Source organism: Bubalus kerabau, chromosome 14 (assembly GCF_029407905.1).
Source record: "Bubalus kerabau isolate K-KA32 ecotype Philippines breed swamp buffalo chromosome 14, PCC_UOA_SB_1v2, whole genome shotgun sequence".
NCBI lineage: Eukaryota > Metazoa > Chordata > Mammalia > Artiodactyla > Bovidae > Bubalus > Bubalus kerabau.
In genome coordinates, this window is record NC_073637.1 from 3,650,463 (window position 1) to 3,721,384 (window position 70,922).

A 70,922-nucleotide genomic window follows, 5' to 3' on the forward strand; every position below is an offset into this window, starting at 1 on the left:
TTAGGCAGGGCAAAAAATTCTGACATGAGGACTTCCCTGGGGGTCCAGTGGCTAAGTCTCTGAGCTCCCAAAGCAGGGAGCACAGGTTCAATCCCTGATCAAGGAACTAGATCCCACATGCCACAATTAAGAGTTCAAATGCTGAAGCTAAAGATCCCTCATGCCCCAACTAAGACCCGGCACAACCGAATGAATATATATATATATATATATATATATATTTTTTTTTTTTTTTTAAATTATGACATGGGACAGAGCGGACAAACAAAAATTTTTATGGTTTTGTTTCTAGACATAAGGAAGAACTCTTTTCTATTTCCTCTTTATCTGCAGCTCGTAACAATTTGGTAGACTGTACTTTTATAAACAGAAATGAAACGTTTATTTTTTTCTTCCTGCCTGGTCTTCCCAGACTGTGAAAACTCCTGTTGGATATTCTTATTTTCATGGCAAGATAATTATTTACATAAATTCAATGAGAGTCTATCCTCCTTGTAACAGGACATAATTGAAAACATTGGTTACACAACCAAGTCAAGACATTGACTGGAATGTCATATGAAATAATGTGCTCAGATTCACATGGGGCCAATTTGAAGGAACTGAGGTTGACTTTGGGCTTCTCTGGTGGCTCAGACAGTAAAGAATCTGCCTGCAATGAGGGAGACCTGGGTTCGATCCCCAGGTTGAGAGGATCCCCTGGAGGAGGGCATGGCAACCCACCCCAGTATTCTTGCCTGGAGAACCCCCGTGAACACAAGAGCCTGGCAGACTACAGTCCATGGGTTTGCAAAGATTTGGACATGACTGAGTGACTAAGCACACACACAAGGTTGACTTTATGGACCAATGCTCACGAAGCCCTCTTGGGAGAACATGTCTGGTCTCCAGCTCACAGGGTTGGAGGGGAGATTACTTCCTGGGAGGCCCAGGAAGCAGGATATTCTGGGGTTCCCAAAGAAGGATTCACCTAGCTCTACGGGTACTGCAGGCAAATTCTGGTGTCAAGTTTTTTTTTTTTTTTTCTCTTTTTTAAAAAAATATGTAGTCTATCTATTTGTATTAGGCTGAGCCGGATCTTAGCTGCAGCATGTGGGATCTCTGATCTTCACTGTAGCACAAGGGATTTTCAGTTGTGGCCAGGGTCCCCTGCACTGGGAGTGCGAAATCTTAGTCACTGAACCATCAGGTACACCACCTGACATCAAGTTCTTTGCTTAGCTTCCTAGCCTCAAGAGGCTTTTAAAAGTTCAACTTGAGATCCTATGTGGAAGGTTCCAGCAAAGCAAACCCCAACAGGCCCATGTGACCAGTTACCATTTTTGCTGCACTTTTGTGAACAATCAGGCCAAATCTAACGAGAGCAGACTCTCGTAAATGAGAATAATCTGACTTTGATTATCTTTGATTGAGAAGGGGAGTGACTTGGAGAGAAATTTCACATTTCAGTGGAAAACTATATCACACCCTGTGGGTTATCAGATTCTGGTCCTGCTCACCGTCTTTGAGGCTTTGAAAGTTACCTGCTAACTGGATGGAATCCTGCCAAGTTTGTCAGACCCTACCAGAGTCTTGATTTTTCTAGTTTCCTTCAATATCTGGGTAAAGTTCTTCAAATATTTCCAATTTTCCTCCCCCTCTCATCTCTGAGAACTAAAAGCTGACTGCCCAGATCCTTACTAAGACTCTAGATTGTCTTGGAGCTAAACGTATCCCTCAAAATCTAGCAAAGCTTTGTGAAGGAAGCCAGACAGCTAAATGTCCAGAGCTCAGCACTTGAGCCAGTCACAGATGGGCACTTTTCATCCTTAGCTGCTGCTGTGTAGACCTCTGGGAATGCACCACATCTTCTGCCTTCCACTCCAGGAAAAACCCTGGGACTGCAGGCAATTCTACCAAAACCTCTCTGATGTTTCTGCCACCACCAAAAGCATTCAAACTGCAAACAAGTAAATCTGCCAGTTTGCCACTGACATGCTTATTCCACCATCTAAAGAGATTTGGAGCCCAGCATCTAGAAATTGTCTCTACTAAGTGTCCTCTGGAACTGGGTTTATAGTCTGCTTAAACTGTTAGCCTTTTTTTTTTTTTCTTTTCTTTTCAGAGAGATCCTCCTCATTAAATACCTGATGGCTCATGCCACCATCATATATTCTCTACTAACAAGTCTCAACATGCTAGTCTTAGCTGATCCTTAATAAACAAAAGATAATTGAATGGGAAGTTGATACATAGTGTTCAGAGGAAAGAAAAATGTCTCTTCTTCTTTGAACAAGAGGAGGACCTCACAAAGACTCTGCCCTTGACCAAATTCTAGACCAGGCCCCACCCTGACCCTCGTCCTGTCTTTGGCCTGCCAAGTCGTTTTACCAAAGAATCATGGTGAGCTCATTTAGCAAAAATCCCCCTACCCTCAGAATCTCTCTTAGTAATTTTCCATCCACTGACCCCCTCACTCAGCTCATGGACTATAAATCTCCAGCTGTCTTTGCTACATTTGAAGCTGAATTCCATCTCTTAACCCTTATTGCAATAGTCTTAAATAAAATCTTCCTTACCATTTTAACAAACATCAGAATAATTTTTCTTTAACACATCTACCATAATGCAATATAGTATTATACTGATATTGCTGTAAAATTATAATATGAATATCGATAGTCAAGTGTATTAGGAAACTGAGGTAAAGGCTTCCTAGCCCTACCCCTCCTGCCTTCACCAAATGTTGCTCTATTATGGTCTCACAAGTACGTTCTTTTTGCCATAAGAGATCCACGGTCAAAGGTAAGGTAGCCTGTGATACAGGAAAGAATATATCTGGTCTCTGGCTCCAGTTCCAGGTACAGAGCTTCAAAAACCTTTGAAATTTCTGAGTGATAGGAGTGTCTTGTTATTCATAATGAACTCTTTTCCATCATGCCTGAGTTTGTGCTAATGTGATGACTTACGGTGGGCCCTTAGATAGTTTCAAGCAAGTGGCTGGCCACCCAAGGCCAAGCACATGGTTAAAGGGTCACAACTTTTAACCAGATTCCTGACCTCCGGGGAGAGAAAATGGACCAGAAACTGAGCTCAATTGTATGACAACGAGTTAATCAATCGTGTGTGTGTAACAAAACCTCAATGAAATCTCCAGCTTTATTGAGGTTGAAGTGGAGACCTTCCTGGTTGTTGAACCCACTGACATGCTGGGAAAGTAATGTTTCTGCTCTCAAGGTGAGAACTTTGTCCTGTGTATCTTCTCCCAGGTCTGCGGCAGACCCAGGAGGCACAGCTCGTGGCCTATGTCTTTCTAGTCCTCTAAGGAGACTGCCATTAGCCCCACCATAGAGCTACTGAGCAGACAACCCACAAACCGGAGAGCAATTATACCAAAGAAGTTCTCAGACTGTTACAAAAGTTCTAGGGCCATCAACAGATTCCCCAACCTGGGGATCTGGCAAAGGGACTGAAAACCCCCAGGAAATTTGACTTTGGAGGCCAGTGGGATTTGATTACAGAACTTCCACAGGATTGGAGAAACAGACTGTTGGAGGGCACAAACAAAACCTCGTGTGCACCAGGATCCAGGAGAAAGGAGCAGTGACCCCACAACAGACTGGACCAGACTTGCCTGTGCGTGTCCAGGAGTCTCTGGCAGAGGCATGGGTCGACAGTGGCCTGCTGTGGGGTCAGGGGCTCTGAATACAACAGCGCTGGCATAAGTCCTTTTGAAGGAGGTCGCCATTACCACCATTGCCTCAGGGCAAACAACAGGGAGGGAACACAGCCCTGCCCAACAGAAAATTGAATTAAAGATTTACTGAGCATGGCCCCGCCCAACAGAACAAGACCTGGATTACCCCAGAGCCAGTCCTTCCCATCAGGGAGCTTCTACAAGCTTCTTATCCATCAGAGAGAAGACAGAATGAAAACCACAATCACAGAAAACTAACCAAACTGATCACATAGATCACAGCCTTGTCTAACTCAATGAAACTATGAGCCATGCTGTGTAGGCCAACCAAGGTCATGGAGAGTTCTGAAAAAACATGGTCTAGTGGAGGAGGGAATGCCAAACAGCTTCAGTATTCTTGCCTTGTTAACCCCATGAACAGTATGAAAAGGCAAAGACAGGACACTGAAAGATGAACTCCCCAGGTCAGTAAGGTGCCCAATATGCTACTGGAAAAGAGTGGAGAAATACCTCCAGAAAGAATGAAGAGATGGAACCAAAGCAAAAACAATGCCCAGTTGTAGATGTGACTGGTGATAAAAGTAAAGTCTGATGCTGTAAAGAGCAATATTGCATAGGAACCTAGAATATTAGGTCCATGAATCAAGGTAAATTGGAAGTGGTCTGAGAGATGGAAATGGCAAGAGTGAACATCAACATTTCAGGAATCAGTGAACTAAAATGGACCGGAATGGCAAATTTAATTCAGATGACCATTATAATCTACTACTGTGGGCAAGAATTCTTTGAAACAAATGGAGTAACCCTTATAGTCAACAAAAGAGTCCGAAATGCAGTACTTGGGTGCAATCACAAAAACAGCTGAATGATCTTGGTTCGTTTCCAAGGCAAACAAATCACTTAATATCACAGTAATCCAAGTCTATGCTCCAACCACTAGTGCTAAAGAAGATGAAGTTGAACAGTTCTATGATGACCTACAAGACCTTTTAGAACACCAAAAAAATATGTCCTTTTCATCATAGGGGACTGGAATGCAAAGTAGGAAGTCAAGAGAAAAGACCCTGGTGCTGGGAAAGATTGAAGGTGGGAGAAGAAGGGGACTATAGAGGATGAGATTGTTGGATAGCATCACCGACTCAATGGACATGAGTTTGACCAAGCTCCGGGAGATAGTGATGAACAGGGAAGCCTGACATGCTGCAGTCCATGGGGTCACAAAGAGTCAGACATGACTAAGTGACTGAACTGAACTGTAAGACACATTCCAGGAATTCAGGACAATGGAGCAGGATGTTTACTGAAAACAAGACCAAGGTCTCAGAGTTCTACACTGACTGCCTAGTAATTTCTACCTCACTAGTATATGTGGAACACTTAATTGAGCCATTAGTGTTAAGGCTACTCTTGTCTATTTTTGTTGCAGTTATTTCTGCTCTCAGAGAATACACTGAGAACACATCCCAGGCCTCTTCACCTTCAGGGAAGTGGGTTTGAGACTTTTTCTCTTGTCTCCTTGTGAATAAGTCCCTTTCCCTGCTGCAGAGCTCAGCATCTCACCAATTGGCTTGCTGTATGTCAGGCAAATGTTTTGGTAACAAAGGTTGCAGGCAGGGATTTTGCCTCTGGGGCCTCCCAGGCGGGTGCCTTTTCCCTCAGGGTCTGCTCTTCTTCTGGGCAAGAGTCCAAGACACCTGTTCACAAGAATGGCCCCCATCAGGCAGGAGGAGTGGGCTTCCCTCTAAAGGGGCCCCTGGACAAGGGACACGGGCTGCAGAACCAAACTAAGAAGGAGTCACTTGTTTCGGGGACAAAACAGAGTTGGCCAGTGCAGGTACATTAAAGAAATGAAACCTCATCTCACTGGATGTAAGTTGCAGGAATTTACAACTCTCCCCGGGATCAACAAAAGACATCAGCCAATCCCCAACACCAAGTCTGTTCATGCCATTGGGTCTCCTGTTTCCCTGACTCAGTGTACCTGATCCCAGTAAGAAAGAAGGCCATTAGGCAGCCAGTTAGCTGGAAAAGACAGATAACTTCTGTATTCACCTCACAAAAGTCTCTCAGTTTGTGAGCTACTCAGAGCTCAAGACTCCTGTGCCCTTGAATCTCTTGGCTCGCAGGTAAAAATCTTGGCAGCAAACTCATCTTTCTGCTCTATTTTACTCGATGCACTGAGTTTGCTTTTTGACAGAGCCCTGTGTTAACACCTGACATACAGCAAGCCAAATGATGAGATGCCAAGGTTTGCAGCAGAGAAGAGTTTATCCACAATGTAGCCAAGTGAAGAGATGGGAGGGTAAGTCTCAGATCACATTCCTCAAAAGTAAGGAAATTGGGATATTTGTGGAGTAAAGAAGCAGGGTGGTCTTAGGTGTGGGGAGAGGTGATGGAGGCAGGGAAATGGTGAGGTGATTGGTGCTCTGTGCAGGTATATCTGAGTTACTTGCTTTTTTGTGGGATACATGCTTACAAATGGAGGTGCTTAGCTGTTGGGAGCCGCATTAGGCATTACTGACAAAATGGAGGCACGGCCCCAACCCCTTCTCCTCATCCCACAGGCACGGTCCCGGGATGAAGGAGTTAGGTTTTTGTGATTCTGACTTGCTCTGTGCTTTCTTCGGTTAAGTTGGCTGGAAAGAATGTTAAGGTGCTTACTGTTCTTGAGAGAAGTATGAGAAAGCACAAAGCCTTCTGCAGTTGTGCCCAGAAAATAATCTATAAAGTAACCATTGACATTTGTTCAAGGATTTTTACACAGAATGTCCCGGGATGAGCACATAGGCCGTAGCTTGAGGCCATGGGAAGGATTGTTATCTGAGATCTGCGTGAGGGAAATGTTTATGGCAAAGGAAGTTTGCTGAGTTTAGGGTTTAGGAATAATTAAGAATAGTTAGAAGCCTTTTTAGGAGATAGTGAGCTTAGGATACTAGGGGCAAACAGGATTTAGAAAGATAAGAAATAAACTGAGGAATGTGGTGTGCAGCCCAGACATAAGCATGAGTTACAATGTAATCACAAGCAAACAGGATTCTGAGAGAATCGCTGAAGCAGGAACTCTGTTTGAAGGGCAACAATGAGACAATAAATCTGGGTGAGGGGGAACTGAAAATGTCAAACCTCTGACCTAATGCTTTTGTCAAAGTATAAAAGAAGACCTGATGCTTGAAATAAACATGTAGTCCCGTACCTCCTACCTCGAGTCAGAGGTTACATCATTCTTTGCCAACACCGCTCATCCCTTCAGGCTGATTCCCTGGCTGCTGGAGCTGGACTCCGGCACTTAGCCTTATCCAAAGGTGGAGTTTTTGACCCTCTGGTATCAAAGATTGTTCTGTGGATACCTGTGCAGACCCAGTTTTAGGGCCTGTGGCACCAACCAGTTTTAGCCAGCTCAAACTGGTCAAGAGCTGACTCTTCAGTTCCTAAAGAACAACTTAAGCTCCATTACTACAGCAAACGTATGCCAGAGGTGTTATCTACTGGGGTAATTAAGGAGTCTTGTGATATATTAATATTACCTAGGCTACTTGAAACTTGGAGGCTGTGAAACTTGGGAGAAAATAGTTACTGTGAGCTTAATCAGTGAAGACAGGCTACAAGCAGAGAGCTGTTCTGAAAGGCAAGCTCAAGAATTTGAGCTGTCTTTTCTGATACCCCTTTCTGCATCATATGCCCCAACATGCAAGTCCTGAAATCATGGGGGCTGGCCTTGGCCAAGTAGGGCAGAGCCTGGGGGATGGAGAGTGCCTCTGTGCCTTGACCTTCAAGACTTAGCTCCTGGGCCCCCTCCTGCAAGGATTGAGGACTGGGACCACTGAGTGACCCCCTGAGTGCTGCCTTTAATGAGCTGGGTGGTCAGAGATAAGGCATCCAGTTAAATTTGAATTTCAGATGAACAACAGACAACTTTTTAATATGAGTGTCTCACACAGCATTTTAAAAACTCAAAATTAATGGAGCACCCCAGCTTATTTTGTTCATTTTAAAAACACGTTTATTCATTTGGCCACTCCAGCTCTTAGTTGTGGCACATGGGATCTTTAGTCTTCACGTGGGCACATGGTATCTTCAGTTGCAGCATGTGAACTCTTAGTTGGGCCATGGGAGATATAGTGCCCTGACCAGGGGTTGAACCCACGCCCATTGCATTAGGAGTGCAGAGTCTCACTGTACCACAGGGAAGTCCCCCAGTTTCTTTATTTTTGCTAAACTTGGCAACACTATCCCCATGCCCTCAGAGCTTGGCACAGACCCAGGGATCCCTATAATCTAGAGACAGATTCCTCTGCCAAGCACTGGACTAAGGTGCAGCAACTGGAACACATTGCAGGGGAGGAGAAATAATTCTCCTCCCTTACCAGGTTCTGGGAAGAGAACACTGTAATGAAAGACATACTAACTGGAGAAAAACCAAGTGAAGTTTAGGAACATGTACACAGATAATCACGATGGTGTGATTACTCACCTAAAGCCAGGCATCCTGGAATGTGAAGTCAAGTGGGTCTTAGAAAGCATCACTACAAACAAAGCTAGTGGAGGTGATGGAATTCCAGTGGAGCTATTTCAAATCCTAAAAGATGATGCTGTGAAAGGGCTGCACTCAATATGCCAGCAAATTTGGAAAACTCAGCAGTGGCCACACGACTGGAAAAGGTCAGTTTTCATTCCAATCCCAAAGAAAGCCAATGCCAAAGAATGCTCAAACTACCACACAATGGCACTCATCTCATACACTAGTAAAGTAATGCTGAAAATTCTCCAAGCCAGGCTTCAGCAATACATGAACTGTGAACTTCCAGATGTTCAAGCTGGTTTAAGGAAAGGCAGAGGAATCAGAGATCAAATTGCCAACATCTGCTGGATCATGGAAAAAGAAAGAGAGTTCCAGAAAAACATCTATTTTTGCTTTATTGACTATGCCAAAGCCTTTGACTGTGTGGATCACAATGAACTGTGGAAAATTTTGAAAGAGATGGAAATACCAGACCACCTGACCTGCCTCTTGAGAAACCTATATGCAGGTCAGGAAGCAACAGTTAGAACTGGCCATGGAAAAACAGACTGGTTCCAAATAGGAAAAGGAGTACGTCAAGGTTGTATATTGTCACCATGTTTATTTAACTTCTATGCAGAGTACATCATGAGAAACGCTGGGCTGGAAGATGTACAAGCTGCAATCAAGATTGCCAGGAGAAATATCAATAGCCTCAGATTGATTCCAAAGAGTTGACTCATTGGAAAAGACTCTGATCCTGGGAGGGATTGGGGGCAGGAGGAGAAGGGGACGACAGAGGATGAGGTGGCTGGATGGTATCACTGACTTGATGGACATGAATTTGGGTGAACTTCGGGAGTTGGTGATGGACAGGGAGGCCTGGCGTGCTGCAGTTCACGGGGTCGCAAAGAGTCAGACCCGACTGAGTGACTGAACTGAACTGAACTGATGGGTGTATATGTATACGTGTATATTCAGTCACACTTTTTATTGTTATAAACCTCTGCCTCTAGGATGGGCTTCTGCAGTTCTGTGGAGATTTCCTTTTTTATTTTTTTTCCATTTTCATTCTTCTTCGATTTTTTACTTTCCTCTTTTGCCAGTTTTCAATTTTCAATTTTTGAAACATATCATATATATCTACATGTTTTCCTTCTTTGCCTTTCCTACTATTCTGTTCCCCTTGCAGTTAGGCTTTAATGTATGTAAATCTTCATCTACCTCTATTTAACTTTGCACATCTATTCTTTCTTTTCTTTCTTTCCTTTCCTCTCAACATATCTGTGAGTTGTGTTTTCATTGCTTTATTCCCCAGTCGGCACCTTGCTTTAGTTTTGTTTTCCAGTTCGTGCTTTAGTTAGTTTTCTTAACTGGTAAATATAATTTTTGATTTCCTTTGTTTTCTGGGTCAGTCTACTGTATTTTATTTTTGCTGGACTATTTTCATTTGCTCATGGGTGTATATGTGTACATTCCATTATTTTAATCCTTATTTGCCTGATTTTGTAACTGCCAAACCCCATTTGTGTGGGGTTATTTGTTTATGGATATTTGTTTTAATCTCACTGAATGCTGTAACAAACCCCTTGTGGAATCTTGTTCCTGACCAGAGATCAAGCCTTGAGCCTTTGGAGTGGGAGCACTGACTCCAAGACCGTAGACTACCAGAGAACTAACCCAACGGAGTATCAAATGGTGAAAAGTCACACAAAGGAAACCACTTGAATACAAGACCCAGCATCACCCAACCATCAGTAGCACCCTGGGCAACATGTCTCATCTAAACAATGAACAAAACAAAAGTACAAACCCAGTCATCAGCAGACAGGATTACCACTTCACTGAGCCTTGCCCATCAGAGGAAAAACAAACAAACAAAAACTCAGCACAAATCTCACCCAAAGAAAAGCTTACACAAACCACTGGACCAACCTTAGGAAGGTAGAAACAAAAAGGAAGACAGAATTCAACCTTGAAGCCTGGGAAAAGGAGACCTCAAACACAATAAATTAAAAAAAATAATGAAAAGGCAGAGAAATACTACACATATGAAAGAACAAGCTAGAAACACAGAAGCCCAAATGAATGAAGAAGAAATAGACAAACTACCTGAAAAAGAATTACAAATAATGATAGTAAAGATGATCAAAAACCTTGAAGACACAATGGAGAAAATGTGAGAGTCAATCAACAAAGACCTAGAAGAATTAAAGAATAAACACACAGAGGCAAAAAACACAATTACTGAAATTTAAAATATTCTAGAAGGAATCAATAGCAGAATATCTAAAGCAGAAGAACGAATCAGTGAGCTGGAAGATAAAATGGTGGAAATAACTTCTGAAGAGCAGAATAAAGTAAAAAGAATGAAAACCACTGACGACAGTCTCAGAGACCTCTGGGACAATATCGAACTCACCAACATTCGAATTATAGGGGTCCCAGAAGAAGAAGAGAAAAAGAAAGGATGTGAGAAAAATTTTGAAGACATTATACTTGAACATTTTCCCAACACGGAAAATGAAATAGTCAATCAAGTCCAAGAGGCACAGAGTCCCATACAGGATAAACCCAAGGAGAAACATGCCAAGACACATACTAATCAAACTAACAAAGACTAAACACAAAGAACGCATATTAAACGCAGCAAGGGAGAAGCAATAAGTAACATACAAAGGAAACCCCATACGCTTAACAGCTGATCGTTCAGCAGAAACTACAAAGGCCATAAGGGAATGGCAGGATATATTTCAAATACTGAAAGGAAAAATCTACGACCAAGATTATCGAACCAGCAAGGATCTCATTTCTTAACAGAATTCAGTACTATCAAACCAGCTTTACAACAAACGTTAAAGGGACATATAGCCAAGAAATGCAAGAGAGGAAAAAAGATCTACAAAGTCCCAAACAATTAAAAAAATGTCAATAGGAACATATATATCAATAATTACTTTAAATGTAAATGGACTAAATGCTCCAACCAAAAGTTAGGGACTGGCTGAATGGGTACAAAAGCAAAACCCATATATATGCCGTCCACTAGAAACCCACTTCAGACCTAAAGACACATATAGACTGAAAGTGAGAGGATGGAAAACTATATTCCATGCAAATGGGAAGCAAAAGAAAGCTGGAGTAGCAATCCTCATGTCAGACAAAATAGACTTTAAATTAAAGAGGGTTACAAGAGATAAAGAAGGACTCTACATAGTGATCAACAGCTCAATCCAAGAGGAAGACATAACAATTGTAAATATCTATGCACTCAACATAGGAGCACCTCAGTACATAAGACAAACACTAACAGACATCAAAGGAGAAATTGACAGTAACACAAGAATACTAGGAGACTTAAACACCCCACTCTCACCAATGGACAGATCATCGAAACTGAAAATTAATAAGGAAACACAAGTCTTAAATGATACATTAGATGAGATGGATCGCCTTGATATCTTCAGGACATTCCATCCAAATGCAGAAGAGTACACCTTTTTCTCAAGTGCACATGGAACATTCTTCAGGATAGACCACATCTTGGGTCACAAATCAAACCTCAGTAAATTTAAGAAAATTGAAATTGTATCAAGCATCTTCTCTGACCACGACGCTTGAGACTAGATATCAATTACAAGAAAAAAAAAAAAAACCATAAGAAACACAAACACTTGGAGATGAACAACACGTTTCTAAATAACCAGCAGGTCACTGAAGAAAGCAAAAGGGAAATCAAAAAATTTCTGGAAACAAATGACAATGAAAACACAACTCAAAACCTATGGGATGCAGCAAAAGCAGTTCTAAGAGGGAAGTTTATAGCAATACAATTCTACCTCAAGAAACAAGAAAAACCTCAAATAGACAAACTAAATTCACACCTAAAACAACTGGAAAAAGAAGAACAACCCCACCACCCCTCCAGTATTAGTAGAAGGAAAGAAATCATAAAGATCTGAGCAGAAATAAATGAAAATGAAATGAAAGAAACAATAGTAAAGATTAACAAAACTGAACGCTGGTTCTTTGAGAAGATAAACAGAATCAAGAAAACTTTAGCCAGAGTCAACAAGAAAGAAAAAGAGAAGAATCAAATCAACAAAATTAGAAATGAAAAAGCAGAGGTTACAACAGACAATGCAGAAATACAAAGCATTATAAGAGACTATTATGAACAACTATATGGCAATAAAATGGATAACCTGGAAGAAATGGACAGATTCTTAGAAAACTTCAATCTTCCAAGGCTGATCCAAGAAGAAATAGAAATTATGAACAACCCAGAAACAAACACTGAAACTGAAGCTGTGATCAAAAATCTCCCAAAAAACAAAAGCCCAGGGCCAGATGCTTTCACACAAGAATTTATCAAACATTTAGAGAAGAGCTAATGCCTATCCTTCTAAAATGATTTCAAAAAATTGCAGAGGAAGGAACACTTCCAAACTCATTCTACGAGGCCACCATCAATTACCCTGATACCAAAACCAGATAAAGACAAGACGAAGATAACTACAGGCCAATATCACTGATGAACATAGATGCAAAAATCCTCAACAAAATTTTAGCAAACGGAATTCAGCAACACATCAAAAAGCTCATACACTGTGATCAAGTTGGGTTTATTCCAGGGATGCTAAGACCCTTCAATATATGCAAATCAATCAATGTGATATACCATATTAACAAACTGAAATAAAAAAATCATATGATCATCTCAATAGATGCAGAAAAATTCTTTGACAAAATTCAGCACCCATTTATGATGAAAACTCTTCAAAAAATGGGCACAGAAGGAACCTACCTCAACATAGTAAAGGCCATATATGATTAACCTACAGCAAACATTATTCTTAATGGTGAAAAATGAAAGCATTTCCCCTAAGATCAGGAACAAGACAAGGGTGTCCACTTTCAGCACTATTATTCAACATAGTTTTGGAAGTCCTACAGCAATCAGAGAAGGAAAAAAAAATGAAAGGAAACAGATAGGAAAAGAAGAAGTAAAGCTCTCACTGTCTGCAGATGACATAATACTGTACATAGAAAACTCTAAAGATAGTATCAGAAAACTACTACAGCTAATCAGTGAATTTAGCAAAGTTGCAGGATACAAAACCAATACACAGAAATCATTTGCATTTCTATATACTAACAATGAAAAAAGTCAGAAAGAAATTAAGGAATCAATCCCATTCACCATTGCAACAAAAAGAATTAAGTATCTGGGAATAAACTTACCTAAGGTGACAAAATACTCTATACTGAAAATTATAACACACTGATGAAAGTAATCAAAGATGACATCAACAGATGGAGAGAGATTTCATGTTCCTGGGGAGGAAGAATCAATATTGTAAAAATGACTGTACTACTAAACACAAACTACACATTCACTGCAATCCCTACCAAATCACCAATGGCACTTTTTCACAGAACTAGAACAACAAATGTCACAATTCATACGGAAACACAAAAGACCCTGAGTTGCAAAAGCAGTCTTGAAAAAGAAGAATGGAGCTGGAGGAATCAACCTTCCTGACTTCAGATTATACTACAAAGCCACAGGCATTGAGACAGTATGGTACTGGCACAAAAACAGTAATATAGACCAATAGAACAAGATAGACAGCTCAGAAATAAACTCATGCACCTATGGGTACCTTATTTTGACAAAGGAAGTAAGACTATAGACAGGGGCCAAAACAGCCTCTCCAATAAATGGTGCTGGGAAAACTGGACAGCTACAGGTAAAAGAATGAAATTAGCACACTTCCTAACACCTACACAAAGATAAACTCAAAATGGATTAAAGACCTAAATGTAAGGCCAGAAACTATAAAACTCTTAGAGGAAAACATAGGCAGAATACTCGATGACATAAATCAAAGCAAGATCCTCTATGACCCACCTCTTACAGTACAGAAATAAAAACAAAAGTAAACAAGTGGGACCTGATTAAACTTAAAGCCTTTTGCACAGCAAAAGGCTCCCCCGCCTCCAGGATTCTCTAGGCAAGAACACTGGAGTGGGTTGCCATTTTCTTCTCCAATGCATGAAAGTGAAAAGTGAAAGTGAAGTCGCTCAGTCATGCCTGACTCTTAGCAACCCCACGGACTGCAGTCTACCAGGCTCCTCCGTCCATGGGAGAGTCCAGGCAAGAGTACTGGAATGGGTTGCCATTACCTTCTCCAAAAGGAAACTACAAGAAAGCTGAAAAGACAACCCTCAGAATGGAAAGAAAATAACAGCAAATGAAACAACTTAAAAAGGATTAATTTCCAAAATATACAAGCAGCCCATACAACTCAATACCAGAAAAACAAACAACCCAATCAAAAAGTGGGAAAAAGAACTAAATAGACATTTCTCCAAAGAAGACATACAGATGGCAAACAAACACATGAAAAGATGCTCAACATCACTCATTATAAGAGAAATGCAAAGCAAAACTACATTGAGATATCACCTCACACCGCTCAGAATGGCCATCGTCAAAAAGTCTACAAACAGTAAGTGCTGGAGAGGGTGTGGAGAAAAGAGAACGCTCTTGCACTGTTGGTGGCATTTAAATGGATACAGCCACTATGAAAGACGGTATAGAGATTCTTTGAAAAACTAGGAATGAAGCCACTATATGACCCAGCAATGCCACTCCTTCCTCAGGCGTGAACCCTGAGGAAACCAAAATTGAAACAGACACATGTATCCCATTGTTCACTGCAGCACTATTTACAATAGCTAGAACATGGAAGCAAGCTAGATGTCCATCGACAGATGAATGGATAAAGAAGTTGTGGTAAATATACACAATGGAATATTATCCAGCCATTCAAAGGAACACATTTAAGTCAGTTCTGATGAGGTGGATGAACTTAGAACTATTATGCAGAGTGAAGTGAGTCAGAAAGAGAAAGATAAGTATCTTATCCTAACATATATACAAGGAATCTAGAAAAATGGGACTGAAGAACTTTTTACAGGGCAGCAACGGAGAAACATACATAGAGAATAGACTTACGGACATCGGGAGAGAAGAGGGTGAGATGTATGGAAAGAGTAACATGGAAACTTATGTTACCATATGTAAAATTGACAGCCAACGGGAATTTGCTGTATGGCTCGGGAAACTCAAACAGGGGCTCTGTACCAACCTAGAGGGGTGGCATGGGGAGGGAGATGGGAGGGAGTTTCAAAAGGGAGGGGATATATGTAAACCGACGGCTGATTGATGTTGAGGTTTGACAGAAAACAGCAAAATTCTGTAAAGCTATTATCCTTTAAGGAAAAAAGTTTAAAAAAAAAAGACAATGACACCCCAGGGCTTCCCTGGTGGCTTACAGAGTAAATGGTCCACCTGTCTGTGCAGGAAATACCAGTTCAATCCCAGGTCCAGGAAGATCCCGCATGCCGCAGAACAGTGAAGCCTGTGTGTGCCACAATTACTGAGCCTGCGATCTAGAGACCAGGAGCGGCAACTACTGAACTCCTCCAGCCCAAGGGCCCAAGCTCGGTAAGAAGAGATGCCAGTGTAACGAGAAGCCACGCACCACAACTAGAGAGCAGCCCCCCGTGATGCAACTAGAGAAACGTCTGCACAGGAACTAAGACTCCGTACAGTCAAAATAAATAATAAAACAACAGTGAGAAAACGAGAAGGAAAATCCTAGGAATAAACATACCTCAGGAGACAAAAGACCTCTACTTTGAAAACTGTAAGATCCTGATGGAAGAAATCAAAGATGACACAAACAGAGGGAACGATATGACCATGTTCTTGCTTTGGAGGAATCAATATTGTCAAATTGTCTCTCATACCCAGAACCATCTAGGTATTCAATACAATTCCTAGAAAATTACTAATGGTATTTCTCAGAGAACTAGAACAAAAAATGTTTGAAATCTGCATGGAAATATAAAAGTTCTGCAACAGCCAAATCAATCTTCAGAAAGAATAGTGGAGCTGAAGGAATCACAGTCCCAGACTTCCCACACTCCCAGACTGTAGCCATACTTCAAAGCTACAGTCCTTAGAAAGAGTACGGTACTGGCAGAAAAAGAGAAATACAGATCAGTGGGAAAGGATAAAAATCCCAAAATAAAGCCATGCATCTACGGTAAATTAATGTACAGTGAAAGAGGAAAGAATATAAAATGGAGAAAAGACAGTCTCTTGACTAAGCAGTGCTGGGCAAACAGGACAGCTACACGTAAAAGAATGGAGTTAGAACATTTTCTCATACCACATACAAACATAAATTCAAAATGCATTCATGACCTAAATATAAGACCAGACATTATAAAAGTTCCAGAAGAAAACATAGGAAAGACACTTATGACATCTATGACAGCGATCCCTTGCGGATCTGTCTACTAGAGTAATGGAAATAAAACAAAATTAAACCAGGTCGAATCTCTTGCAATGCAAGAGACCTCGATTTGATCCCTAGGTTGGCAAGAGGTCTGGGGGAAGGGCATGGAAACTCCAGTATTCATGCCTGCAGAACACCATGGACAGAGGGGCCTGGTGGTCCTCAATCCATGGGGTGGAAAAGAGTCGGACATGACTGAGCGACTAACACTTTCACTTTCTATATATTCACATATAGACTATACATATATTCATACATATTATACATGTGTATATATACATATATATTTCTATATGTTCATATATATCCACGTGTATATATATATGGATATACACCACTTCTTCCTCATCCAATCCTCTGCTGATGGACACTCATGCTGTTTCTATATCTTGGCAGCTGTAAATAATGGTTCTAACATCTTCCCAAATTAGCGTGTTTACTTTTCTCAGATATGTACCCAGGAGTGGCCATCCTGGCACATTGCTCGTCTTTTTCTGTTGCACACAGACTGTTACTAACAGCATGGACCTTGCAGATGCTGAGGTCTGTGAGGTACAGTGCATCAAGTAGGGGGCCCCTGCCTCCTCGAGGAGGTGCCCCGTCTATCCTGGCTGGGCTCACACTGCAGCTGGCAGTCCACTCCCCTCAGGGGACAGCAAAGAGTTCAGTTATCCAGGCCAGAGGATCCTGTGGTTTGACCTGTGTGGGAAGGTTGAGGCAGGGGCTGGGCCACTTCTGGGGTTCCGGTTGACTCCCCCAGGCCAGGGAAAGAGGGAAAGGAGTCTGAGAACTGTATTGGGACGCAGGCTCTGAGCCTGGAGTGGGGATAGGAAGGACCAGGGATGAAGTGTGGCGAATTCGGTACCCAGCACGCTGGGGAGGAGAAGGGTTCTGCCTGGGAATAGCCTGATACGATATCAGGGCTCCCTGGCACTGATCTTGCCCTGGGACGCCCACTGAGCGGTGCTGTTCTCCTGCAAGACCCAGGCCTGGCCCCACCGGGGGAGACCATCAGGGCAGGGCCTCCCCTCTCAGGGCCCTGGGCCTTCTGGGGCTGGGCTGGGTCCTCACCCACAGCTGTGCCTCGGGGGACGACAGCCCGGCTGGCTGGCTCTCAGCACAAGAAGAGGTCTGCCGGGGGTGGGCTACAGGGCCCATGCGGGAGGCAGAGCCCCACCTTCGGCAACATGGGGACCAGGGGCCCTGAGAGCGCTCTCGGGTCTTCCTCTGTGAGATTCACTGCATGAAGCTTCCCCTGGGACCTGCACCTTTCTCTGAAGCTTGGGCGGTCTAGGAGGTACCAAGAGCTCGGCTCAAGTTCAGGAGCCTTTGGTGATAGTGCAGGCAGAGGCCACACAGGCAGGAACAGGTTCAGGAGGCTGGCCAGGGTGGGCTGGGCCGAGGCAGCGGCACCCCAAGGGCAGGCTGGGGCTCCAGGCTGCGTCTCAGCCCGAGGACAGCTCTTACGCCACCTGGGCCTGAGGCCCATCGTGCATCTCAGCTTGATGAGGGACCTTGGCAGTTCTGACTCATGGCCACAGCTGACTATCCCCCAAGGAAGTGTCAAGAGAGGGAATGAGTGAAAGTAGAAGAACAAGGAACACTCAGATCTTCAGTCACCCTGCTAGAAGCTCCACGCGCTCCCTGTCCTACCTCCAGAGCCTGCACGGTGGTGTCTTCAGGGCACCATCCCCAAATCAGGGCTGGGGCTCCTGGGCACCTCTGCAGAGGCCCAAGCATGAGGGCCCTGGGGCCCCGCGGACCATGGGGGACCTGGGGAGGGCACAGACCTGCTGTCAATCTCCTGCTTGAAAGCAGGGCCAGGGACAGCAAGACTGACGTCCTGGGAGAGCTGCCAGTGGTGGGTGAGACGACACGGGGTCGGAAACTATGGGCCCCTGAGCACAGGGAGGGCTCCAGCTGTGTGCCTGCTGGGTCCCTGGGAGGGTGTGGGGCCCACGACCAAGTCCCTGTCATAGACTTTCCCCACCCTGGGAGCTGCTCATGTTCCAGGAAGAAAGAAGGATGTGCGCCCTGAGCACACACCCCATGGGGGCAGGGTCCTCTCACCTTTCTGACTGAGGAGGGGCTTGCAGGCCAGCCTCCCCTCCCTGCCGGTGACCCCATCTTCTGTGTTCTCTGCTCCTCAGCTGGACCAGCCAGGCCAGACACACGGGGCCTCGGCCACAAACTGCCCTGGACGCCAGTGTGCCAGTGGGGTCTTTGCATCCTCTAAGTGCCCTCTGTGGGACTGCAAGCCCCCATTGGGAAGGACCCTGGCTGGCTCCTGCCTCCACCCCTGGACTCAGCATCTGGCCCCGGCAAGAGTAGGCAAAACCTGGGGCTGCAGGAGATGAGAGCCCCGCCCTTCCCACTGCTCCCCGTTAAGGTCCTTGTAGAAGAGAGACGAACATACCCAAGGTCCCCTTTCATCCCTTGCAAAGATAAGGCACCCATCCATCTTGCGCCTGTCCCACACTGGAGGGCGAGGGGGACTCTTGCCCCCACCGCCGCCCCTTTGGGTCCCTGCTCCAACCCTGACCCGTTCCCAAGAGCCACTTGCCAGCAGGCCTGCGTCACTGCCGGACCCGGCGCCATCCATCTCCCTCCTCCCGCTGGAGGCCTTCAGCCTGAGTGCAGCCCCAGGCTTCCTGGTCTGGCCCAGAGCCAGTCTGGCCTGTGACGTGATCAGATCGCCTGGGTGAGCAGGCCCAGTGAGATAAAAGGAAGGGGCTGAGGGGGCGGGGAGCAGCAGGATGGCACTGTGGGCAAAGGCCAGGGTGCGGATGGCAGGGCCCCGGCTGTCCCTGCACGAGGCACGCCCACTGGGCACCAGAGCCACTGCAGCCCCCAAGGCGGTGCTGCCCTTCGAAGCCATGCCCCGGTGCCCCGGCAACAAGTGGATGCGGATGCTGCAGATCTGGAAGGAGCAGGGCTCTGAGAACATGCACTTGGACATGCATCAGACCTTCCAGGAGCTGGGGCCCATCTTCAGGTAAAGCTCTCCCCGCTCACCTCAGCAAGAACACGCTCACGTTCTGTCCCCCTTGGTGGCTGAGTCCCACTGCACCAGGGCTGTGCCACATCCCACTGCCCACATCCCAGCAGGCGCACCTGGGGCCACGGGGAAGGGACAGGGAGGGGGCTCCTTGGGGCAGGTGTGCCCCTTGGCCACCACAGACTGGGGCCCTTGGTGAGCAGGAGCCCTGGGTGGCTCGCTGCTGGGAGCACAGAACACAGACCCCAGAGGAGGGAGGCTTCAGTGAGACTGCAGAGGGCCTACCTGCTCTGATCTAGCGCCTGGCTCTGTGGAGCAGGGACCAGGCAGGACACGGCCCCTCAGCAGGCCGCAGAGCTCTGCCCCACAGGTACGACGTGGGAGGGAGACACATGATGTTCGTGATGCTGCCCGAGACATGGAGAGGCTTCAGCAGTTGGACAGCCTTTACCCCCAGTAATCTATCAGGAGCTGGCCCTCGGCCACCCGTGGCACTACAGTGACATCGTGGCAGAGCTGCTGATGCAAGCAGACATGACCCTGGATACCATCAAGGCCAACACGATCAACCTCACTGCTGGGAGTGTGGACACGGTCAGGCAAGCACCCAGCCCTTCCCATAGAGCAGGGAGCTCCCCTGCCTCCAGGGAGCCTCCTCCCATGGGAAATGTCTCCTCCACGCCCCTCCCCAATCTATGCCTCCAGTTTTCCAAAGGGAAGATGTCTGTGGTGACCACATGAGAAACCAGGCTCCAGACAGAGTGTAGAGTGGCCTGAGGCCTGGGTACCTATAGCATCAGAGGTCCTCGGGATCCTGGGGGGAGGGGAAAGGCTGAGGGCCGGCTGCAGAGTCACACGAGAGACCTTTTTCAGGGACAGAGACAATCCTTTGGAGATGACTGGCTAATGGAGAGGGCAGCCAGAGGCTCCAGCATGTGGGGGAGACAGCAGGTGGCAGGGAAGCCAGCCCAGGGGGTGGGCCAGGCCCAGGGTGTGGAGTGCAGCTGAAGCGTTCAACCTCTAGAACGAGCCTCCCTCTGCCAGCATCTCTGAGGGCCAGGCACCCAGGCCCTGAGCAGAGGTGCGGGCTCGTGGTGGAGACACTCCCTGAGCTGGGGCTGTGATGCAGCCATAAGGTGAGAGAGGGTGGGCCAGGCATGTGCTTGCTCTGGGAAGGCTTCCTGGAGAAGGAGGGCTTTCACTGAAATTGGAGGGACCACACAGAAAAGGAGGCCCGGAGGGCAGCAGGCCAGGCCCTGCAAGAGCTGGGAGCGAGGAAAGGCCATGAGGCTGAGTGGAGGGAAACAGGGCAAGCGGGCAGAGGAGGGCAGACAGGGTCAGGGCTTCTGTCAGAAAGGGCCTTGCACACCCGGCCTGTATCCTAGGCTAGAGGAAGCCAGTGTGAGGAGTCTCGCTCAGGCATCCAGTCCCTCACGGGCCACAGGGGAGAGCGCAGTACGGACTACAGCTCAGGGAGACCCAGGGAGGCCGGATCTGCATGGCAGGGGATGCCAGGGGCAGGTTACCTTGGGGACGACATTTAGGAGATACCGAGCTGCCCAGGTCTCCGGCTGGATAGCGGGCACTGCTCTTTGCACATGGAAATGATCCAGGAGGAGGCAGCGGTTGGGAGTCTGGGCGGCCGGTTCCTGCTAGGACCCTGTGAATGGACCTGCCTGTGGATGCCCAGATGGACCTCAGCTCCTCAACTATCCCCACTGAGTAGATGCCAAGAGTGATCCCCTCCTGGACCCAGAGGAGGAAGAGAACCTCAGGTTCTGAGGTGGCCAGAGGAGGCCTGGGTCTCAGTGACGTTGGGGGCGCCTCCACTGAGGGATTGAGGGAAAGCCGACAAGCTGGTTTTAGAATCTCCAGGACTCCAGGTTGGGCTTTGTGGTCTCTGAGCATGCAGGTCCCCTGTCCCCAGGGGACCACCATCTTTCTGGGAGGGGCTCCGGAGTGGAGGGGCATGGCCTACGCCGAGTTCTGAGCCCTGGCCCTCTGCGCCCCCTGCAGACAGCCTTCCCCTTGCTGATGACTCTCTTTGAGCTGGCTAGGAACCCGGAGATGCAGCAGGCCCAGCGCCAGGAGAGCCTGGTGGCTGAGGCCCAGATCTCAGAAAATCCCCAGAGGGCCATCACGGAGCTGCCTTTGCTGCGGGCGGCCCTCAAGGAGACCTTGAGGTAGGCGAGGCGGACCTGGACTGCCCCGCGGCCCTGGCCCTGTGCCTGCAGAGCCCTCTTGCCGGGCTTGATGACCACAACTGGGGCTGACAGCTCCTTTGCCCAAGGGTGCATCTTCTCCCTGGAGGCAGGCTGGTGCTTCTTCCTCCGGGATCCCTCCTCAGAGTCCCGGGGCCCTCATCAGTCACGTCCTCGCTGGCCTGGGGAGCTTTGGCTTACTCTGGAGATGGAAGGAAGGAACGCCTCATGATCTGGGCTTTCCAGTGCCAGGAGTGACCTGTGAGGGCCCGGGGTTGGGAGGCTGCCCTCAGGCTGTTTGCACTGGGCTAGGAAGGCTGCATAGGGTGTCCGGGGCCCGGTCACAGCTGATGATCCTGCTGGATGCCCCTGTGCACAGGCTGTACCCTGTGGGTATCACCGTGGAGTGGCAAGTGAGCTCGGACCTGGTGCTGCAGAACTACCACATCCCGGCTGGGGTGAGTGAGGCCCTGGAGCCCCGCCGACCTTCACCCAGGGGCCAGCTGACATCAGCCCCTTCCTGCTGCTGCAGACGCTGGTGAAGGTCCTATTCTATTCGATGGGTCGAAACCCCACCGTGTTTGCCAGGCCTGAGAGCTATAACTCCCAGCGCTGGCTGGACCGCCAGGGCTCTGGAAGCAGGTTCCCGCACCTGGCCTTTGGCTTTGGCATGCACCAGTGCCTGGGGCGGCACGTGGCCGAGGTGGAGATGCTGCTCCTGCTGCACCATGTGAGTGAGCCGCGAGGGGCACGGGTGGACAGCCTGGCCGTGGACCCCTGGCTTCGTTCTGGGGCGCCCAGCCTCAGGGCCCTGGAAGGCCGGTCAGCTGGGCCAGGAGGAACCCTGCCTCTGTCCTAGGTGCTGAAGACCTTCCTGGTGGAGACACTGGAGCAAGAGGACATAAAGATGGTCTACCGCTTCATACTGATGCCCTCCACCCTGCCCCTCTTCACCTTCCGGGCCATCCAGTAGTCCTGTCAGCTCACTGCCGGGCCACGCACGCTACAAGCCCCTCTGCTGGACCCCGGCCACACCCTCTTCTCCTACGGGCCCTGCCTTTTGAGTCACACCACTGTGCAGCCAGCACTTTGCACTCCTGGAACAGCACAGGCCCCCGCGGGTCAGGCTTGCCGGCCTGCGCAGCAAGGCCAGGGCAGAGCTGGGGATGAGCCTTGGTGGCAGGTCCTGGTCGGATGCCCAGTCCCACCAGCTCTTTCTCCAGCAAGGGGCGCTGTCTGAGGGCCTTTGACCCCAGTCACCCCAGCACTCGCCCCAGCACCTCGTGTGGCTATCCAAGCGACGGGCCTCAGACCACACTGCCTCCCTGTCCACTCTTTATACCGCCTGTGCTCAATTCTGCTCCAATGCAAGAGCTGACAACTTGGGCGTGCCCTGTCCTGATGGCTGCCATTTCAAGTGCCGTCCCCTTTGCCTCCAGTGCTCTAGCATGGACTTGCCTCAAGCTGGGCTGTTATCTGTCTACCTAGCCTCTTGGGCTCTTCCTGGCAGTGCTGATCCTCTGCGATTGTGGCTGAAGTGCCCAGCCCAGGCCTGGACAGGCAGGTCGGGAGTCAGGTTTCCTAGAAGAGATGCTCCCAAAAGCCAACCTGGACATCAGGGTGAATGATACTCATCTGAGAGCATAAGGGATGGTGAACCCCTCTGGCACGAGGTAGGCCAGCCATAAAGAAGCCTCTAGATTCTTCTAGAGGGGGTGTGGGGCCACCTTGCACTCCTTTCAATAGAGCCAGTCTGAAGTGCCCACTACCCTCTCATAGTGACCCACAGAGGGACCACCCTGATCTCAAGGCCGGAAGAGGCTTTGAACCACTGAGAGCCAACTGGGATCCCCTCGTTGGCAGAAGCAGGCAGTCTGTCCCATCCCACCTAGGGCCAGGTGACACCCCAGGTGGAAAGTGGGCCCAGAGGCAGGATGAGGGGCAGTGGGGTCTCTCCACTCCCCCACCCTCGCCACCCCCACTTAAGTCTTCTGAGGAGCAGGCAGGCCGAGCAGGCAGCAAGGTGTGAGCAGTCATGTTTCTGGGTGGACCAGCCCTGCCCCTAGTAAGGGCTGGGGGTCTCTCCACTCTCCCTGCCCCAGTGAACCACCCCCCAGGGCATCTTTTCAGTGCCAAGATCCCTGGAGGAAGACAAGAGCCGCACACCCCGTCACCACTCCAGTCCATCCGCGGCCAAAGAGGCCTGCGGCCGCCAGTGTGATCTCTCCCACCCCAGACAGGACTGTTGAAAGGGACTCAGAGATTCATGGAGGAGGGAGGAGGTTCCAGACTCTGTGGTTGCACAGGTACTAGCTAAAGCCCTCGCCCAGCACACAGGCCTAGCCTTCACTCACTCTGAGCCCTGAGTTCTTCTTATGGCAATTCTATAGAATCACCATTTCGCTGGGCCCACTGAGGCACCGTGAGATGGGTTTTTGGGAAGTGCTGAGTTTTCTGGCTCAACTGGCACTCAACCTATCCGATCCTTCTCCCACCACTCAGTGGCCCTCCTCTGCAACGAGTGGAGCAAGTGTGGTGACAGGAAAGGAGTGAAAACCTAGTCCCCTCGTGGTGAGTGTGTGTCATTCTGTGGAGCTTGGCACGTGTGGATGCTTGATCTTCACAGCAGCCCGAAGAGGCACGTGCTGCCCTCATTCCCATTTTGCAGGTGAGAAAACCGGGGCTCAGAGAATTCGCTCATCTGGCAGAGTCTCATGGCGCTTCCATGGAAGGGGTACTGCCTGAAGCCGTGAGGACCGTCCGATCTCTAAGGCCTCATTAAGGAACCTTGGTTTGGTAGCGCTCATGGACATCGTGGAGACAAACTCCAGCTAAGCATGTCTGTCTGCTTTGCAGATCCTCTCCTGGATTTCCCGGTTTCTCCCGATTTCCGCTTTCAAGTCTATGGAGGGGCCCCTTTTTCTTGATCTGGGGGGGAATTTCCCGTGTCTTGCAGTGTGAGGATCTGTCCGGCTCCTTCTGACAGCCTTCCAGGCTATTGCGGTCTCGAGTCTGCTGTGTGATCCTCATGCGCCTCTTCGGGTCTTTCAGTGTAGCAGCAGTAGTGCCTTTAAGAAGCCCGATGCCAGGGACCCGAGCGCCCTCTGCGCTCCCCGCTGCTGGGGTCTGCTTCGGGGCCGTGCCATCTCTTGCCCAGGGCTGTCACTGTCCTGGAGCCACTCTGTGCTCACTGCTCAGCCCGGGTTTCCTCTGGGCTGACTAGTGTCAAGCCTAAACCCCCTTGAGGGCCTTGTCTCAGTTCTCGGGAGGGAACGGGCATCCGGGGCTTCGTCCTCATGCCACCTTGCAAAGCTAGGCTCGCTGCTCGCCTGATGGTGCTGAGGGCAGCTTGCCGTGTTGGTGTAGTGTTTTCAAGGTCTCACCTCCACGTGGGGCTCTGGGACAGCCTACAGGGGAGGGAAGGGAGGGGGTGGGAGGAGGTTCGAGAGGGAGGGAACCATGTATACCTGTGGCTGCTTCATGCTGAGATATGGCAGAAGCCAACGCAACACTGGAAAGCAATTGTCCTCTGATTAAAAATAAATACATTAAACAATACATGCAGCTGACGGGTGTTTCAAGTTCAGCCTTCTTTTAAAAGCCTTGCCTCTCCGTGGGGTTCCAGTTGCGATTCCTAATCTCACTCTTGTCCTGTGCTTCAAGCCTTTCCCTGGGAAGTGGGGCCAGCAGACCATCAGGCTCGGTGGCTTGGCCCCAAGCCTCCCCTGGCGGCGCTGTACTGGCTTCCGTGCTCCCTCCTCCCTGCTCCTGGTCGCGCTTTGCTTCCTGGTCCTGAAGACATCCTGCCCTTTTACAAGCACAGAAATGCACTTTCTACATGTTCTGCATTGTGTAGAGTTGCTGGAGTGGGGGGATTTTCAGAGTATTAGCTTGAACCTTGCTCGAACCTGAGGACACTCAGTGGCTCATTTAAGCAGACAGCTGGTGTCTGGAAGCTTTCTGCCTCTGGCTGCCCTGGGGGTTGACCGAGCATCCCACAACTGTCACGTCTCCACAAAGTGTTCCTCAGCTTTCTTGCAGGAGGAGTTGCCTACCTTGCAGGAGGGGTCTTAGGTGCTTGTAGAACCCTGGACACCGGTCAGATTGTGGGTCAGTTTCAAATGGCTAAGTATCCCCTTTCATTGATCAGTTAACACGTGCTTATCAATATCCAAAAGTCCGTTCATCGTAAGAGGACAATGACCCCATTAGTAGCATAGTAAAGAAAATTCACATCCTCCCCACCTCTATAGACACAGAGGAGCATTTAACCAAATTCAATACCATTGCTGTGCTAAGAGATACGGCACAAACCAGGAGTGGAACAAGGGCATCTATGAGAACCCAGGGCTAACACCATACTTCATTGTGAAAAACAGGCTGTTTTCCTCCTCAGACCAGGAACAGGAGGTCTGCTCTCACCACTGCCAGTCAGCCCAGTCCTGGAGGTTCTACCAGAGCAGTTTGGCAACTAGAAGTCATCCAGGCAGAAGAGGAAGGAAAACTGTCTCTACGGATGGATCAGATGATCCTGCTTACAGACCACCCGAAGGAAATCACTTCAAAAGATGATTTCTAAGAAAGCTGTGCAGCAGTATTTCAAGATCCAAGCGCCGGGTATAAAAATCTATTGCATTTCTCTTCACTTGTAATGATGAAGGAAACACATTCCATTTACAAGAGTGTCAAAAAGAGGGAAACACCTAGGAATTAGTTCAGCAACAGATGTTCAAATCTGTCCTGGGAAAACCACAAAGCACCACCGAAGAAATGAAAGACGGCTAGAGTTGTAAAGCCTCCTGCATCCATGGGTCAGAAAAGAGCATATTGCTACCAAGACAATTGTCCTCACATCACTCTCCAGGTTTGATGTAATCCCAGTGAAATTTCCGGGCTTCCCTGGCAGCTCAGGGGTAAAGAATCCACCTGCAATGCAGGAGATCCAAGTTAATTCCCTGGTCTGGGAAGATCCCCTAGAGGAGGGCATGGCAACCCATTCCAGCATTCTTGCCTGGAGAATCCCATGGACAGAGGAGCCTGATGGGCTACAGCTCATAGGGCTGCAAAGAGTCAGACATGACGGAAAGTACTGAGCACACATGCGTGCTCTGAAAACTCCATGTTCATCTGTGTAGAAAGTGCCAAGTTGATTCTGAAATCCACATGGAATGCAAGGAACCTAGATGGCCAGTGTAATCCTAAAAAAGAATGACAAGGCAGGAGGACTCGCGTTTGCCGATTTCTAAGCTTACTGCACAGCAAACTGCTCAAGACAGGACGGTACTGGCACAAGGACAGACAGACCAATGGACTTGAACACAGCGTCCAGAAATGAAATGATATGTCTGTGGTCACTTGAGTTTTTACAGAGGGGCTAAGGCCATTCAACAGGGAGCATCTGTTTTCGAGGAATGTTGCTGGGACAACTTTCTAGCCACATGGGAAAAAAAGAAGGTGGACCTTTATCTCATTCAGACAAGAACCGACTCAAATGCCCAAAGACTTAATCATAAGAGCTAACAGTGTAAAAGCCTCAGAAGAATACATGAAGCGAATTCTTCATGATCCTGGATTTGGCGAGATTCTTAAATTGGCAGCGAGTGCTGTTAAAAATGTGAATTTGATGCACTGCTTTATCTCAGTCATTTCAATTCAGGGTGATTTAAAGGAGTAGAAGGAGGAAGAGAGCAAAGATGGTCTGAGTTTCTGTTCCGTCAACACCTTTTTCTGATGCTGACCTTGGGAGCACGGAGCGTGACAGCAGTCGCCTGGACTTCTGTACCTGCCACTTCAAGGCAGTCAGAGGCTGGCCTTAGGGCCCTCACCCTCCTAAGTAGGCAGCATCTGGAGAAACGTTCTGTCACTCTTAGGAAGCCAGGCGCCACCGTGGGAGACGGCTCGAGTCCTGCAGAAGGTGTCTGACGGCACCACGCAGGGCGATGCACAGTCTCCATGGCAGCTCTGCCTGTCCTCATTCCACTGCATCGCCGAGCACACCCTCGACTTCCGCCATCCCCACCTGAAGACTGGGAGCGTGCAGGCTCGGGTGCCTCAGGGGCGTGCGGTCTGAGCAAACCTGGGGCTGCTCTTTAGGTGGGCATGTAGACCAGGCCCTGTGATGCTTTTGCTGTTACTAAAATACTCCACCTCTGCTCACTAAAGTGGCAAGAGGTTGTGTGAGGTGACACCTACCGAAGGGAAGAAAGATCAAACGTTAAAACCACAAAGAAATCTCTGAGTCCACAGAACCTGAACAATTCTGGTGTTTATTTCTCTCTGGTAACAATTCCTAAATGGGGAACTCATCAACTGGGGGCTCCAGGGGTCAGTGTCTGGCTCACAAGACAGTAAAGGACAGCTGCCTTGGGAGAGATGGGGAGATAGTCAGCCCCTCCAAAGGAGGCCTCTCACATCAGTGTGTTCCTGACTAGGATGGAGACAATGCTTAGGAACACAGTGGACTGCACCAATTGCGCATTTCCTTCGATATCCTCTTCAAGTGGATAATCGACTGTGATGTCCCTCTCCAGATTAGTAGGTCCTCCAAAATTGCACATGTTCGAACCACAACAATTAACCCAATAGAAACTGTTAAATCTATGAGTCGTCTTTCTTCTGGGGGTTTCCTGAGGCTCTTGGGCTCTATACAGAAATGTACAGTTAAATGTACAGTTCTTGTAAACGAGTATTTCCCGAGAATTCAAACCTAAAAAAGAAATAGAAATGAAAATCACTGATTTCATGCTTTCAACATCCAAATATCAAAGCACAGTTATCTTAACTAGCTCCATCCCTAAGTATTGTTGTTGTTCTGTCGTGCAGTCATATCTGACTCTTTTCGGCCCCATGTGCCTTGAAGACAACACGCCAGGCTTCCCTGTCCTTCATTATCTTCTGAAGTTCGCTCAAACTCGTGTCCACTGACTGACGATGCCATTCAACCATCTCATCCTCTGTATCCCCTTTCTCCTCCTGCCTTCAACCTTTCCAAGCTTCAGGGTCTTTTACAATAAACCGACTCTGCGTCAGGTGGCCAAAGTACTGGAGTTTCAGGGACCCTCAAGATCTTCTGTAACAGTTCAAAAGCATCAATTCTTTGGTGTTCAGCGTTCTTTATGCTCCAGATCTCACATCCATACACGACTACTGGAAAAAACATAGCCTTGACTATAAGGACTTGTGTCGGCAAAGTGATGTGTCTGCTTTTTAATATGCTGTTTGAGATGTGTCTCATCTTTTTTTTTCCAAGGAGCAAGCATCTTTTAATTTCGCCATTCTGCAGTCACCATTCTCAGTGATTCTGGATCCCAACAAAATAAAATCTGTTACTGTTTCCATTTCCCCCCCATCTATTTGCAATGAAGTGATGGGACTGCAGGCCATAATCTTCATTTTTCGAATGTTGAGTTCTAAGCCAGCCTTTTCCCTCCTCTCTTTCATCTTCATCAAGACTCTTTAGTTCCTCTTCACTTCCTGCCATTAGGGTGGTGCCATCTGCATATCTGAGGTTGCTGATATTTCTCCTGGCAATGTTGATTCCAGTTTGTGATTCATCCAGCCTGGAAGTTTGCACGATGTAATCTTTGAATAAATTAAATAAGCAGGGTGACAATATACAGCCATGATGTACTCTTTTCCCAATTTTGAACCAGTTCATTGTTAAGTCTGGTTCTAACTGCTGCTTCTTGACCAGCATACAGGTTTCTCAGGAGGCAGGTAAAGTGGTCTGGTATTCCCATCGCTTTAACATTTTTCCACAGTTTGTTGTGATCCACACAGTCAACGGCTTTGGTGTAGTCAATAAAGCAGAAGGAGATGGTTTTCTGGAACTCTCTTGCTTTTTCAATGATCCAACAGATGTTGGCAATTTGACCTCTGGTTCCTCTGCCTTTTCTAAATACACCTTGTATATCTGGGAGTTCTAGGTTCCTGTAATGTTGAAGCCTAGCTTGAAGGATTTTCAGCATCAACCTGCTAGCATCTGAAATGAGTGAAATAGTGCAGCAATTTGAACATTCTTTGGTATTGCCCTTCTTTGGGACTGGAGTGAAAACTGACCTTTCCTAGTCCTGTGGCTACTGCTGAGTTTTCTAAATTTGCTGGCATATTGAGTGTAGCACCTCAACAGCATCATCTTTTAGGATTTGAAGGAGTTCAGCTGGAATTCCATCACTTCCACTAGCTTTGCTCTTAGCAATGGTTGCAAAGGCCCACTTGATCACACTCTTGGATGTCTGGCTCTAAGTAAGTGACCATGCCATTGTGGTTATCCAGGTCATTAAGACCTTTTTTGTATAGTTCTTCTGTGTATTCTTGATGCTTCTTTTTTGTCTCTTCTGCTTCTCTTAGCTCCTTGCCATTTCTGCCCTTTATTGAGCCCATCTTTGCCTGCAATGTTCCCTTGGTATCTCTAGTGTTCTTGAGGAGATCTCTAGTCTTTCCCATTCTATTGTTTTCCTCTATTTCTTTGCACCGTTCACTTAAGAAGGCTTTCTTATCTCTCTTTGCTATTCTCTGGAACTCTGCATTCAGGTGGATACATCTTTCCCTTTCTCCTTTGTCTTTCACGTCTCTTCTCTGTTATTTGCAAGGCCTCCTCAGACAACCATTTTGCCTTCTTGCATTTGTTTTTCTTGGGGATTGTTTTGGTCATCACCGCCTGTACAATGTTATGAACGTCCGTCCATCCATAGTTCTTCAGGGACTCGGTCTTTCAGATCTAATCCCTTGCATCTATTTGTCACTTCTACTGTACAAAGTATTTTATTTAGCTCACACCAGAGTGGCCGAGTGGTTTCCCCTAGTTTCTACAATTTAAGTCTGAATTTTCCAATAAGCAGTTCATGATCTGAGCCACAGTCAGCTCTGGGTCTTGTTTTTACTGTTGTATAGAGCTTCTCCAACTTTGCCTGCAAAGAATACAATCAATTGGTTTTGGTATTGATCATCTGGTGATGTCCACGTGTGGACTCACCTCTTGTGTTGTTGAAAGAGGGTGTTTGCTATGACCAGTGCATTCTCTTGGCAAAACTCTGTTAGCTTTTGCCCTGCTTCGTTTTGTACTCCAAGGACAAAGTTGTCTATTACTCTACATATCCCTTGACTTCTTACTTTTGCATTCCATTCCCCATGATGAAAAGGACATCTTTCGGTGTGTGTGTTAGTTCTAGAAGGTCTCGTGAGGCTTCCCAGATGGCACCAGTGGTCAAGAACCTGCCTGCCAATGTAGGCGATGTAAGAGATCTAAGTTTGATCCTTGGGTCGGGAAGATCCCCTAGAGCAGGGCCCGGCAACCCATTCCAGTATTCTTGCCTCAATAATCCCACGAACAGAGGAGCCTGGCGGACTACAGTCCACAGAATTGCAGAGAGTCGGACACAACTGAAGCAACTAGCATGCACACATGCTAGAAGGTCTTGTAGGTTTTCATAAAACCGTTCCACTTCAGCTTCTTTGGCATTAGTGGCTGGGACATAACACTTGGATTACTGTCACGTTGAATGGTTTGTCTTGGAAACAAACCAAGATCATTCTGTCACTTTTCAGACTGCCCCCGAGTACTGCATTTTGGACTCTTTGGTTGACTATTAGGGCTACTCCATTTCTTCTAAGAGATTCTTGCCCACAGTAGTAGATATAATGGTCATCTGAATTAAATTCTCCCATTCCCGTCCATTTTAGTTCACTGATTCCTAAAATGTCAATGTTCACTCTTGCCATCTCCGGTTTGACCACTTTCCTGTTGGACAACATCCAATTTACCTTGATTCATGGACCTAACCTTCCAGGTTCCTATGCAATAGTGTTCTTTACAGCTTCAGACTTTCACCACCAAACATCTACAATGGAGGGTTGTTTCTGCTTTGGCTCAGCCTCTTCATTCTTTATGGAGCTATTTCTCTGCTCTTCCCAGTAGGATATTGGATACTAACCTAGGACGTTCATCTTTCAGTATCATTTGCCTTTCCATACTGTTCATGGGTTCTCAAGGCAAGAATGGTGAAGTGGTCTGCCATTCCCTTCTCCAGTGTACCACGTTTTCTTAGAGCTCTCCACCATGACCCATCTGCCTTGGGTGGCCCTGCACTGCGTGGCTCAGAGTTTCATTGAAATACACAAGGCTGTGATCCATGTGATCTTTTTGATTAGTTTTCTGTGATTGTGGTTTTCATTTTGTCTGGCCTCTGATGGATGGGGATGAGAGGCTTGTGCAAACCTCCTGATGGGAAGGACTGGCTTTGCGGAAGACCTGGTCTTGCTCTGGTGGGCAGGGCCTTGCTCAGCAAACCTTTAATCCAATTCTCTGCTGATGAGTGGGGTGGTGCTCCCTCACTGTAGTTTGGTCTAAAGCAGCCCAGTCCTGGAGTCTGTAGTGTCTATGATAGGCTGCAGGCTCTATGGTCAGGCTAATGGTGCTCTCCTCCAAGAGGATTTAAGCCAACACGCTACACCTCCCAGGACTGCTGTGGCCTGTGCCCCTGACCCCACAGCAGGCCACTGTCAACCCACACCTCTGCCAGAGACTCTCAAACATTCACAAGCAAGTCTGCCTTGGTCTCTTGTGGGGTCACTGCTCCTTTCACATGAGTCCTGGTGCACACAAACTTTTATTTGTTCAGTTCAGTTGCTCAGTCATGTTTGACTCTTTGCAACCCCATGGACTGCATGCAGCATGCCACGCTTCTCTGTCCATCACCACCTCCCAGAGTTTACTCAAACTCATGTGCATTGAGTGGTGATGCTATCCCACCGTCTCATCCTTTGTCGTCCCCTTCTCCACTCAACTTCAATATTTCCCAGCATCAGGGTCTTTTCCAGTGAGTCGGTTCTTCACATCAGGTGGCCAGAGTACTGGAGTTTCAGCTTCAGCATCAGTCCGTCCAGTGAATATTCAGGACTGATTTCTTTTAGGATGGACTGGTTGGATCTCCTTGCAGTCCAAGGGACTTTCAAGAGTCTTCTCCAACACTACAACTCAAAACCATCAATTCTTCAGCACTCAGCTTTCTGTATAGTCCAAATCTCACATCCATACATGATTACTGGAAAAGCCATAGCTTTGACTAGATGGACCTTTGTAGGTAAAGTAATGTCTCTGCTTTTTAATATGCTGTCTAGGTTGGCCACAGCTTTTCTTCCAAGGAGCAAATGTCTTTTAATTTCATGGCTGCAGTCACCATCTGCAGTGATTTTGGAGCCCCCCAAAATAAAGTCTCTCACTGTTTCCATTGTTACCCCATCTATTTGCCATGAAGTGATGGGACCAGATGCCATGATCTTAGTTTTCTGAATGTTGAGTTTTCAGCCAGCGTTTTCACTCTCCTCTTTCACTCTCACCAACAGGCTCTTTAGTTCTTCTACACTTTCTGCCATAAGGGTGGTGTCATCTGGGTATCTGAGGTTATTGATATTTCTCCCGGCAATCTTGATTCCAGCTTGTGCTTCATCCACCCCAGCGTTTCTCATGATGTACTCTGCGTATAGGTTAAGTGAGCAGAGTGACAATATACAGCCTTGACATACTCCGTTCCTGATTTGGAACCAACTACTCTGTTGTTCCATGTCCAGTTCTAACTGTTGCTTCTTGATCTGCATACAGATTTCTCAAGAGGCAGGTCAGATGGTCTGGTATTCCCATCTCTTTCAGAATTTTACACAGTTTGCTGTGATCCACACAAAGGCTTTGGCATAGTCAAGAAAGCACGAGTAGATGTTTTTCTGGAACTCTAATTTTTTCGATGATCCAATGGATGTTGACAATTTGATATCTGGTTCCTCTTTGTTACAAGGCCTTAAATTCTTTTGAAAAATGTTTATGCATTCCATGATTTTGGCCACATCAGGTCTTAGATGCAGGATGTGGGAGCTTTCCTTCTGGCACCCAGGCTTCTCTCTCCTTGTGGCCCACGGGCTCCAGAGCATGAGGGCTCATTAGTTGTAGAAGACGGCCTTAACTGCCCTGCCACGTGTGGGATCTCAGTTTCCCAACCAGCGTTGAACCCATGTCCCGTGCACTGAAAGGTAGATTCTTAACACTGGACCACCAGGGAAGTCCCCAGTGCCTAAACTTCTTGAGTTAGCAAGAATATTCAAGACCACTAGAATTTTCATTACCCCATGAACAACTTCACCTGGAGATGATTTTCCATCTACACTGCCAACTTATCTAGGCACCTGGCCTCCCTAAGTAAGTTTACAGTCCCTTGTAAGGAAGCTATACAAAGGAGTCGCTCTGCTCATTATTTGTCGTAAGGAATCTAGGGACCCAGAAATGAATGGAGACCAGGCAATATGTTTTTGCTGATGTCCCAAAGATCATACAGACCCTCAACAAGAAAGCGCCTATAGTATGGTCTTCTGCTGATAGTCTGCGGTCGCCACGGCCCTTCTACATCAGCTCCTTGGGTGGTAAGCACTTTCCTGAGGGATCTAAGGTGCATCCACGTTTTGGGCCTGCTTTGTTGGGAAACCTTGCCTGAGGACCACGCTCCTGTGGGAAACAAGGAATTGCCTAAGCTGCACTGGGGAATCTACCTCCTTGACCAGGGATGGCCAAGGAGTGGAGGCCTTGAGTGGCAGCAGTCCTTCCAGCCCCTGAAGACACGGCAGGACACCTGTGGACACATGGGCCCACGTGGCAGGCTATGTGTCTCTGCAAGAGGCTATTACTGCCTGCCCTTTAATGGGGCGCTGAGCCTCAACATAGAAACATGGTCTCAGGGTGGGTACAGAGAGAGAAAAGAGTGGCGCTGTCCCCTTAAAACTGCATTGGTGGGGTGACTCATTAAGGAGTAAGAAGGTAATCTGGTACTTACGCATGGAGACAGTAAAACAGCGCCTAATATGATAAGGACACGTTCTCTTAACTGGACAATGGAAGGTGTTTTTCACGATACACTCATGGCATTGTACGTTAAAGGTCCCTAGATAAAAGAGAACGGAGTCAGACTCCTCCTTCATTGCCACTCACTGCATCTGCCCAGCAGCCGGCCCCTTCCCTCAGCCTCAAGAACTCCCTGAGGCTACACAGCTCAGTCCTCAGTGGGCTCTGAGCCTGGGCAGCACGAGCTTCCTGGACACCAGGACGCCAGGTACACCCAGGAGTTTTTTCTTCTCAGAGACAGGTTCTCAGGAAAGCTCCCAGCCGTCAGGACTGTGAGCCTCTGCTCTGTTGATTGACCCACCTTTTCACGCAGAGCCTGTAGTCATAAGGGGCCAAAGCATCCCTGAGTTCCCTGCACCCAGCCATGCCCGCCTGTTCCAAAGAGGAAGGGCCACAGCCAGAGACTCCCCCGCGCCCACCCTGCGGCCCTGCGTCCACTGGTCCTTAGAGGGGCTTCCCTCCATCCTGACCCTCCCCCTGCTCCTGGACACCCTGTGCTCACCAACTGCACAATTGCTAAGATGGAGATCTCAGCTGGCTAAAACGGTGAAAAGTCCATTCAGACCCTTAAAATGACCCCAATCAAGTCAAGTCTCATCCTCTCCAAGAAACAGAAGCACTGATACTCACAGGGCTCGACGAAGCCCAGTGGCAATCCCATGAAGAGGAGGAAGGCAAAGAGGAGCATCATCCCTGTGAGGGCTTGAACCTATAGGTGAGGAAAGCCAGGGCACAAGTCAGCAAGTGTGTGGCTCTTGTAGCCACTTCTGGTCTCTCATCTGAGCAGCACGAGTCCTGGCCACCCTTCCCACCTTCCAGCACCTCTGGCTCTCGGCTGAGCATGGCTCTGGGTAGTGACGAGCTTGCAGCCCTTTCCTACACACAGTGGCTTCGCCTCGCTCAAGCCTTCATCCTATATGAAGACATGCTCCTACTCTCCATCAGGCAGAGCATGAGGCTCAGAGTGGTCTGGGGCTGTCTCCTCGTGGCCCTCACACTCCACAAGAAACCCCTGATCTCCCTGTGGTGTCCCAACCTCAAGGCTGACCTGTGTGAAGATCTGGAACATGCTCCATTCAAGTACCTCTAACTTGTATGAGCTCTGAGACAGAGGTAGAGGGCAGTGACAAGAGAAGAGGAACTAGTGGAGAAGAAGCCAGAAGCCCAGTGCCTATGCTAGGAAGCATGGACCACATGCCTTCATGTCTCCCGGGGACTGGGAGTCCCATGGCTCCACATTTCTAGAAGGGAGGCCCTGCGGCTCGTCACCCGAGCCCACACACCAGCACTGGCTGGAGGGAAAGCACCCCCAGCACCAGGAGTGCCCGCATCTGAAACATTTCCTTGTGGGGACTCATCAGCAACCTTGAAGCCTCCGATGTCTACGGTCCTTCCGGATATTCCCTCCCCGCCCCCAGGGGCCCCGTCTCCCTTGTCAACCAGGAGATTTGCCCTTTCTGCTCAGGGGCTCCTGTCTGAGGGACATGCCTCGCCTGCTGCTGCCTGTCACCCTGAGGAGACCCAGGGGCAGCCCCTGACAGGTACCTGCCACGGGACCAGCTGAGGCCCAGGATGCGGGCTGACTGTGCATCAGCCAGCCATGCTCCTCGGGTGGGGACCATCGGTGTCCTGCCCTTGGGCCCCTGGCTCTCTTCACTCATGCTCTCTCAGGGATGGCTGGGCCTCAACCTGCTTATGGCCAAAGGTCCTCCCACTCGAGGTGAATTTGGGTCAAAGCAGCAGGTGCAGAGGACCAAGACTGAGGAGGGGATCAGAGTCATTGCCCTGCAGGGGCTGCTGATCTGCCCAGCCAGTCAGCCTCCCACGTGGTACCACCGTCTCCATGTCCAAACCCCTTCCCACCCGTCCTGTCTGCTCTTCTTACATCTGTCCCTTCCTTCAAGCCACCCGTGCTCCCACTGCCAGTCTCGAGGGCAGCTCAGACCCAGAACCACCCCAAGTGCTCCCGGAAGAGGAGCCTCAGATCGAGAAACCAAGGAGACTGTCATATCCACCATCTCATCAGGATAGCGAGGGAGAGAACAAGACTGTGGAGGAGCAGGTGGCCATAGAGTACGTCTCTCTCCACGGATACATCAGGAATACACCTTTAGACACAGAAATGCGTCCAGAACTCCAGCTGAGAGTGGAGAGGAGCGCCTGACCAGTGGAAAACAATATACAAAGCCATGCAAAACTCAGTAGGACAAAGCAACTAGAGGGATAAACAGGACTGTTAGCAGGACTGGACCTGCCCTCAGCCAGTGGGGGAACTGAAACAGGGGTCTGATCCCGACACTGGGGCGATTGTCTGAGCCAGACCAGAAACATTTAAGGCTCAGAGTGAAACAGCTGTTCCGTGGCCACCTAAATGGAATGAGAACCAGAGAGTCCTTTCCACAGCCATACATACCCCAGACAGGGACGCAGGTCCCCTGGAAGGCGCATCGACTGGGAGCTGGAGCTTAGGGACTGTGGGGCAACCCCAGGGCAACGACTGCTGTTGACTGTGCGAGACACAGCGAGGGATGTGAGCAGGGAGACTGTGGTGGGAAATGCCTGTGGAAGAAAGCCAGGCAGCCATGGAAGCAAGGCGATACTGCTGAGTCATATGCAGGGCATGAAGCCATCAACATAGCTTCTCTCTCTCCACACACCAGCATCGGCAGCTGAACAATAGAGAGGCTGGCCCATCAAACGTTTGACACACTGAACCACAGAGTAGGACCCCACCCAGGGTACCTCTCCAAGTGCCTAATGTGCCGATCTACAAAGTAGGACCCCAGACAGGGGGACCCCTCTATGTGCCTGATGCGCCAAACAACAGAGAAGGACCCTAAGCAAGGGAATCCTCTAAGTGCCTGAATGGGCGGAGCTACGGAGAAAGACTGGCCAAAGAGGCCTTCTGATCGCCAGCTACAAGACGCTTGAAACAAAGACTCTGATAGGGCCATAACTCCTGTGGCAGAGGCAGTCCATGTCCCTGCACACTTGGTGCTCCAGGGTCTTCGCAAGCCAAGCAGCTGTGCCGCCTTCACGTTCAACTCTAACTGGGGCAGAGCTGCCGCAGGCAAAAAAGTCTTGTATCTAAACACACAGGGGCACTTCGGTAGTGTCCCAACTCTTTGTGATCCTGTAGACTGTGGCCTGCCAGGCTTCTCTGTCAGGGAAGGGGGTTCTCTAGGCAAGAATACTGGAGCGGATGGGCTAATACTGGTTGCCATACCCTTCTAGAGCACTATATTTTCTGCTGCCCTAGCTGCCAATTCCCCTGAGTACCTGTGCTGCCGGAACCCCTGTGACCCAAGCAGCTGCACCACCTCCACACCTGGCCCTCTCAGGGGCAAAACCAAGTCCTCTAGGGCAGCCCCAGGAGCAAACCCCAAAGGACAACCCACATGCACAGGTGGAAATAAAATCACAAGTGAAACCCAGGAGCAGTGTGGCTAAGGAAGAAGACCCAAAATCTTCCCGCCAGCCTTACAAGCTGCAGATTAAATCCACAGGATCAACTAGGCAGATTCTGTGTCTACAGTATATATAAAAGCACATTGAGAGCTCCCACAGAAGAAAATGAACTAGTTCTGATAGCTGTGGACACTGAAAACAAGAACACACAGGAGTAGGACCAGATTAGAATATGAGATGCCCCTGCAGCAGGTCCAGAGACCAGCACAGTGTTGGAGGGCATCCTAGGAAGGTGAGGTGGACTGTGACTCCCAGTGAGGGAAAGGACTCTGACAGCAGCAACTCAAGAAAAACATTTATTATTCTGTTTTTTAATTAATTAATTTTATTTTACAATATTGTATTGGTTTTACCATACATTGACTTGAATCTGCCGTTGGTGTACATGTGTTCCCCATCCTGAACCCCCGTCCCACCTCCCTCCCCATCCCATCCCTCTGGGTCATCCCAGTGCACCAACCCCGAGCACCCTGTATCGTGCATCGAATCTGGACTGGAGATGCGTTTCACATATGATAATTCACATGTTTCAATGCCATTCTCTCATATCATCCCACCCTCACCCTCTCCCGCAGAGTCCAAAAGACTGTTCAATGCATCTGTGTCTCTTTTGCTGTCTCGCATACAGGGTTATCATTACCATCTTTCTAAATTCCATATATATACGTTAGTATACTCTATTGGTGTTTTTCTTTCTGGCTTTTTTCACTCTGTATAATAGGCTCGTTTCATCCACCTCATTGGAACTGATTCAACTGTATTCTTTTTAATGGCTGAGTAATATTCCATTATGTATATGTACCACAGCTTTCTTATCCATTCGTCTACCAATGGACATCTAGGTTGCTTCCACGTCCTGGCTATTATAAACAGTGCTGAGATGAATACTGGGGTACATGTGTCTCTTTCCATTCTGGTTTCCCTGGTGTGTATGCCCAGCAGTGGGAGTGCTGGGTCCATATGGCAGTTCTGTTTTCAGTTTTTTAAGGAATCTCCACACTGTTCTCCACAGTGGCTGTACTAGTTTGCATTCCCACCAACAGTGTAAGAGGGTGCCCTTTTCTCCACACCCTCTCCAGCATTTACTGCTTGTACACTTTTGGATAGCAGCCATTCTGACTGGTGTGAAATGGTACCTCATTGTGGTTTTGGTTTGCATTTCTCTGATAATGAGTGATGTTGAGCGTCTTTTCATGTGTTTGTTAGCCATCTGTATGTCTTCTTTGGAGAAATGTCTGTTTAGTTCTTTGGCCCACTTTTTGATTGGGTCGTTTATCTTTCTGGAATTGAGCTGCAGCAGTTGTTTGTATCTTTTTGAGATTAATTCTTTGTCCATTGCTTCGTTTGCTATTATTTTCTCCCATTCTGAAGGCTGTCTTTTCACCTTGCTCATAGTTTCCTTTGTTGTGTAGAAGCTTTTAGTTTTAATTAGGTACCATTTGTTTATTTTTGCTTTTATTTCCAATATTCTGGGAGGTGGGTCATAGAGGATCCTGCTGTGGTTTATGTCGGAGAGTGTTTTGCTTATGTTTTCCTCTAGGCGTTTAATAGTTTCTGGTTTTACGTTTAGATCTTTAATCCATTTTGAGTTTATTTTTGTGTATGGTGTTAGAAAGTGTTCTAGTTTCATTCTTTTATGAATGGTTGACCAGTTTTCCCAGCACCACTTGTTAAAGAGTTTGTCTTTTCTCCATTGTATATTCTTGCCTCCTTTGTCAAAGATGAGCTGTCCATAGGTGTGTGGATTTATCTCTGGGCTTTCTATTTTGTTCCATTGATCTATATTTCTGTCTTTGTGCCAGTGCCATACTGTCTTGATGACTGTGGCTTTGCAGTAGAGATTGAAGTCAGGCAGGTTGATTCCTCCAGTTCCATTCTTCTTTCTCAAGATTGCTTTGGCTATTCGAGGTGTTTTGTATTTCCATACAAATTGTGACATTATTTGTTCTAGTTCTCTGAAAAATACCGTTGGTAGCTTGATAGGGATTACATTGAGTCTATAGATTGCTTTGGGTATTATACTCATTTTCACTATATCGATTCTTCTGATCCATGAACACGGTATAATTCTCCATCTGTCTGTGTCCTCTTTGATTTCTTTCACCAGGGTTTTATAGTTTTCTATATATAGGTCTTTTGTTTCTTTAGGTACATATATTCCTAAGAATTTTATTCTTTTCATTGCAATGGTGGATGGAATTGTTCCTTGATTTCTCTTTCTGTTTTCTCATTGTTAGTGTATAGGAATGCAAGGGATTTCTGTGTGCTAATTTTATATCCTGCAGCTTTACTATATTCATTGATTAGCTCTAGTAATTGCCTGGTGGAGTCTTTGGGGTTTTCTATGTAGAGAATCATGTCATCTGCAAACAGTGAGAGTTCTACTTCTTCTTTTCCAATTTGGATTGGGATAAATGCCCTCCAAACCAAACAAAAGAGGAAGAGATAGGGAATCTACCTGATAAAGCATTCCGAATAATGGTAGTGAAAATGATCCAAAATCTTGAAAACAAATTGGAGTTACAGATAAATAGCCTGGAGACAAGGATCGAGAAGATGCAAGAAAGGTTTAACAAGGACCTAGAAGAAATAAAAAGAGTCAATATATAATGAATAATGCAATAAATGAGATCAAAAACACTCTGGAGGGAACCGACAGTAGAAAAACGGAGGCAGAAGATAGGATAAGGGAGGTAGACGATAGAATGGTAGAAATAAATGAAAGAGAGGAAAAAACAATTAAAAGAAATGAGGACAACCTCAGAGACCTCTGGGACGATGTTAAATGCCCCAACATTCGAATCATAGGAGTCCCAGAAGAAGACGACAAAAAGAAAGGCCATGAGAAAATACTTGAGGAGATCATAGTTGAAAACTTCCCTAAAATGGGGAAGGAAATAATCACCCAAGTCCAAGAAACCCAGAGAGTCCCAAACAGGAGAAACCCAAGGTGAAACACCCCAAGACACATATTAATCAAATTAACAAAGATCAAACACAAAGAACAAATATTAAAGCCAGCAAGGGAAAAACAACAAATAACACACAAGGGGATTCCCATCAGGATAACAGCTGATCTTTCAATAGAAACTCTTCAGGCCAGGAGAGAATGGTAGAACATACTTAAAGTGATGAAAGAAAATAACCTACAGCCCAGATTACTGTACCCAGCAAGGATCTCATTCAAATATGAAGGAGAAATCAAAAGCTTTACAGACAAGCAAAAGCTGAGAGAAATCAGCAACACCAAACCAGCTCTCCAACAAATGCTAAAGGATCTTCTCTAGACAGGAAACACAGAAAGGGTGTATAAACTCGAACCCAAAACAATAAAGTAAATGGCAACGGGACCATACTTATCAATAATTACCATAAATGTAAATGGGTTGAATGCCCCAACCAAAAGACAAAGACTGGCTGAATGGATACAAAAAAAGACCCCTATATATGTTGTCTACAAGAGACCCACCTCGAAACAAGGGACACATACAGAGTGAAAGTGAAGGGCCGGAAAAAGATACTTCACGCAAATAGAGACCAAAGAAAGCAGGAGTAGCTATACTCAAACCAGAGAAAATAGACTTTAAAACAAAGGCTGTGAAACAAGACACACATGGACAGTACATAATGATCAAAGGATCGATCCAAGAAGAAGATATAACAATCATAAATATATACGCACCCAACATAGGAGCACCGCAATATGTAAGACAAATGCTAACAAGTATGAAAGGGGAAATTAACAGTAACACAATAATAGTGGGAGATTTCAATACCACACTCACACCTATGGACAGATCAACTAAACGGAAAACTAACAGGGAAACACAAACTTTAAATGACACGATAGACCAGTCAGACCTAATTGACATCTATAGGACATTTCACCCCAAAACAATGAATTTCACCTTTTTCTCAAGCGCACATGGAACCTTCTCCAGGATAGATCACATCCTGGGCCAAAAATCTAGCCTTGGTAAATTCAATAAAATTGAAATCATTCCAAGCATCTTTTCTGACCACAATGCAGTAAGATTAGATGTCAATTACAGGAGAAAAACTATTAAAAATGCCAACATATGGAGGCTGAACAACACACTGCTGAATAACCAATAAATCACAGAAGAAATCAAAAAGAAATCAAAATATGCATAGAAACGACTGAAAATGAAAACACAACAACCCAAAACCTAGGGGACACTGTAAAAGCAGTGCTAAGGGGAACGTTCATAGCAATACAGGCTTACCTCAAGAAACAAGAAAAAAGTCAAATAAATAACCTAACTCTACACCTAAAGCAACTTGAAAAGGAAGAAATTATGAACCCCAGGGTTAGTAAAAGGAAAGAAATCTTAAAAATTAGGGCAGAAATAAATGCAAAAGAAACAAAAGAGACCATAGCAAAAATCAACAAAACCAAAAGCTGGTTCTTTGAGAAGATAAATAAAATTGACAAACCATTAGCCAGACTCATCAAGAAACAAAGGGAAAAAAGCCAAATCCACAAAATTAGAAATGAAAATGGAGAGATCACAACAGACAACACTGAAATACAAAGGATCATGAGACTATTATCAGAAACTATATGCAAATAAAATAGACAACTTGGAAGAAATGGACAAATTCTTAGAAAAGTACAACTTTCCAAAATTGAACCAGGAAGAACTAGAAAATCTTAACAGACCCATCACTGGCACAGAAATTGACACTGCAATCAGAAATCTTCCAACAAACAAAAGCCCAGGACCAGACGGCTTCACAGCTGAATTCTACCAAAAATTTAGAGAACTAACACCTATCCTACTCAAACTCTTCCAGAAAATTGCAGAGGCAGGTAAACTTCCAAACTCATTCTATGAGGCCACCATCACCCTAATACCAAAAGCCGACAAAGATGCCACCAAAAAAGAAAACTACAGGCCAATATCATTGATGAACATAGCTGCAAAAATCCTTAACAAAACTCTAGCAAACAGAATCGAACAACATATTTAAAAGATCATACATCACGACCAAGTGGCCTTTATCCCAGGGATGCAAGCAATCTTCAATATCCACAAATCAATGTAATACACCACATTAACAAACTGAAAGATAAAAACCATATGATTATCTCCACAGATGCAGAGAAAGCCTTTGACAAAATTCAGCATCCACTGATGATAAAAACCCTCCAGAAAGCAGGAATAGAAGGAACATACCTCAACATAATAAAAGCTATATACGACAAACCCTCAGCAAACATTATCCTCAATGGTGAAAAATTGAAGGCATTTCCCCTCAAGTCAGGAACAAGACGAAGGTGCCCACTCTCACTACTACTATTCAACATAGTTTTGGAAATTTTGGCCACAGCAATCAGAGCAGAAAAAGAAGTAATGGAAAAACATTTATTATTCTTATGTTTTGACTTCTTCTGTATATTCTTTGGATTTTTCTTCTTTCCCTCCACCCCCCCCCCCCACCACTGTAGTTGTCGATTTTCTTTGCACTATGAAATCTGATTAACCTGTTGAGCTTTTTTTTTCTCAGTCACTTTTTTTTATAGTTGTTATAAACCTCTGCCTCTACATTGGGCTTTTGCAGTTCTGTGGAGTTTTCATGTTTTTTTCTTTTTTCTTTTCTGTTAAAAAAATTTTTTTTAAAACCTATTATTATTTTTTCTTCATTTATTCCTTTGCTTTTCCTATTCTTTCCCCCTTGAAGTTCATCTTTAATGTATACAAATCTTCCTCATCTACCTCTATTTAACTTTGCACATCTATTCTTTCTTTCTTTCCTCGCAACATACTTGATAGCTTTATTTTCATTGCTTTATTCCCCAATTGGCACCTTGCTTTAGTTTTGCTTTCCAGTTTGTTCTTTAGTTAGTTTTTTTCTGGTAGATTTAATTTTTGGTTTCTTTTGTTCGCTGGGTCAATCTATTGTACTTTATATTTGTTGGACTGTTTTGATTTTGTTTATGGGTGTATATGGAGAAACAGTGGAAACAGTATCAGACTTTACTTTGGGGGGCTCCAAAATCACTGCAGATGGTGATTGCAGCCATGAAATTAAGATGCTTATACCTTGGAAGGAAAGTTATGAGCAACCTAGATAGGATATTCAAAAGCAGAGACATTACTTTGCCAACAAAAGTCCGTCTAGTCAAGGCTATGGTTTTTCCTGTGGTCATGTATGGATGTGATAGTTGGACTGTGAAGAAAGGTGAGCACTGAAAAATTGATGCTTTTGAACTGTGGTGTTGGAGAAGAATCTTGAGAGTCCCTTGGACTGCAAGGAGATCCACTAGTCCATTCTAAAGGAGATCAGTCATGGGTATTTTTTGCAAGGACTGATGCTAAAGCTCAAACTCCAATACTTTGGCCACCTCACGCAAAGAGTTGACCCATTGGAAAAGACTCTGATGCTGGGAGGGATTGGGGGCAGGAGGAGAAGGGGACGACAGAGGATGAGGTGGCTGGAATGGCATCACCGACTCAATGGACATGAGTTTGGGTGAACTTCGGGAGTTGGTGATGGACAGGGAGGCCTGTTGTACTGCAGTTCACGGGGTCGCAAAGAGTCAGACCCGACTGAGCGACTGAACTGAACTGAACTGATGGGTGTATATGTATACATGTATATTCAGTCACATTTTTTAGTGTCATAAACCTCTGCCTCTACGATGGGCTTCTGCAGGTCTGTGCAGATTTCTTTTTATTTTTTTCCTTATTCATTCTTCTTCGATTTTTTACTTTCCTCTTTTTCAAATTTTTAATTTTCATTTTTTGAAACATATCATATATTTCTACATGTTTTCCTTCTTTGCCTTTTCTACTATTCTCTTGCCCTTGCAGTTAAGCTTTAATGTTATGTAAATCTTCATCTACCTCTATTTAACTTCGCACATCTATTCCTTCTTTTCTTTCTTTCCTTTCTTCTCAACATATCTGTGAGTTGTGTTTTCATTGCTTTATTCCCCACTCAGCACCTTGCTTTAGTTTTGTTTTCCAGTTCGTGCTTTAGTTAGTTTTGTTCTTAACTGGTAAATATAATTTTTAATTTCCTTTGTTTGCCAGGTTAATTTACTGTACTTTATTTTTGCTGGACTATTTTCATTAGCTCATGGGTGTATATGTGTACATTCCATTGTTTCAATCCTTATTTGCCTGATTTTGTAACTGCCAAACCCCATTTGTGTGGGGTTCATCTTTGGTTTCTTGTTTTGGGATATTTGTTTTAATCTCACTGAATGCCATAACAAACCACTTGCGGAATCTTGTTCCTGACCAGAGATCAAGCCTTGAGCCTTTGGAATGGGAGCACTGACTCCAAGACCCTAGACTACCAGAGAACTAACCCAACGGAGTATCAAATGGTGTGAAGTCACACAAAGGAAACCACTTGAATACAAGACCCAGCATCACCCAACCACCAGTAGCACCCTGGGCAACGTGTCTCATCTAAACAACGAACAAAACAAAAATACAAACCCAGTCATCAGCAGACAGGATTACCACTTCACTCAGCCTTGCCCATCAGAGGAAAAACAAACAAAAACTCAGCACAAATCTCACCCAAAGAAAAGCTTACACAAACCACTGGACCAAACTTAGGAAGGCAGAAACCAAAAGGAAGAAAGAATTCAACCTTGAAGCCTGGGAAAAGGAGACCTCAAACACAATAAATTTAAAAAAGTAATGAAAAGGCGGAGAAATACTACACATATGAAAGAACAACCTAGAAACACAGAAGTCCAAATAAATGGAGAAGAAATAGGCAAACTACCTGAAAAAGAATTACAAATAATGATAGCAAAGATGATCAAAAACCTGGAAGACACAATGGAGAAAATGCAAGATTCAATCAACAAAGACCTAGAAGAATTAAAGAATAAACACACAGAGACAAACAACACAATTACTGAAATTAAAAGTATTCTAGAAGGAATCAATAGCAGAATATCTGAAGCACAAGAACGAATCAGTGAGCTGGAAGATAAAATGGTGGAAATAACTTCTGAAGAACAGAATAAAGTAAAAAGAATGAAAACCACTGACGACAGTCTCAGAGACCTCTGGGACAATATTGAACTCACCAGCATTCGAATTATAGGGGTCCCAGAAGAAGAAGAGAAAAAGAAAGGGTATGAGAAAATTTTTGAAGAGATTATACTTGAACATTTTCCCAACACGGAAAATGAAATAGTCAATCAAGTCCAAGAGGCACAGAGTCCCATACAGGGTAAACCCAAGGAGAAACACGCCAAGACACATACTAATCAAACTAACAAAGACTAAACACAAAGAATGCATATTAAACGCAGCAAGAGAGAAGCAACAAGTAACATACAAAGGAAACCCCATACGCTTAACAGCTGATGGTTCAGCAGAAACTCCAAAGGCCAGAAGGGAACGGCAGGATATATTTCAAGTACTGAAAGGAAAAAAAATCTACGACCAAGATTACAGAACCCGCAAGGATCTCATTTCTTAACAGAATTCAGTACTATCAGACCAGCTTTACAACAAACGTTAAAGGGACTTATATAGCCAAGAAATGCAAGAGAGGAGAAAAGATCTAGAAAGTCCCAAACAATTAAGAAAATGTCAATAGGAACATATATATCAATAATTACTCTAAATGTAAATGGACTAATGCTCCACCAAAAGATACGGACTGGTTGAATGGGCACAAAAGCAAAACCCATATATATGCCATCCACAAGAAACCCACTACAGAACTAAAGACACATATAGACTGAAAGTGAGAGGATGGAAAACTATATTCCATGCAAATGGGAAGCAAAAGAAAGCTGGAGTAGCAATCCTCATGTCAGACAAAATAGACTTTAAATTAAAGAGGATTACAAGAGATAAAGAAGGACTGTACATAGTGATCAAGGCCTCAATCCAAGAGGAAGACAAACAATTATAAATATCTATGCATTCAACATAAGAGCACCTCAATACATAAGACAAACACTAACAGACATAAAGGAGAAATTGACAGTAACACAAGAATACTAGGAGACTTTAACACCCGACTCTCACCAATGGACAGATCATCGAAACAGAAAATTAATAGGGAAACACAAGTCTTAAATGATACATTAGATGAGATGGACCTCCTTGATATCTTCAGGACATTCCATCCAAATGCAGAAGAGTACACCTTCTTCTCAAGGGCACATAGAACATTCTCCAGGATGCTTGAGACTAGATATCAATTACAAGAAGAAGAAAAAAAAAACTATAAGAAACACAAACACTCGGAGATGAACAACATGTTTCTAAATAACCAGCAGGTCACTGAAGAAAGCAAAAGGGAAATCAAAAAATTTCTGGAAACAAATGACAATGAAAACACAACTCAAAACCTGTGGGATGCAGCAAAAGCAGTTCTAATAGGGAAGTTTATAGGAATACAACTCTACCTCAAGAAACAAGAAAAACCTCGAATAGACAAACTAAATTTACACCTAAGACAACTGGAAAAAGAAGAACAACCCCCACCCCCCAGAATTAGTAGAAGGAAAGCAATCATAAAGATCTGAGCAGAAATAAATGAAAACGAAATGAAAAAAACAAGAGTAAAGATGAACAAAACTAAAAGATGGTTCTTTGCGAAGATAAACAGAATTCAGAAACCTTTAGCCAGATTCAAGAAGAAAGAAAAAGAGAAGAATCAAATCAATAAAATTAGAAATGAAAAAGCAGAGGTTACAACAGACAATGCAGAAATACAAAGGATTATAAGAGACTATTATGAACAACTATATGGCAATAAAATGGATAACCTGGAAGAAATGGACAGATTCTTAGAAAACTTCAATCTTCCAAGACTGAACCAAGAAGAAATAGAAATTATGAACAACCCAGTAACAAGCACTAAAACTAAAGCTGTGATCAAAAATCTCCCAAAAAACAAAGGCCCAGGGCCAGATGGCTTCACAGCAGAATGTATCAAACTTTTAGAGAAGAGCTAATGCCTATCCTTCTAAAACACTTTCCAAAAATTGCAGAGGAAGGAACACTTCCAAATTCATTCTACGAGGCCACCATCACTCTGATACCAAAACCAGATAAAGACAAGACAAAAGAACAAAACTACAGGACAATATCACTGATGAACATAGATGCAAAAATCCTCAACAAAATTTTAGCAAAGAGAATTCAGCAACACATCAAAAACCTCATAAACTGTGATCAAGTTGGGTTTATTCCAGGGATGCAAAGATCCTTCAATATATGCAAATCAATGTGATACACCATATTAACTAACTGAAATACAAAAATCATATGATCATCTCAATAGACGCAGAAAAAGTCTTTGACAAAATTCAGCACCCATTTATGACGAAAACTCTTCAAAAAATGGGCACAGAAGGAACCTACCTCAACATAGTAAAGGCCATATATGATTAGCCTACAGCAAACATTATTCTCAATGGTGAAAAATGAGAGCATTTCCCCTAAGATCAGGAACAAGACAAGGGTGCCCACTTTCACCACTATTATTCGACATAGTTTTGGAAGTCCTAGCTACAACAGTCAGAGAAGGGGGAAAAAAAGGAAAGGAAACAGATATGAAAAGAAGTAAAGCTCTCACTGTCTGCAGATGACATAATACTGTACACAGAAAACCCTAAAGATAGTATCAGAAAACTACTACTGCTAATCAGTGAACTTAGCAAAGTTGCAGGATACAAAACCAATACACAGAAATCACTCCACTTCTATACACTAACAATGAAAAATCAGAAAGAGAAATTAAGGAATCAATCCCATTCACCACTGCAACAAAAAGAATTAAGTATCTGGGAATAAACTTACCTAAGGAGACAAAAAACCCATACTGAAAATTATAACACACTGATGAAAGTAATCAAAGATGACATCAACAGATGGAGAGAGATTTCATGTTCCTGGGGAGGAAGAATCAATATTGTGAAGATGACTGTACTACTAAACACAAACTACACATTCACTGCAATCCCTACCAAATCACCAATGGCACTTTTTCACAGAACTAGAACAACAAATGTCACAATTCATATGGAAACACAAAAGACCCCGAGTTGCAAAAGCAGTCTTGAGAAAGAAGAATGGAGCTGGAAGATTCAACCTTCCTGACTTCAGATTATACTACAAAGCCACAGTCATCGAGACAGTATGGTACTGGCACAAAAACAGAAATATAGACCAATGGAATAAGATAGAAAGCCCAGAAATAAACCCATGCACCTATGGGTACCTTAGTTTTTGACAAAAGAGGCAAGAATATAGAATGGAGACAAAACAGCCTCTTCAATAAATGGTGCTGGGAAAACTGGTCAGCTACATGTAAAAGAATGAAATTAGTACACTTCCTAAAACCACACACAAAGATAAACTCAGAAGGGATTAAAGACCTAAATGTAACACCAGAAACTATAAAACTCTTAGAGGAAAACATAGGCACAACACTCGATAAATCAAAGCAAGATCCTCTATGACCCACCTCCTAGAGTAACAGAAATAAAAACAAAAGTAAACAAGTGGGACCTCATTAAACTTAAAACCTTTTGCACAGCAAAGGGAACTATAAGCAAGGTGAAAAGACAACCGTCAGAATGGAAAGAAAATAATAGCAAATGAATCAACTGAAAAACGATTAATTTCCAAAACATACAAGCAGCCCATACAACTCAATACCAGAAAAACAAACAACCCAATCAAAAAGTGGGAAAAGGAACTAAACAGACATTTCTCCAAAGAAGACATACAGATGGCTAACAAACACATGAAAAGATGCTCAACATCGCTCATTATAAGAGAAATGCAAAGCAAAACTACATTGAGATATCACCTCACACCACTCAGAATGGCCATCGTCAAAAAGTCTACAAACAATAAATGCTGGAGAGGGTGTGGAGAAAAGAGAACGCTCTTGCACTGTTGGTGGCATTTAAATGGATACAGCCACTATGAAAGACGGTATAGAGATTCTTTAAAAAACTAGGAATGAAGCCACTTTATGACCCAGCAATCCCACTCCTTCCTCAGGCATGAACCCTGAGGAAACCAAAACTGAAACAGACACATGTATCCCATTGTTCACTGCAGCACTATTTACAATAGCTAGAACATGGAAGCAAGCTAGATGTCCATCAACAGATGAATGGATAAAGAAGTTGTGGTAAATACACACAATGGAATATTATCCAGCCATTCAAAGGAACACATTTGAGGCAGTTCTGATGAGGTGGATGAACTCAGAATCTATTATGCAGAGTGAAGTGAGTCAGAAAGAGAAAGATAAGTATCCTATCCTAACACATGTACACGGAATCTAGAAAAATGGGACTGAAGAACTTTTTACAGGGCAGCAACGGAGAAACAGACATAGAGGATAGACTTAAGGACGTCGGGAGAGAAGAGGGTGAGACGTGTGTAAAGAGTAACATGGAAACTTACGTTACCATATGTAAAATTGACAGGCAATGGAAATTTGCTGTATGGCTCGGGAAACTCAAACAGGGGCTCTGTACCAACCTAGAGGGGTGGCATGGGGAGGGAGATGGGAGGCAGTTTCAAAAGGGAGGGGATATATGTAAACCGACAGCTGATTCATGTTGAGGTTTGACAGAAAACAGCAAAATTCTGTAAAGCTATTATCCTTTAATAATAATAAAAAAAAAAGTTAAAAAAAAAAAAAAGACAATGACACCCCAGGGCTTCCCTGGTGGCTTACAGAGTAAACGGTCCACCTGTCTGTGCAGGAGACACCAGTTCAATCCCAGGTCCAGGAAGATCCTGCATGCTGCAGAACAGCGAAGCCTGTGTGTGCCACAATTACTGAGCCTGCGATCTAGAGACCAGGAGCGGCAACTACTGAACTCCTCCAGACCAAGGGCCCAAGCTCGGTAAGAAGAGATGCCAGTGTAATGAGAAGCCACGCACCACAACTAGAGAGCAGCCCCCCGTGATGCAACTAGAGAAACGTCTGCACAGGAACTAAGACTCCGTACAGTCAAAAATAAATAATCAAATAACAGTGAGAAAACGAGAAGGAAAATCCTAGGAATAAACATACCTCAGGAGACAAAAGACCTCTACTTTGAAAACTGTAAGATCCTGATGGAAGAAATCAAAGATGACACAAACAGAGGGAACGATATGACCATGTTCTTGCTTTGGAGGAATCAATATTGTCAAATTGTCTCTCATACCCAGAACCATCTAGGTATTCAATACAATTCCTAGAAAATTACTAATGGTATTTCTCAGAGAACTAGAACAAAAAATTTGAAATCTGCATGGAAATATACAATTCTGCAACAGCCAAATCAATCTTTAGAAAGAATAGTGGAGCTGGAGGAATCACACTCCCAGACTTCCCACACTCCCAGACTGTAGCCACACTTCATACAGTCCTCAGAGAGAGTAAGGTACTGGCAGAAAAAGAGAAATACAGATCAGTGGGAAAGGATAAAAATCCCCAAATAAAGCCATGCATCTACAGTAAATTAATGTACAGTGAAAGAGGGAAGAATATAAAATGGAGAAAAGACAGTCTCTTGACTAAGCAGTGCTGGGCAAATGCGACAGTTACACGTAAAAGAATGGAGTTAGAACATTTTCTCATACCACATACAAACATAAATTCAAAATGTATTCACGACCTAAATATAAGACCGGACATTATAAAACTTCCAGAAGAAAACACAGGCAGGACACTTTTGACATCTATCACAGCAATCCCTTCCGGATCTACTAGAGTAATGGAAATAAAACAAAATTAAAACAGGTTGAATTAAACTTGAAAGCTTTTGCGCGGCAACTGAAGCCATAAACAAAATGAAAAGACAATCTAGACAATGGGAGAAAACACTCACAAACAATGAGACAGACGAGGGGTCAATCTCCAAAATGTACAAACAGAATCAACATCACAATACAGATATTAAAAGATGAAAAATGGGCTGAAGACCCACATAGGTGTTTATCCAAAAAAAATAAAGGTGGCCAAAAGGCACATGAAACATGTTCAATATCACTAATTATTAGAGAAATGGAAACCAAAACTCTAGTGAAGAAATATCACATCACACTCATCAGAAGGGCCATCATATAAAAATCTACAAATAACACATGCTGGGGAGGCTGTGGAGAAAACGGAAGCCTCCTACACTGTTGATGGGAATGTAAATTGGTGAAGCCACTCGGGAGAACAGAATGGAGGTTCCTTAAACAGTGAATATCACAGCTGCATATCATCCTGCAATCCCTCTTCTGGGCATAGATCTGGGAAAACCCGTAAGTCAAAGAGACACAAGTACCCCGATGATTACTGCTGTACTATTTACAATAGCTAAGACATGGAGGCAGCCTAAATGTCCATTGACAAAGGAAGAGGTGAAAAACATGATGCAATGTTACTCAGCCATAAAAAGAACTAAATAATGCCATGTTCAGCAGTAGAGATGGATGGACCTAGAGATGATCATGAGGCTTCCTCGGTGGCTCAGCGGAAAAGAATCCACCTGCCAATGCAGGAGATGTGTGTTTGATCCCTGATTCAGGAAGCTTCCCCCAGAGAAGGAAATGACAACCCACTTCGGTGTTCTTGCCTGGGAAATTCCATGAACAGAGGAGCCTGGTGGGCCACAGTCCACATGACTGCAAAGAGTCACACATGCCAGAGCGACTGAGCACACACCCAGCTTGCTTACAGGCTCTGGCAGTCCTCCCAGGTCACTAAGAAAGGTCACTTCCTGACAAGCACAGGAACCTCAGGATAGTCTGGGACCCTCGAGAAAGGACAAATTCACCCAAACCTTAGGTATTGCAGACAACGTCTGATGGCAAATAACCCAACTGGCTCCTCAGCCTCGAGCGGGCTTCAAAGTCCAATCAGTCACTCCTCATGAAAAGTTCCAGCAAACAGTGTTTTAAATTTTACATGGTCAACCTCTATTCTTGTTGCACTCATTGGAATGATCAAGCCAAGTTGATTGCAACTAGACTAACTGGCAAACACAGTCTCACTATGGTTGCTCCAACAAAAATGGGGGTATCCGAGGAGAGAAAAAATTATGTTTTGGTAATACCACTGAATGAATATCAGGTTCTACTTCTGCTGTCTACCTTTGAGGTGGTTTCTGAACTGTAAACTGGACTAAACCCTGAATTCTTCTAGTCCTGTTCCCTCATAATTTGGCTACATCCTTCCAAACTAAAATTTCCTGTTTTCTTCCCACCCTCTTGACTTGCGGTCATTAAGAACTAAAGCTGTTCTTTTTTGAAAGCCATGCAATACAGGTGGACAACTCTGTCTAAACTTCTCAGCAATTACCACAACAGCTCATGTATAGACAGTCATGGTGCCTGTTGCCATGTGGGCCACTCAGGACCATCACTTAAGACCTTCAAACTGCAAACCAGGAAAATCTGTCAATTTGCCGCCACCTGCCCTCTAGGTAAACACTTCAAATCTGATATGAGAGCTCTGCTGTACTGGCCGCGCTCAACACTCAGAAACTGGTTTACCACTGGCTCCCAACATTCACCGTTACTTCCTTTTTTTTCCATGGCAACGCCTCATTAAACACCCAGCTTCTCCCACAATGTAGGGCTAACTTAGAACGTCAGCTGCATCACTGCCCCCTAGAATGAGACACAATTACTTACCTGACCTCTGTTCAAGACTAAGCGCGTAATTCAATGAAAAATGGGAACACCTGCCACCTCAGCTTTAACGTGTGAACATTCCAGGTTAAGCTGAAGAGGACACTAAGAGGACTCGAGGCACACCTCCACAAAATACACCAACCCTGTATAACGATTACTTTGGTTTAATATGACTTAACAAACACCCAGTATAAGAGGACACGCTCTGACCCTACTTTGTTCCCCTGAAAGGAAGAGGAAAAACTCCCAGGGGAAGGTATTCCACCTGTGTGAGGAGGATTGGAGAGCATCCTTATGGTGGAAGACAGGGAGATACTGAGGCTGAATGGGGGCATAAACAAACTTTGTTACGTCTTCATTAATGTGGTACCACAAGGAAAAATCCCTCTTTCTTTTAAATTCTTCTCAAATAATTAATTCTTTATCTAGAAGGTCACATAAACAGTTTCCTGTGATTGCTTCTTAGGTCCTATAGCTGTGGGGCCTCCATACATACAAAATTAAATTGCTTTTCCTTCTGTTAATAGGGCTGACATCAACTTGATTAGACCAGGCAAAGGAACCTAGAAGGCATTACAACCTCCAGAAAGAGAAAGAAATGAACATCCTAAGACAGAAACACAAAATATCTGAAAATGAAAACTCACTGAACGGGACAAACAGATAAGCAGATGCTACAAAACAGAGCAATAGGAAATGTGAAGAAAGGTTTACACAAAATATCCAAACTGATACCCAGAGAAACGCCAACAAAGGAATGAACAGAAGAGCCAAAGCAGGACTCATAGCATAGGTCAGAGTCCCACACCTAGTATCCACCTAAGCAGAGTCCTAGAATGAGAGGAAAGAGAGAGCGCCAATCTCGGAAGAAATAATGCCAGACACGACAATTTCCCAAGATGACTTGGGCCATCAGCCCACAACCCAAAAAGTTCAGTGTGGCAGGTCAATAGGAAATCTCACACAAGGAAGAGCAATCTTAGACGGACCACAGCTGAACAGTGGAAAACGATTCTTAGTCAGAGACAATCTGAACGTGAGCCAGAGGAAACCCAGGCAGTACCTCCGGGCAGCAGCCATGTCTGGTCTTGCCACAATCCTCAGGGACAGTCGCTTCCAAATGAGTGAAGACACTGTGCACCAGGACCTCTACTCTAATGAAGGGAAATGATACTTCAAAAATGAAGGTAAAATGAATATGCTTCAACACAAGAAGACTTCCCCTGTCTACTTACCGGCAGGTCCCACTACAAGACAGTTAACTGCACATCCCAGTTAGAAATAAAGCACGTGAAACTAGAGCCTGAAGCAGACGGTGTAATAGAACCGAGATGTGGAAACGGCTCATTCGCATTAGTCAGTGTGAACTTGAAGGGAAAAAAGATTAACAGGAAAAGAGACTGTAAGAGATGAAGAAGGATGGTGGTTTCATGTCCATAATGGACCGTGAACCTCAATCAGAGTACCATTCCTAACTACAGGGATATTAAGCAAGATAGGAGTCACCTCCCCTGTCTGCAAATTAAGAAGAACACAGTTCCAAAATAATAATGCCCTCCCTACTTCCCACCCCCTTCATTCCCCGTAGAAAACACAACCTATTTGGGGCACCACGATAATAAAAATATTACAAAACAAAACCAGACCTAAACAGCCTCAAGATCCGGCAGGAAAAGTAGGGAGACAAGCATCCATCAGAAATGCTGCAGACCCGGGGTCCCATATTCCATCTCAAAACCCAAGAAAGTGACAGCCAATTCAACCCGAAACGAAGGCCCTAAAGCAAAATCAGCCAAGAACGCAAAGGGGAGGGAGTGCTATGTGCCAGGTGGAGGTTTCTGTACCCAGGGCCGAGGCTGCTAGATGGATTGGGGCACCCCATGGGCGCGGGGTGCTTTGGGGTTCTGCGGTGTGAGTGGCGCTAGCAGGATCTCGCATCCTTGTTCTAGGGCCCAGGGCCAAATCCCAGAATCTGCCGACACTGATCTCAGGCCGACTCCGGGCCTGTAGCACAGCCCCCACCTCCCATTCGTTGCCCAACCTTCCAGAAGCGTCAACACTCCCCGTGTCCGGCCCAGAGCTCCGGAGACCTATCTCCTCCACAAGCCCCTGACTTCACTGTCCACCCGTCGTCTTGTTCTGGGCTACAACTGTCGTGTGCTGCTAGAAACGTCTCCGTGCTCCATGGCCTTCCCAGGCGATCCCAACGTTCCCCGGGGGCATCCCATGTGCCGGCAGACCTTCTGGAACCCTCGGTCCCCGTGCTCTGCGAAGACCTTCTGGAATCTTCCCTGACACGCGCGTCCTGCTAAGAACCGTGGAACTTCCCCGCCCCCGTGTCCCAGCCAGACCGTGGAATTTCCTTTCCACTGCCTCCCGACCCCACCCTCGTCTTGTCCAAACCTTCTGGCACCTTCCCGGACACGACCTGCAAGGGGTTCCGCAGGCTATAGGTAGTGCGACCGCCGCGGGTGTGTGAGGACAGGCCGCTCCGGCTCGGCGCTCACACTCCACCCGGAAGCACTGAGTGGCGCCTCCCAACGGGCTTTGCGCGGCTTCCAGAAGGTTTCTCCGCGCTCGGAGCGCCCCCAGGGGCACTCTCGTCAGAGCGCCCGGCGGAGGTCGATGCCTGAAAGTGTTAGAGGACACGGAGCGGGGAGATGGTTCCAGGAGGTCTGGGCAGGAGCCGGGGTGGCGGGGCAGGTTCATGCCGTGACATAGCCCAGCTTCACAAGTCTCCATGACTGATAGTACTAGCGTTCCTTCTCTGTTACAGTGGAACTGAGGGAGAATCTATTACTTGAGAGTTAACCAGCAAATGCCCAAATTCTTTGTAACTAGTCTAAACCAATTACTCAGAAGAGAGGCCCCAGCGGATACTGGATAACAGTAAGGTCTAAAGGATTGTGAGGTGATCACAAGTTAAAAGTGCAGGGAAAAGAGCGGAAAAGGTGCTTAGTGAAAATATATCACATCACAGGCATCTAGCAGAAGAGAGAAAAGGGTGAAAATTTTCTCAAGTTCCATTCAAGAGGTTAGGAAAAGAATAGATTATCCACCCAAATAAATGACAAAGGAAATATAAAGAGGAGAGGAGAAGTGAACAGGAGGTAAACCCACAAAGCCAAAGTTGGTTATATAGTGGGGAATCATAGTATGGTAAAACAGAAAAAGAGCCACCAAATAAGAAAAATAAGTTTCTCAAAACCGATATCACAAATGGAATGGGAGGCATCGATTAGCCCTTTCCCTGAGTTTATTATTTATTTGATGAAAAGTCAAATGTTATAAATGTGATAAATGTCACAATCTTGGTGAAATGACTAAAACCTGAAAAACACTGTGAACTTGAACTGACTCACAATGAGATCAGGAGACTAAAATTTTCTGAATCTTTCTGAAAAACCTACGAACCAGGTTTTCTATTGAAATTAAATCCTTAAGACAGTAAGGATACACCAAGTTTATGAATGCTGATTCCCAACAGAGTGAAGATTAATCTACAAGTTAAATGAAATTCAGTCCGAATCTCAGCTGGTGGTGTGGGCACGTGTGTGCACATGTGTATTTTGTGTGTGTGTGTGTGTTGTGTGTCTGGGTGTTTGTGGGTCTGCATGAAGTTGATTTCAAATGTTTAAATGTTTATGAAAATGAAAAGGGCTAGGAGTAGCAAATGCAATCTACTTTGAGAAGGAAAATTCTGGAGGACTTGCTCTCTCAACTGCCAAGAGCATTTATGCCTTCTCCTTTATTAAGAGAGTGTGGTGTTGGGCTAAGGGTGGAAAAATAGACCAATAGAGAAGAAAAGCAAAGTCAGAAAGCATGAATGTTCACTTACAGGCTTTCTGATGCAGGGAGGAAGGGAGGGAGAGACTGATGACAGGAGAGAGAAAAAGACCTTTGAAGGAGACAGCTGTTTTCAGGAGTTGGTTCTTATAGTTGTAGGCTCTGGTAGGTTTAGAATCTGTTGGGCAGGCTGGCAGAAATTCAGCAAAGAACTCTCTTGCAGCCTTGAGCCTGAATTCCACAAGGCTGAAGGCTTGAAACTCAGGCAGGGGTCTGTGCCATAGTCTTCCAAGGAGAATTTCTTCTACCTTGGAGATTCTTGACCTTTACTCTTTAGACTTCCAACTGATTAGATGAGGCCCACCCACTTTATGGAGGATAATTGGCTTTACTCAAAGTCTCTTGATGAAAGAGCTCATCACATTGAAAAATCTCTTCATAGCAAGATCTAGATTGGTGTTTGGCCAAGAATTTGAACACCATAGCTTAGGTAAATTGACACACAAAATCACCCATCACTCTAGATATTTCAAAGAAAAGGTCTCCTACGTTATTTGGCCTTTGGTGCCTGGCTGCTTCACTTGGTGTCATATTTCAAGTTTCCTCCATGTTGTAACATGTGTCGTTACCTTGTTTATTTGTGTGTCCGAATAAATTTACTGAGATATTAATTTATATACCATGGGATTCACTCATTTAATGTGCACAGGTCAATAATTTTTGTTATATTCACAGCTATGCCAACCATCACTATAGTCCAATAATGACTTCACCTTGAACTGAAACCCGAAAGCCATTCACGGTTATCCCTTTACACCACCCAGGCTCACCCCACCCCCAGCACTAGGCAACCACAAGTGTACTTTCTGTCCCCTATTCTGAACATTTTCTGTCAATGGAATTGTATAACCCTGGCTTTTTTAGCTTGTTGCAGTGCTTTCCAGCTTCATCTGTGTTGTGGTGTTTCCGTATTTCCTTTTCCTTGCTTAATAATATTTCATTGTGTCATTATACCTCATTTTGTTTATCTGTTCATCAGCTGATAGACTTTTGGATTGTTTTCACCTTTGATCATTACAGATAATACTGCTCTCAGCATCTACATAAATATCTTTATGTGGAGCTACGTTTTTACCTCTCCTGGGAAAATGCCTAGTAGTGGAGTTGTGGGTCCTACCACCACTCTCTAACCATTGGAAGAACTGTCAGGCTGCTCCCAAAGTGGCTTCACCATTTTGCATCCCCACCAGCAGTGCATGAGGGCTCTGGTTTCACCACATCCTCAGCAGTACTTGTTATCTTCTGATTTTTTATGATTCTAGCCCGCCCAGTGAGTGTGCAGTAGCATTTCATTGTGGTTTGATTTGCATTTTGCTGATGGCTTATGAAGTGGCACATCTTTTCACATGTGTTGGTCATCTGTGAGTGCATCTTCCTTGGAGACATATCCATTCAAATGCTTTGCCCAATTAAAAATTGTTGTCTTTTTATGATCGAGTTTTGAGCATTCTTTTTTTAAAACTTTTTTTTTTATTGGAGGTTGATTACTTTACAATATTGTGCTGGTTTCTGCCACACATCTACATGAATCAGTCACAGGTATACATGTGTCCCATCCCTCTTGAGCCTCCTCCCCATCTCCCATCCCATCCCACCCCTCTAGGTTGTCAGAGAGCACTGGGTTGAGCTCCCTGGGTTGAGCTGCCTGTGTCGCACAGCAAATTCCCACTGGCTATCTATTTTATACATAGTGATGTATATGTTTCCATGCTACTCTCAATTCGTCCCACCCTCTCCTTCCCACACTGTGTCCACAAGTCTGTTCTCTATATCTGCGTCTCCACTGTTGCCCTGCAAATAGGTTCATCAGTACCATCCTTCTAGATTCCATACACATATGTCAATATATAATATTTGTCTTTCTCTTTCTGACTTACCTCACTCTGTACAATAGGTTCTACGTTCATCCAACTCATTAGGACTGACTCAAATGTATCCTTTTTTATAGCTGAGTACTATTCCATTGTATATGTACCACAATTTCTGTATTCATTCATCTGTTGAACATCTAAGTTGCTTCCATGTTCTAGCTATTATAAAAAGTGCTGCAACGAACATTTGGGTGTATATGTCTCTCTCAATTATGGTTTTCTCAGGGTATATGCCCAGTAGTGGGATTGTTGGCTCATAGAGTAGTTCTTTTCTAATTTTTAAAGAAATCTCTGTACTGTTCTCCATAGTGGCTGTATCAATTTACATTCCCACCAACAGTGCAAAAGAGTTCCATTTTCTCCACACCCTCTCTAGCAATTTTGTTTGTAGATTTTTTAATGATGGCTATTTTGACCCATGTGAGGTTTTTACCTCTTTGTAGTTTTGATTTGCATTTCTCTAATAGTTGAGCATCTTTTCATGTGTTTGTTGGCCATCTGTATGTCTTCTTTGGAGAAATGTCTATTTAGGTCTTCCACCCATTTGTTTGATTGTGTTGTTTGTTTTTCTTGTATTGAGCTGCATGAGCTACTTGTATATTTTGGAGATTAATCCTTTGTCAATTGTTTTATTTGCAATTATTTTCTCCCATCCTAAGGGCTGTCTTCTGATCTTGCTTATTTTCTCCTTTGCTGTGAAAACCCTTTTAAGTTTAATGAAGTCCCATTTGTTTATTTTTGTTTCTATTTTCATTAATCTAGGAGGTGAGTCAAACAGGATCTTGCAGTGATGTGTATCAAAGTGTATACAGCCTATGTTTTCCTCTAAGAGCTTTATGTCTTCTACATGAGCATGCTTTATATATTCGGAAAGCAAGCATCTAATCAGACATATGATTTGCAAACACTTCCTCCTAGTCTGTGGATTGTCTTTTCACTCTCTTGGACGTGTCCTCTGAAGACCGAATTTTATTAATTTTGATGAAATCCAAATTATCAAGTTTTTCTTTAGGAGCTCATGCCCTTGCTGTAGTGTTTAAGGATCTTTTGCCAAATCCAGGGTCATGAAGAATAATTTTTATGTATTGTTCTAAGGGTTTTACAATTTTAACTCTTATGATTAAATCTCTGGGGCATTTGAGTTGGTTTTTGTATATGGTCTGGGTGAGGTAAAGGCCCAATTTCGTTTTTTCCCAAGTAGCTATAAAGTTGTCTCAACAATATTCCTTGAAAAATAAATGGTCCATATTGGAGGGTCATGGCACCTTTCTAAAAACTCAAGTGACCACAGACATATCATTTCATTTCTGGACGCAGTTCAAGTCCATTAGTCTGTCTGTCCTTGTGCCAGTACCATCCAGTCTTGGATGATACAGCTTTGCGGTAAGCTTAGAAATCGACAAACATGAGTCCTTCTACCATGTTGTTTTTTAAAAGAATACACTGGCTATCTAGGTTCCTGCCTTTCCATGTGAATTTTAGAATCAACTTGGTACTTTCTACAAAGAAGCAGCTGGAATTTCATAGAGATTACATCAAATCTAGAGACTGACGTGAGGAATATTGTCATCGTAGTGATCTACCTCTTCTGATCCATGGATGCAGAATGCTTTAAAACTCTAAATATCTCCTTTCATTTCTTCAATTTGTGGTTTTCTAAGTACAGATCTTCAACATCTGTTGCTTAACTAATTCCTCCCTGTTTCACTCTTTTTGACAGTCTTGTAGATGGAATAGATTTCTTTATTTTATGTTCAGATTTGTCACTACAAGTGAAGAGAAATATGATTGATTACCGCCTGTGCAGCCTTGGCAAGTTGCATGACTGCAGGCCCCAGTTGCTCCCATCAGGTGGAGAGCAGCGGGGTTGAAGGGAAGACAGGAGTCAGTGTCTGCAAAGTGCTCAGAGGTGTCTGCAGCACGCAGCACATGCTATTTGTTTATCCGGAAGTAGGTCAGAAGCTTCCTCTGGCGAGGGGAGCCACTGGCATCACATGCTTTGCAGGAGGCGGTGGTGGGGCGGGGTGGGGGACGATGAGAGGCACATTTCTTACTTAGTACTTTGAGTCTCTTGGCTGCACTGGATTCTGAGCTCCATATCAAAGCCAGGTGGGCATCAGGTCGCCAGTCTCTAAAAGGGTGCCTTGGTCACCCTCTTTGAAACCTACTCCAAGGTGGACAGAGTGGTGGCCACAGGGCTGAGGTCCCCAGAGGGTGTCCATGTTGCCTCATCTGCCATGCCAGGCCAGTGTCTCAGTGAGAACAGGCACTTCTGCATCCCAAGATGGGGAGGTCACTTTGTGGGGAACTGTGAGGACACCCTGTCCTTCTCCTGGACCAAGGCCAGTGCCTGGCCTGGACTGTTCTGGAACACCAGGGCCCCTCGTGCTCACCTGGCTCCCTGTGATTAGGGTTCACTCCTCCCCCAGTGGAGGGCTGCTGATTCATGGGTGTCTTTCCCTCCTGCCACAGAGATCAGCCTGGGTCCTTCTGGAATCTTCCGTGATGACTAGGCAAGCCCCAGCCAGGCGCACCACCTCAGCAGAGACCAGGTCAGTCCTGCCCACAGCTGTGTCTTCAACCTGATGGTATCTGCCATGGGGCATTTTGGTCAGGGTTGCAGGGGCTTGTGTTGGGTGAGGCATGCTGCCCCATGTTCTGCAGGGTGTGAACATTTGCTTTCCAGGCAGATCTGGGCTTCAGTGCTGGCTGCTGTCCCAGATCTCAGGGGAAGGAGGCCTGAGGGGTGAGGCCTGAAGGGGAGGATTCGAGGTGATGGCTGTGTGGCAGGTGTTGGAAGGAGGGCTGTGAGTGTTGTATCCCTGACCTCCAGACCCATGACGAGGGCCACCTGGAGCCTCCACCCAGTGTGAGAAGCTGCAGGTGCACCCAAAGGGTTCCAGGGATGGAGGCGCTGAGGCCAGTGGCCATCTCTGTTGCTTGAGACTTTGCTACCAGTGATCCCTGCGCATCCCCCCAGCACAGCGCCCTTGAGCGTGGTGTGGGCGGTGTCAGGACTCTCCTTGTGCGTGTGCATGGGGTGCTGCCAACCTTCAGGGAGAAGTGTAATTGTGTGGGCAGCATCCTTTTTGCTGGGAGCTGGGGAGCCTGGATGCCTCTCTTTCAGCCGCTGAGGCACAGATGAAATGCTGGACTCAGCCTCTAGATTCACAAAATTCCATATTGGTCCTAGCTGTCCTTCAGCCTGTCTTCCTAGGGACAGCTTCCCCAGGACTGTTCCTCTTCATGCTCCCTGACCTCTGACCCTCTACACACAGGAAGCCTCTCACCTGCTTGGCACTGTGGGCAAGCCTGGGTGGGGCTCAGGCCCTGTGGTCCCGGGGACGAGGGTTCCAATACCCTCTGTCTTGTGGAGTAGCCTGAATCCTTGGACAAAGACCCTCGTTTTCTGGGCTCCCCTATGCCGATGGACAAGTTGGAATGGCGACAGTGCCTCACTCACAGCGACTGGATGGGACTAATACAAAATACAGAGCAGGTCCCGGGGAAGTGCCCCCGACTGCTAGCAGTTGATGTGTTATTGCCACACTACCAAGACTATGCTGTTGTTTTTCCTTGTCCCTGCAGAGTAAGGAAAATCCAGAGCACCTGAAGGAGTCCCACTGCTTTTCTAGGCTTATACGCTTTTCACTGCTTTTCCAAGGTCATCACTGAAAGGGAGATTCAGGTGCCAGGGTCTTCCCAGCAGTGAAGCGTGTGGCTGCCAGGAGGCAGGGCCATACTTGCAGGCATCCAATGTGGTCCAGGAGTACCTGGTGCTGGGTATAAAAGGGGCATGGCACGTGCTGAGCATTCAGAGGGGCTGGTTATGAGAGCTGAGGCAGAATACACATTACTGTAGGGACCTGTCTCGGGAATGTCCCAAATATTTCAGTGCTAAGTCCTGAGGGGACAGGGCTCACATCCCTGCCCCTCACAGGACCTGTGCCAAGGGGCCTGCGCACAGGCAGTGCTGATGCCAATGTAGCCATGTGATTGTACCAGCTTCTTGCTCACACTCCCACCTCAAATCCCTCATCTCTCTCTTGGGTCCACGTTCCTTCTCTAGAAGCAAGTCCTGGGGAGCTCTTTTAGTGAAGGTCTGCTTTTGTCACTCATGGTTTCTTGGAAAATGTTTCACTTAGCTGCTGAATGGACACAGAACAGATTGAAATCCTATATTGATGGCCATTTTCCCAAAACACCTCATGTATTCTGTTCTATTGTTTTCTGCCATAATAGTGTGGTCATGACAAATCTATTGGACATTTGTCTTTGATTTCTGGAGGCTTTTTGCTGTTTCTCTTCACTGTTAATGTGCTGCCTAAAATACAGTAGGATACAGGTTTCCACTATGGTTGCATGTCTGTGTGGGGCTGCAGGTGTATCTGCAACATGTGGGCACATCCAGATACTGGAAGAACTCTGTGCCTTGCCTTCTTAGTTGATACCTGGTGAGCATCATCCTATACAACTGCATATATAAGTACCTCACTTTTCCATTTCACAGATGGCTAGGGTTCTCATGACAAGATGCACAAAAGAGAACAATCCTCCTCTTGAAAGAAAATTGTGTTGCATATGTTTTTGACATTATGAAAAAGATTGAAATAAATACCCCTTTTTATAGTGGGACTCATAGGATATAATCTCACTGAGGTCAAATACCTGTCCTACTCAATTGTGTATGGCACAGTGCCTGATACATAGAGAGTCCCAATAAGCACGTGTTAAGTGATCAATGAAAGGGGATACTTAGCCATTTGAAACTGGCCCACAATCGGACCGGTGTCCAGGGTTCTACAAGCACCTAAGACCCCTCCTGCAAGGTAGGCAACTCCTCCTGCAAGAAAGCTGAGGAACACTTTGTGGAGACGTGACAGTTGTGGGATGCTCGGTCATCCCCCAGGGCAGCCAGAGGCAGAAAGCTTCCAGACACCAGCTGTCTGCTTAAATGAGCCACTGAGTGTCCTCAGGTTCGAGCAAGGTTCAAGCTAATACTCTGAAAATCCCCCCACTCCAGCAACTCTACACAATGCAGAACATGTAGAAAGTGCATTTCTGTGCTTGTAAAAGGGCAGGATGTCTTCAGGACCAGGAAGCAAAGCGCGACCAGGAGCAGGGAGGAGGGAGCACGGAAGCCAGTACAGCGCCGCCAGGGGAGGCTTGGGGCCAAGCCACCGAGCCTGATGGTCTGCTGGCCCCACTTCCCAGGGAAAGGCTTGAAGCACAGGACAAGAGTGAGATTAGGAATCGCAACTGGAACCCCACGGAGAGGCAAGGCTTTTAAAAGAAGGCTGAACTTGAAACACCCGTCAGCTGCATGTATTGTTTAATGTATTTATTTTTAATCGGAGGATAATTGCTTTCCAGTGTTGTGTTGGCTTCTGCCATATCTCAGCATGAAGCAGCCACAGGTATACATGGTTCCCTCCCTCTCGAACCTCCTCCCACCCCCTCCTTCCCTCCCCTGTAGGCTGTCCCAGAGCCCCACGTGGAGGTGAGACCTTGAAAACACTACACCAACACGGCAAGCTGCCCTCAGCACCATCAGGCGAGCAGCGAGCCTAGCTTTGCAAGGTGGCATGAGGACGAAGCCCCGGATGCCCGTTCCCTCCCGAGAACTGAGACAAGGCCCTCAAGGGGGTTTAGGCTTGACACTAGTCAGCCCAGAGGAAACCCGGGCTGAGCAGTGAGCACAGAGTGGCTCCAGGACAGTGACAGCCCTGGGCAAGAGATGGCACGGCCCCGAAGCAGACCCCAGCAGCGGGGAGCGCAGAGGGCGCTCGGGTCCCTGGCATCGGGCTTCTTAAAGGCACTACTGCTGCTACACTGAAAGACCCGAAGAGGCACATGAGGATCACACAGCAGACTCGAGACCGCAATAGCCTGGAAGGCTGTCAGAAGGAGCCGGACAGATCCTCACACTGCAAGACACGGGAAATTCCCCCCAGATCAAGAAAAAGGGGCCCCTCCATAGACTTGAAAGCGGAAATCGGGAGAAACCGGGAAATCCAGGAGGGGATCTGCAAAGCAGACAGACATGCTTAGCTGGAGTTTGTCTCCACGATGTCCATGAGCGCTACCAAACCAAGGTTCCTTAATGAGGCCTTAGAGATCGGACGGTCCTCACGGCTTCAGGCAGTACCCCTTCCATGGAAGCGCCATGAGACTCTGCCAGATGAGCGAATTCTCTGAGCCCCGGTTTTCTCACCTGCAAAATGGGAATGAGGGTAGCACGTGCCTCTTCAGGCTGCCGTGAAGATCAAGCATCCACACGTGCCAAGCTCCACAGAATGACACACACTCACCACGAGGGGACTAGGTTTTCACTCCTTTCCTGTCACCACACTTGCTCCACTCGTTGCAGAGGAGGGCCACTGAGTGGTGGGAGAAGGATCGGATAGGTTGAGTGCCAGTTGAGCCAGAAAACTCAGCACTTCCCAAAAACCCATCTCACGGTGCCTCAGTGGGCCCAGCGAAATGGTGATTCTATAGAATTGCCATAAGAAGAACTCAGGGCTCAGAGGGAATGAAGGCTGGGCCTGTGTGCTGGGCGAGGGCTCCAGCTTGTGCCTGTGTGACCACAGAGTCTGGAACCTCCTCCCTCCTCCATGAATCTCTGGGTCCCTTTCAACAGTCCTGTCTGGGGTGGGAGAGATCACACTGGCGGCCGCAGGCCTCTTTGGCCGCGGATGGACTGGAGTGGTGACGGGGTGTGCGGCTCTTGTCTTCCTCCAGGGATCTTGGCACTGAAAAGATGCCCTGGGGGGGGTTCACTGGCGGCAGGGAGAGTGGACAGATCCCTCACCCCTCAGTAGGGGCAGGGCTGGTGCAGCCAGAAACACGACTCCTCACACGTTGCTGCCTGCTCCGCCTGCCTGCGCCTCAGCAGATGAATGGGGGTGGCGAGGGCGGGAGAGTGGAGAGACCCCACGGCCCCTCATCCTGCCTCTGGGCCCACTTTCTACCTGGGGTGTCACCTGGCCCTAGGTGGGATGGGACAGACTGCCTGCTCCTGCCAACGAGGGGATCCCAGTTGGCTCTCAGTGGTTCAAAGCCTCTTCTGGCCTTGAGATCAGGGTGGGCCCTCTGTGGGTCACTGTGAGAGGGTAGTGGGCACTTCAGACCGGCTCTACTGAAGGGAGTGCAAGGTGGCCCCACACCCTTCTTCTAGGGGCTTCTCTATGGTCGGCCTGCCTCGTGCCAGAGGGGTTCACCATCCCTCATGCTCTCAGATGAGTATCATTGACCCTGATGTCCAGGTTGGCTTTTGGGAGCATCTCTTCTAGGAAACCTGACTCTCAACCTGCCTGTCCAGGCCTGGGCTGGGCACTTCAGCCACAATCGCAGAGGATCAGCACTGCCAGGGAGAGCCCAAGAGGCTAGGTAGACAGATAACAACCCAGCTTGAGGCAAGTCCATGCCAGAGCTCTGGAGGCAAAGGGGACGGCACTTGAAATGGCAGCCATCAGGACAGGGCACGTCCAAGTTGTCAGCTCTTGCATTGGAGCAGAATTGAGCACAGGAGGTATAAAGAGTGGACAGGGAGGCAGAGGGTGTGGTCTGAGGCCCGTCACTTGGATGGCCACATGAGGGACCTGGGGCGAGTGCTGGGGTGACTGGGGTCAAAGGCCCTCAGACAGCGCCCCTTGCTGGAGAAAGAGCTGGTGGGACTGGGCATGTGACCAGGACCTGCCACCAAGGCTCATCCCCAGCTCTGCCCTGGCCTTGCTGCGCAGGCCGGCAAGCCTGACCTGCGGGGGCCTGTGCTGTTCCAGGAGTGCAAAGTGCTGGCTGCACAGTGGTGTGACTCAAAAGGCAGGGCCCGTAGGAGAAGAGAGGTGTGGCCGGGGTCCAGCAGAGGGGCTTGTAGCGTGCGTGGCCCGGCAGTGAGCTGACAGGACTACTGGATGGCCCGGAAGGTGAAGAGGGGCAGGGTGGAGGGCATCAGTATGAAGCGGTAGACCATCTTTATGTCCTCTTGCTCCAGTGTCTCCACCAGGAAGGTCTTCAGCACCTAGGACAGAGGCAGGGTTCCTCCTGGCCCACCCTGCCCTGCCTTCCAGGGCCCTGAGGCTGGGCACCCCAGAACGAAGCCAGGGGTCCACGGCCAGGCTGTCCACCCGTGCCCCTCACGGCCCACTCACATGGTGCAGCAGGAGTAGCATCTCCACCTCAGCAACGCGCCGCCCCAGGCATTGGCGCATGCCAAAGCCAAAGGCCAGGTGCGGGAACCTGCTTCCAGAGCCCTGGCGGTCCAGCCAGCGCTGGGGGTGATAGCTCTCGGGTCTGGCGAACACGGCGGGGTTTCGACCCAGCGAATAGAGTAGGACCTTCACCAGCGTCTGCAGCAGCGGGAAGGGGCTGATGTCAGCTGGCCCCTGGGTGAAGGTCGGCAGGGCTCCAGGGCCTCACTCACCCCAGCCGGGATGTGGTAGTTCTGCAGCACCAGGTCCGAGCTCACTTGCCGCTCCAGGGTGATACCCACGGGGTACAGCCTGTGCACAGGGGCATCCAGCAGGGTCATCAGCTGTGACCGGGCCCCGGACACCCTCTGCAGCCTTCCTAGCCCAGTGCATATAGCCTGAGGGCAGCCTCCCAACCCCGGGCCCTCACAGGTCACTCCTGGCACTGGGAAGCCTAGATCCTGAGGCTTTCCTTCCTTCCATCTCCCGAGTAAGCCAAAGCTCCCCAAGCCAGCGAGGACATGACTGACAAGGTCCCCAGGACAGTGAAGTAGGATCCCGGAGGAAGAAGCACCAGCCTCCCCCCAGGGAGAAGAAGAGGAGGTACAAGGGGTGTGCACCCTTGGGCAAAGGAGCTGTCAGCCCCAGAATCGGTCATCAAGCCCAGCAAGAGGGCTCTGCAGGCACAGGGCCAGGGCCGCGGGGCAGTCCAGGTCCGCCTCGCCTACCTCAAGGTCTCCTTGAGGGCCGCCCGCAGCAAAGGCAGCTCCGTGATGGCCCTCTGGGGATTTTCTGAGATCTGGGCCTCAGCCACCAGGCTCTCCTGGCGCAGCGCCTGCTGCACCTCTGGGTTCCGAGCCAGCTCAAAGAGAGTCATCAGCAAGGGGAAGGCTGTCTGCAGGGGGCGCAGAGGGCCAGGGCTCAGACCTCAGCGTAGGCCGTGCCCCTCCACTCCCGAGCCCCTCCCAGAAAAATGGTGGTCCCCTGGGGACAGGGGACCTGCATGCTCAGAGACCACAAAGCCCAGACCTGGAGTCCTGGAGATTCTAAAACTAGTTCGTCAGCTTTCCCTGAATCCCTCACGGGAGGCGCCCCCAACGTCACTGAGACCCAGGCCTCCTCTGGCCACCTCAGAACCTGAGGTTCTCTTCCTCCTCTGGGTCCAGGAGGGGATCACTCTTGGCATCTACTCAGTGGGGAGAGTTGAGGAGCTGAGATCTATCTGGGCATCCACAGGCAGGTCCATTCACAGGGTCCTAGCAGGAACCGGCTGCCCAGACTCCCAGCCGTTGCCTCCTCCTGGATCATTTCCATGTGCAAAGAGTGGTGCCCACTATCCAGCCAGAGACCTGGGCAGCTTGGTATCTCCTAAATGTCGTCCCCAAGGTAACCTGCCCCTGGCATCCCCTGCCGTGCAGATCCGGCCTCCCCGCGGCTCCCTGAGCTACAGTCCATGCTGCGCTCTGCCCTGTGGCCTGTGAGGGACCCGATGCCTGAGTGAGACACTCCCCACACTGGCTTCCTCTAGCCTGGGATACAGGCCAGTTGTGCAAGGCCCTTCCTGACAGAGGCCCTGACCCTGTCTGCCCTCCTCTGCCCGCTTGCCCTGTTCCCTCCACTCAGCATTATGGCCTTTCCTCGCTGCCGGCTCCCATAGGCCCTGGCCTGTTGCCCTCCGGGCCTCCTCTTCTGTGTGGTCCCTCCAATTTCAGTGAAAGCCCTCCTTCTCCAGGAAGCCTTCCCAGAATAGGCACATGCCTGGCCCGCCCTCTCTCACCTTATGGCTGCATCACAGCCCCGGCTCAGGGAGTGTCTCCACTTGAAGCCCGCACCACAGCTCAGGGCCTGGGTGCCTGGCCCTCAGAGATGCTGGCAGAGGGAGGCTCGGTCTAGAGGCAGGACGCTTCAGCTGCACTGTACACCCTGGGCCTGGCCCGCCACCTGCTCTCTCCCCCACATGCTGGAGCCCCTTGCTGCCCTTCCCATTAGCCTGTCACCTCCACAGGATTGTCTCTGTTCCTGGAAAAGGTCTCTAGTGTGACCCTGCAGCCGGATCTCAGCCATTCCCTTCCCCCCAGGACCCCGAGGACCTCTGATGCTGTAGGTACCCAGGCCTCCGGCCACTCTGTACTCTGTCTGGAGCCTGGTTTCCCATGTGGGTCACCATAGACGCCTTCCCTTTGGGAAGCTGGAGGCATAGATTGGGGAGGGGTGTGGAGGAGATATTTGCCATGGGAGGAGGCTGCCTGGAGGCAGGGGAGCTCCCTGCTCTATGGGAAAGGCTGGGTGCTGGCCTGACCGTGTCCACACTCCCAGCAGTGAGGTCGATCGTGTTGGCCTTGATGGTATCCAGGGTCATGTCTGCTCGCATCAGCAGCTCTGCCACGATGCCGCTGTAGTGCCACGGGTGGCCGAGGGCCAGCTCCTGATAGATTCTCTGGATGGCTCTGTTGGCTGCAGGATGCATAGCAACAGAAACCCTGGGTCTGGCGCTGGGAAGCACTGCTCTTTGTCATCCTCCTTCCCTTTACCCTCTATACCCAAAAGTCTCCTCCTGCCCCAGTTCTCAGGCCCGCCCAGGCCAGCATCACTGCCAATGGTGTCTGGGACCATAATGAAGCCACAAGCCCCTCCTGGGGCCTCAGTCCTTCCACGACTGTGGTGAGTGGAGGGGGCCCCGGGGTCCCTAGTCACCGAACTGCCCGGGCTCCAGCCCTCACCATACTGGAAGATGTAGTCCCAGGCCTCAAAGTGCTCCCTCCACATGTTGGTGCTTGTCCACCGTGACAGGCGCCTGGGCACAAACATGAGCTGCACGGTGGACTTGAACATGGCCTCCAGCGCGTGGATAAAGTTCAGGCTGTCAGGGTTTGGTTGCTGGGTCAAAAGGCCAAGCCGCTCTCCATAAAGGACTAAGGTGCTGGCTGTGGGAGGAGGTTCCTGAGTCCCGGGCAGCCCGGGCCTCAGGGCCAGCTCCCCCCACGCCCTGAGGTGCACCCGCCTCCCCAGCCCACACCTTCGATGGTGTAGCGGAAGACGCTGGGCGCGATGTCCAGGGTCAGACTCCCCCGAGCATTCTGCAGCACCCTCGCCTTCAGGGTCTGGGAAAAGTCCCTGGCCACGCCATCCACCAAGGGCGTGTACTTCTGCAGGGCTGGCAGCGAGAGGACATCTGGGTTCAGCCGCAGTCGGTCCAAACGCCACTGGGGCCCGTTGCTGTAGAGCAGGGAGCCGAGCGTCAGGGTGTCAGTCAGCAGTGGC

General features: G+C 46.9%; 3 protein-coding genes across 4 annotated transcripts in view; 1 reads left to right on the forward strand and 2 right to left on the reverse strand.

Moving 5' to 3' along the window:
* Positions 1-19,425: 19,425 nt before the first annotated feature.
* Positions 19,426-22,721, forward strand: LOC129627281 (cytochrome P450 11B1, mitochondrial-like). Its single transcript, XM_055546876.1, has 7 exons — positions 19,426-19,544; positions 19,847-19,917; positions 20,005-20,141; positions 21,564-21,730; positions 22,128-22,206; positions 22,281-22,478; positions 22,608-22,721. The coding sequence occupies exons 1-7, from the start codon at positions 19,426-19,428 to the stop codon at positions 22,719-22,721; spliced, it is 885 nt and encodes a 294-aa protein (XP_055402851.1).
* A 5,274-nt stretch (positions 22,722-27,995) lies between these two features.
* Positions 27,996-56,309, reverse strand: LOC129627166 (glycosyl-phosphatidylinositol-anchored molecule-like protein). Of its 2 annotated transcripts, none has more exons than XM_055546817.1 (4): positions 56,159-56,309; positions 35,262-35,340; positions 34,564-34,671; positions 27,996-28,454 (listed from the first exon to the last, which is right to left on the reverse strand). In XM_055546817.1, the coding sequence occupies exons 2-4, from the start codon at positions 35,320-35,322 to the stop codon at positions 28,156-28,158; spliced, it is 468 nt and encodes a 155-aa protein (XP_055402792.1). In that variant the 5' UTR covers positions 35,323-35,340; positions 56,159-56,309; the 3' UTR covers positions 27,996-28,155. The 2 variants fall into 2 exon arrangements, with proteins under 2 accessions (XP_055402792.1, XP_055402793.1); XM_055546818.1 differs by having other exon boundaries at positions 56,184-56,304.
* An 11,069-nt stretch (positions 56,310-67,378) lies between these two features.
* The window catches only part of LOC129627167 (cytochrome P450 11B1, mitochondrial), a 5,066-nt gene continuing 1,522 nt past the window's right edge, over positions 67,379-70,922 (reverse strand). Inside the window, exons 3-9 of the mRNA XM_055546819.1 lie at positions 70,678-70,877; positions 70,382-70,585; positions 69,961-70,115; positions 68,390-68,556; positions 67,895-67,973; positions 67,623-67,820; positions 67,379-67,492 (exon numbers count right to left, since the gene is read on the reverse strand). Of these exons, the coding sequence (XP_055402794.1) occupies positions 67,379-67,492; positions 67,623-67,820; positions 67,895-67,973; positions 68,390-68,556; positions 69,961-70,115; positions 70,382-70,585; positions 70,678-70,877 (1,117 nt within the window). The remainder of the gene's footprint in view (positions 67,493-67,622; positions 67,821-67,894; positions 67,974-68,389; positions 68,557-69,960; positions 70,116-70,381; positions 70,586-70,677; positions 70,878-70,922) is intronic.

What these genes read in the sequence shown, in the direction of transcription:
- LOC129627281 (XM_055546876.1), top strand. Translation starts at nt 19,426, where the DNA reads ATGCCCCGGTGCCCCGGCAACAAGTGGATGCGGATGCTGCAGATCTGG. An exon ending in CTGCTGGGAGTGTGGACACG is followed by an intron (nt 20,142 to 21,563) that starts GTCAGGCAAGCA and finishes CGCCCCCTGCAG; the next exon opens with ACAGCCTTCCCCTTGCTGAT. An exon ending in GCCCTCAAGGAGACCTTGAG is followed by an intron (nt 21,731 to 22,127) that starts GTAGGCGAGGCG and finishes CCCTGTGCACAG; the next exon opens with GCTGTACCCTGTGGGTATCA.
- LOC129627166 (XM_055546817.1), bottom strand. Translation starts at nt 35,322, where the DNA reads ATGATGCTCCTCTTTGCCTTCCTCCTCTTCATGGGATTGCCACTGGGC. An exon ending in ACTGGGCTTCGTCGAGCCCT is followed by an intron (nt 34,672 to 35,261) that starts GTGAGTATCAGT and finishes TCTTTTATCTAG; the next exon opens with GGACCTTTAACGTACAATGC. An exon ending in CTGTTTTACTGTCTCCATGC is followed by an intron (nt 28,455 to 34,563) that starts GTAAGTACCAGA and finishes TTTCTTTTTTAG; the next exon opens with GTTTGAATTCTCGGGAAATA.